A 54527-nucleotide genomic window follows, 5' to 3' on the forward strand; every position below is an offset into this window, starting at 1 on the left:
TTAAACGAAAAATATGTTTTTCCTCAATAACAAAATAGACCAATTTTAAATAGGCCTATTTAACAAAATAAATAAATAATAAAAAATAAACGGAATAAAAAAAAAAAAGAATATTGTAGACTAAGACTGGCCTACTAATGTAGTCCGTGCAGGAATAGCATGTCGTTCATTGATGAGTGGTTCAGATTAATCCGTCTCTTCCCATTTATGCGAACGGCCCTCGAATGCCCCACCACAGCGCCGGAACAGGTGATCTTCTGTCTGTATTTTCACAGCTTAAAGGTAAATTAATAGGAATTTATGAATGATCCACTCTTTATAAAACTAATCACGTTTGTTATGACATCCGATTGGAACATCACAATTTGCATGATAACTTTCGTTATTCTACAGCAAAAAAAAATAAAAAATAAATAAATAAATAAATAAATAAATAAATGCAGAGCGAGAATTCTGAGTATGGGTCACTTGGCTGAATGTCATGTCACTTTTATTTCACTGGCGGGAAAATGTATGTACTGTTGGCCTAAAAGCATCAGCGAGCCAATCACTTTTTACCTTGTTACTGAGCGTCTTTTCTGAAGTTGTCCATTTTTGAGTACAAGAGTAGATTTGGTCGTTCTTGTACACTTGAAAAAAAAAACAAGGGTGAGTGGCTTAAATTGTTATTTTGATGGTTTTGCAATATAGCCTACTGTTTTTGAACAAAACATTTATGAACGTCCCACAAACCTGTCAACTACGTTCGCTTTTTTTTAAGACAAATTTTAACACAAATTTTAACATAAGCACTTTGACGTGTTTTAAAGTGATACTGAATACTGAATTAACCATACAAAAAATATATATTTTTATATTATTTTATATTTTATTTTTAAACAATGTACATATATTTTAGCATTCAGAGTTGAAAAATCTTATAAATAAAAGTAGTGTAAAAATAATACTACATTTCAAAGTTGCAAATGAATTGAATTTAATAGTAATTTCTGAGTCAAAATAGTTTCTACATCAAATGTTTTTCAGTGTATGTAAATCAGAAGGTGCCCAAGCTTGTTCCTATAGGGCAAAAAAATTAATTTGATGGAGGTCTGTGGGCCAAAAATAAACACTGCATTATACCAGACTGTTCATAATATTTAAAAATGAAATAATAAAATGAAAAGATTACTTATAATCAGTGCACATTTTTTTTTCTTTTGACGATTCCCCTCGTCCCCTGAGGTAACAACAACTATATTGAATGGCTTTTATATACAGCAGTCAACAGGCAACCTTAATAATAAATCCTTTTATTAGTTTGTGGATTTGCTTGAGCTAGAAAGAACTACTCAACATAAATAAAATGTGCAAAAGGATTTTGAAAAAATACCCTTAGAAAGAGCTACTGCATTACTGCATTCAAACTTCCAAACTGACTCAAATGATTCGCGAACCAGCTCCGAACTCCCGAACTGAATCAAATAATTCGCGATCCCAAACTGACTCAAATGATTCGCGAACCCGCTTTGAACTCCCGAACTGACTCAAATGATTCGCGAACCTGCTACGAACTCCTGAACTGATTCAAATGATTCGCGAACCCTAAACGAACTCTCGAATTGATTCAAATGATCCGCGAAGCCGCTCCGAACTCCTGAATTGATTCAAATGATTTGCGATCCCCAAACTGACTCAATGATTCGCGAACCCGCTCCGAACTCTCAAATTGATTCAAATGATCCGCGAAGCAGCTCCGAACCCGAACTGATTTAAATGATTTGCGATCCCCAAACTGACTCAAATGATTCGTGAACCCGCTCTGAACTCCCGAACTGACTCAAATGATTCGCGAACCCACTCCGATTTCTCTAACTGATTCAAATGATCCGCAAAGCTGCTCCGAACTCCCGAACTGATGATTCGCGATCTGAAAAGCGGCAGTGAAGACAAAGGATTAAAACCTCTATTAAAACAGATGTCCAAATGAACGTACCTGCAGTGCTTATAATCCAGTTTTACCCTTCCAATTATAGTACAATAGAGTTCAGTGCCCAATTCAGCTCTTCAAGATTAAAGCAACAAAGACAGTGACCTCTAATGAGAGACATGAAGCTGATTCTTATTTTTCAAATGTTTTCCAAACTGGGATGCAGCTGATTTACTGACAGAGTCCAGATATTATGTAGGTGAGAGTCTGTTAATTTGCTTCTCATTTTACACTTGTTCAAGTTCATCAGACTGAAAGTCTTCTCACAGTGGTATAGGTACTGCCAAAAAGAGTCAATATCACTTTAACTGGTTTGCACAGAAACTGCATTAATTATTATGCTATATAAGGCTTGCCAAGTGATATTTCCGCAGTATCAGCACTGGGACTTGTCTTTGTGCCCTATACTGGCTGTCAGTCAATGTAGTTACATTTTCACGCCAGTAGGTAGTGTAAATACTTGCAGTCATGTCTGTATTTCATACTATAATTTAATACCGTAATTATTGCAACAAAGCCTATCATCAACTTTTCCCCCCATCTTCTTGTATATAGGCCTTTAACATGGTGGCCCAAATTAAAGGTCACCACAGGCCAACTTTGTCCTGCAGTCCCTAGTTTGAGCATCTCTGGTGTAAATAAAGTAAATGAGGAGGCTTTCAAATTGACAGAAGGTAACACCGTTAAATTAGCTGTAAGTACGTCAGAGTTTGTAAACTTCTAGACAAGAGTTTAGTGTTACATGCTTTTTATAAGTTTATTGATATAGGTTCTCTATTAAATCAAAGTGACAAGTTAGCTTGATATTTAAGTGTTTTTTTATTGAACAGATGGTTTGCAGCATCAGCTGACAGCTCAGAGAGAGACCTGCTCCCAGGACGGACTGCATCTCTGGCACCGGTGCCGTTTTCTCCTCGATGAAGGACTGGAGACGTGCGGTCCCTGGGTGCCTGACAGTGCTGGATAATTGACACATTTCTACAAGGCTTTGGTGACTCCCGTCTTCTGTCAGTATCCTGTTAGATACGGTGAGCTAAGCAGAAGTGACACATCGGGCCAGTTTAGACCGCTGAAGTTCGTTCTCCACAGGGATGATGGGGGAACATCATTTAAGTTCAAGCTTCACATACACTGAACTCTGTTTGTTATACTGACAGAATATGACACATGTTCTTTTTAATCGCAGTTGTTTCCCCACATGAATTGTGTTTGATTTGCAGCATTCGCTTGCATGTCAGCTTGACAAATAGCATTTTAACTGTTCACGAAGTGTGTTTCTCAAAGGGGTATTACAGTATATGGATAAATGTGCTTTTCAATGGGTTTTGCACCAGGACTCAGATTTTACATTATGTTAATCCAAAACAGTAGCCAAATGTTTTATGTATTAAGACTTTGGTTAATTAAAGAAAGTGCCTTTATAATTAAATATTGACATGTATTACACTGAACAACACAAGCCAAACAGTATTCACGATTATAAACATAAATGCATGGTTTTTGTTTTAAATGTCAACTATTTTGCAAATAAGTGGCCAGTATACAAAAAACACAATGTAGTTTGCACCATCCATGTTTAACCAAGTTTATCCTCAAATTACTGAAACATAGTTTAGATAGTTTTTTGTGTGTTTTTTTTTTAACTGGATTACAGAGTCACTCAAAAACCGAATCACAGAGTGCTTCATTTGAAGAAAGATTTATTTGCATGATTCAATGAAACTGACAGCACTAGTCATTATAAAACCGTGTTGTCACAGTTATGCAGGCTAGTTTTTTTTCCTCGTTGTCATGAATCTTCACTCGCGTCGTCCTCTCCCTGTTTTCAGCCAGGACACAAACTCTTTTGCCGCCTGGTCCTGCAGGTAAGAGCTGACGTCACTGGTGAAAGTGCCGTCTGCGTGTCGTCGGGTGGGGACTCTGCGGGAGAAAAGAATCATTATTTATGGAAAAAGTGATATTTTTCAAGTCTGACTGAAAAAGAACATTAATAATAAACTGTATATTATCTATAAACAGTAACGTTCAAGGTAAATAAATTAATACTTTTATTCAGCAAGGATGCATTAAATTGATCAAAAGTGACAGCAAAAACATTTATAAAGTTACAATATATAATAATATTAAATGTTATAATGTTAACTTTCTGTTAATCATAGAATCCTGAAAGAAATGTATCATGGTTTACGCAAAAATATGAACTGTTTTCAACATTGCAAAATCATCATATCAATGATTTCTGAAGGATCATGTGACACTGAAGACTGGAGTTATGATGCTGAAAATTCGGCTGCGCATCACAGAAATAAATTACAGTTTACTACATAGTCACAGATATTTCTCAATATTACTGTTTTTACCAGGGTTTGCCAGGTTTTCACAATAAAACCTGCCCAGTTGCTACTCAAATCTAGCCCAAGCGCATTTCGAATTTAAAAATTGCGTTTCGGGAGGTAAAATACATGTTTTTTGGTGGGGTTCCCCTGCTAAAATGTGAATTTGAGGTGATAAATATCACGTTATTGGAGTTGCTTCAGCCTGCAGACATGAAAAACATCCCGTGGCAAGAGTGTTAAAATAGCCCAATTCCAGGGGAATTGGCAACAGGGTTTTTACTGCATCAAATAAATTGACAAAGATAAGCTTTGGTGAGCAGAAGAGATTTTCAAAAACATAAAAACACTTATATCGCCATTTGGCTTTTTTTTCCTTTCTATATCAAATATAAGTATTTTTTTAGCCATTCTAATGCTGTGTTCATGTCATGTGGGAATTCCTATAATTTAAATGAATTTCCAACTATGTAAAATTATACAATAGTTAAATACAGTCTACACACATATATGTCATTTTATTTTGTTTTGTTACCAGTTCTTAAATATTTTGCAAGAACTTACAGAATATAAGCTTACCCACTTCTCTTGGAGTTCATCAACCACTGGACGAAGTCTTGTGCTCTCCTGGTCTCCAGGTATTTACTGTAATCGTTTGAGAATGTGCCTTCTGAATGTCTCTTCATGTTGCTTACTTCTCGTGGGTCATTAAATAGTGCCTCCTCAGACATAAGGCTGAAAATGTATAGCAAATGCATCATTCAAGATTTATTTTAAACCCAAAATCAAAAGAAAAAATGCATTATTATTATTATTATTATTATTTTGCAGCAAAATTAGAATAATTCTCTGAAATTTAACTGGAAGTAAAGTAAAATCCAAAAATGAAACCTTAAATATTGGTTTTCTTTAAACAGCTTACTATGGAAGCCTGTTTCCGCCACTGATAAAAAAAAAAAAAATGTTATTGTGACTTTGTATCTCACAATTCTGACATTTTTTTTTTCCAGAAATTACATGATATAAACTCACAATCGTGAGTAATAAATTCTGACCTTTTTTCTCACAATTCTGACTTTATTTCTTGCAAATCTATGTTATAAACTCCCAATTTTTCTCTGAATTGGGAGTTTATATCACCCCATTCTGATTTTAGATCTCATAATTCTGACTTTGTATCTCGCAAATGCAGGTTATATAAATTCAAAATTCTGAGGAAAAAGTCAGAATTGTGAGAAATAAAACTCTCAATTCTGACTTTTTTTTTCTCAGAATTGTTATAAACTTGCAATTGCATGTTATAAAGTCAGAATTCATGCAAGTCTTACTTTTTTTTTTATAACTGCATGTTTATATCTTGAAATTCTGACTTTAAAAATGACAACTGTGAGTTTATAACACAATTCTGAGAAAAAAGTCTGAATTGAGAGTTTATATCATGCAATAATGAGAATTAAAGTCAGAATTGTGAGATGAAAAAGTTGCAGTTACCTTTTTTATTTTTTATTTAACGGCGAAAAAGGGCTTCCATAACTTACAGTTACCTTTTGAAGTTAAATGTGCCTCAGGCTGTTTGTTTGCAAAGGTTACAATAAAAATACCATCTGTAGAGGCCATTAAAAATGAACTTACCTGGAGTTTTCTTCCATGTTTTCTTGAATGGGAATCTGCACGCTGCTCTGGATCAGGATGAGAAGTAAAAGTCCAATGAAGGCGTAGATCCTTGTCATCATCTTACCTGAGGATCAGACCATACAGCTACTCAGTAAACCATTAATGCACCTGCACCTGAAAAGAAATATAGTATATTGCCAAAATGTTCTCAGTCTCACCCGGATTGCGTTGGGTCGTCACAGAGAAATGAAGCCAAAGATTTTGATGTTGCCTCACTGGTTTCTCCTTCTTGGCTCCCAGTCTGATTTCACGGTCCCAGCCTGATGTTCTGAGTCTTATATAGTGATGCCCAGGTGGCACGATCCACACACACACACACACACACACACACACTTATTAGTATCAGTCCATTAATCTCAAAGCATCAATGTATTTGCACTCTGAGTCTGAACCTGTTTAAAAAGAGTGATGGGGAAACGGTAAAACAAGTCAAAAAGTCACTTAAGAGCAAAGTCAAACATGATTCTGTCCCGTTAAAAACAGAGGAGAGCAAATAATTGCATAGGTACTTTCAGGATGAGGTGCACTCTGTCAGATTTCCATGTGATGTTTGCACTCTGCAAAGCTTTCTTTTTGTGCATTTAGTTTTTTACCCTCATGAGGGAGAAATACATTTTTATATATATATATATTAAGTTTAATAAGGTTTACTTTATCAATTTTCAATTAGAACGTGCCAGTGAATTAACAAATAATTATAAGAAATGAATAGTAACACATTGAATTAAATGTGAAATATTAAAGTAGAAATACTGAAATGGTATTTTCTTGTAAAACATACTCCAATAATCTTTTATTTACAAATAATCTGTGTCTAAATATGTTTGGCTTTTATATCATGAACTTAAATATAGATGGCAGTGCTGTTCCCCTGTCATTTCAAGGCTATTAATTATATATTTATTTATTTTATGCATTGATTATATAAATGTTATGCTTTTCTACCGCATGTTCTTTTTTTCTTTTCTTTAGATTTGATCAAGTGTTAATGCTTCAGTCTCCCAGAGATCAATTAATTCTAACTTGATCTATTTTATTTTATTTTAGAAATATTGTTAATTCCCCGGAGGATTCTCAATAGAACTAGAAATGCGTCTGTAGTAGTAATGGCAACCTTCTAAGTTGATCATGTTTTTTAACTAGTAGTAGCAGCAGCTTGACTAATACTTTTAAACAAGTTATAGCAATTTGGGCTGTTTAAAAGCTTAATGGGTGGTGCAATAAAGTAGTTGTGTCTAACGGATGGCTGTCATTATTCAGGAATATTTAGAAACAGTAACACTAATTTCATAAAATTGGCTTCTTGCATAATTAATTTAAACTAAAGTCAATAGTTTTTTTCTAGTTGTCCATATTTGTTGAGTGCCCTGTAAAAAAGTGCAGCTTAAAATACTAATTTTAGTTGATATATTGATAACATCAGTAAAAAAAAAAAAAAAAGACATTTATCTGTGCTCTTGTTAAGTGGCTAAGCAACTTCCCTTTACCGTACATTTCAGTATTCATATACCATCATATACAGTAGACTATATGTATACAGTGCCAGTCAAGTGTGTGACAAAACTGTCAAAACTATTAAATGACAGAGATAAAGTGCAAAAAATCAGTCCAGTGTGTACGAACCTTTAACTGGTTGTGTAAATATTATATAATATGTAAAATATGAAATGGATAGTAAGCATCCAGAGATATATATTTTTTCTTTTTTCAAAAAAAAAAAAAAATGCATGAGGCATTCATATCCAAAAAGTTTCATTTTCTTACAGACATATTAAAACCACACATTGAAGTCAGTGCATGAACACAACTGCATAAAACAATGGATTCCACAATCAACTTGTAAATGTAACATTATAAAACATGCCAGAAGTCTGCGATATATACTGCATTTATATCAGGTCACATTCGTAATCATAACAGCAATTTGATAAGAAAAACATCAGCCAATACAAATTTCACATATTAAAAGAATAATATAAAATCGTATATGTAAATGTCATTGACTCTTACATAAGAGTTTGTTCCCATCAACATGTTCTATGTACAAACTAACATGTAAAGCATCTGTCATTAACAGTGTTTTAACAGGAACATTTCTGTCTTCATAATGCATCGATATGTCCATTTATTTTTTCTCAGCAAAGCATTTCTGCAGGAAATGGTTCAAGTGTGTGTAGAGGTGGTAACGCGCTTTACCAGACAATGCATGATCCTTATCGGTGTACCACTGAGGAAAGAACAAGACAGGTTTAGGCTTTTAGACTGTTTTAAAGAAACAAGACATTTCAGAGCTTAAAGGAACAGTACACCCAAAAATGAAAAATAAAATGCTGAAAATGTACTCTCTCAGGCCATCCCAGATGTAGATGAGTTTATTCATCAGAACAGATTTGGAGAAATGTAGCATTGAATCACTTTCTCAGCAATGGATCCTCTGCAGTGAATGGGTGCCGTCAGAATGAGAGTCCAAACATCTGTTTAAAACATGATTAAAAACACCACGCCAGTCCATCTTGAGAAGTGAAAACAGATCCATAATTAAGGTGTTTTTAACTTATGCTTCCACTAAAATATGAGCCCATAACAAAAAGTTTGTTAAGAACGGATCTGGACTGTTTTCACTTATAAATGGTGCTTGATCTTGCGCATATTTCTTTCCTGATTGAGACAAGACGACATTTTACTGGATGCATCTTTATGATGGATTTGTTTCTTAAAAACACTCAACTTTTCAAGTCACAAGACATTAACTGATGGACTGGATTCATGTGGACTATTGTGATGTTTTTATCAGCTGTTTAGACTCTCTTTCTGACGGCACCCATTCACTGCAGAGGATTCATTGGTGGACAAGTGATGCAATGCAACATTTCTCCAAATCTGATGAAGAAGCAAACTCATCTTCATCTTGGATGACCTGAGGGTGAGTAAATTGTCAGCAAATCAAAATTTCTGCATGAACTATTCCCTTGATTAAAATGCTTTTCATCACTTTCACCCATTTATTTAAACTCACCATTGCTTCAAAATCAACTTGATTTTCCACCAGGGCTTTGGAAATTTGGGCAGCCTGTTGGAAGTGGACGTTGTCTAGAGTAGTGAAGTCAAAACAGAGAGAAAACATCTTTAAATGCTGTGTAACAGATTATAAATGCAGACTTTACACTGCTTACCGTCGGCAGTACCATGAACCAGCATGTATTGCACTGACTTGAAATTTTTTGCCCTGTCGGTCACTGTGGAATTCTGCAAACAAGTATATCAACCAAATATATTAAGGATTATATTGATACCTGCTCATAACTTTGTGTTTTCTTACAGGTTAATTACTTTATAACTCTCCATGTTCTCCTCAGGGCGATGCATGTATCTCTCTGTGTATACAGCATCTGTGAAGAACATAGTGTGTGAGTTAAATTAGCTAAATTGTTTGTGGTTAATCAGAAAATCTCCAAATTCATACCATAATACTCCCACTTAGCAACAGGAGCCACGGCAATTCCACATCTGAACAATCCACTTCCTGATCCCAGAACCATGGAAGTCACATAGCCACCGTATGACTGGAGAAAGACAAACGTTTCATGATTATTGTGATGGTTTTCAGCTATCAGGCTCATCGTAGATCTTTTAGTGAAGGTTATTTTACTTTAATTAGAAAAGAGAAGTTCATCAAGAGAAACTTTGAATGATAGATGCTTACTTAAAGTTTAAATCTGATTTAAAGAGTTTTGACATTTTAATATTACGTTTTTTTTTTTTTTTTTTTGAAAGAAGTTTCTGTTTTATGCTCACCGAGGCTGCATGTATTTGATAAAAAAAATGCAATAAAATTTGTAATATTGTGAAATATTATTACAATTTTAAATACCTGTTCACTATTTGATTATATTGTAAAATGTAATTTATTCCTGTGGTGCAATGGTGAATTTTCAGCATCATTACTGCAGTCTTCAGTGTCACATGATCTTCAGAAATCATTCTAATATTAGAATGATTTCTGAAGATCATGTGACATATTCCTCCAAGACTGGAGGAATGATGCTGAAAATGAATACATTTTAACATTCACATAGGAAACGGTTATTTTAAATTGCATTAATGTTTCACCTTTATTGTTGTATTTATTGCATCAAATAAATTCTGCTTCGTGATCATAGAAGACTTTTTGCAAAAACATTTTAATTATTCCCTACGTTTGATGAGTAGTGTAGCTTGAAATCTTCTATTTAAAGTTTAAAATCCATCCAAGCCAACATAATAAAAGCTGATGAAGGCGCTGCACTTACCCAACCCCACATGCCAATTCTGTCTTTGTCAATGAAACCCATTTCAATGAATTTTCTGAAATTAAGCACAAAGTCACAATTACAAAAAAATAACTAAATGCAACTTTGTAGATGATAGTTTGTCCCTTTTCGTGAAAATCTGAAAACGGCTCTGCTTTCAGTCAACTCAACGAGTGTTTGACCTCTTTTAACCAGTTTTTGACACGTGCTTCATGACAAGCTTGTTCCCTCTTGTAGGAAGCTGACTGGACTCACGTCTGCCTCGTATCTCTCGTGCGTCTGAGAGTGTTACATCAGGCTAAATGACAGACAGCATCAGAAAGCGTGTGCACATCGTTCCTCCGCCTCACCTGACGGCCGAGATTTGATCTTCCACCTCGTACGTTCCCAGTCGGCCGTAGATAGCGTGCATTATCTCATCCCCCTGGTAACCGCTTCCTCTGCCATCAAAGCTGGCGATGATGACCTTCTCTGTGCTGCACAGGTACGTGGCCCACTCCAGCCGAAACACATAGTCTGTATTCTGACTGGCTGGACCGCCATATCTGTAATGGGAAAAAGTGTGGAAAACACAGATCTACTCAATATACTGAAGATATTTTTGTAACTGAGAAAATTGTTGTTTTTAATGGCTGCTAAATTGCTCCATCATTATTTTATCACTATTATGCATGCAGCTTGTAGTATCTAACTTTAATTGGGAGGCTGCATGGAATTTCAACTTTTGAAAAAAATGTATGTCTTTGTAAAAACTGTTTGTTTAATTGTATACATTTACACTACCATTGGTTAAGAACTTTGTACTTTTATTCAGCAAGAATTCATTCAATTGAGCAAAAGTGGCGGTAAAGACTTTTACATGAGCACAAAAACATTTTGATAATAAAATTGAAACATTTATTTTAAATTAATATTTCTAAAAAGTACTTATTTTTACTGTATTTTTGATCATGTAAATGCAGAATTAGTATTAAATGTTAAAACACAATTACTTTTTAAATTATACATAGGATTAAAATTACATTTTAAAATATATTGATATAGTAAATCATTTTTTAATAATTTTCACAATTGAAAATGTTATTTCAAACTGAAATAATATTTCTAAATATAACTTATTTTTTACTCTATTTTTTGATCATGTAAATGCAACATTAGTATTCAATGTAAAAAAAAAAAAAAAAAAAATAATTAATCTTACCGAGCCAAAACCTATGAACCGGAGTGTATAAAATAATGCAAATTTTAACTCACACTTGAATAAAAAGAGGGTACTTTTTGGAGGAGTCAAAATTTGGCGGGAACATCATCTGATACCAGAGGTCTGGAGAAACACAAACAACATGAAAGGTTTTAGATAACTGCAATGCCTGATCCTATTTGCCTGGAAAACTTCAAAATGTTGCACGTACCGAATCCTGCGATTTTCATAGTGGAGCGTTTGATGGTCGGCATCAGGAGCTCAGTGCTCAGTATATTTTCCAGTTTCTTATTGTCCTCAAAGACCTGGATCTCTAATCCCAATAAAGAATACAAGTTTTGAACAACTTCAAGGTTAGTACTGTAAATGAAGACAGAAATTTTTTCGTGTACCATTCCTTTATTTATGTTAAAGTGGTTGGATTAAACAGATCCTAGCACAAACCTTTAGCGGGCCCTCTGTTGTCCATCAGTGTAAACAGCGGAAGCCCTGGTCCTGTAAAATCAAGTGTTTATTAGACTGAGCACACACTTTCCTCTCTCAGTCACCTCAGATCAGCCGAGGTAAGCGTGTTCACTAACCGTAGCAGTCCATACGGAAGAAAGAGGCGTTCACGCTGAAGTAAGCAGAGTTATACTGACACCTGTCCTGGTACAGCAAACAGGTGAGGCACTCAGGGGCAAGATGTCCACTCTTGCTTATAGAAATCCTGAGAACAAGAGAAAGTTATATATATATATATATATATATATATATATATATATATATATATATATATACACAGTATATAAATTCCTCTGTGAAAGTTCATCATTAGAAAATTCTGAAAAATTCTAATTCTGAATTTCTTGTAGTAGCTTGTGTGGCTGTTTTTTGCTCTGTGTTGTTGTTGTTGTGTGGTATTGTGTTGTTGTATATGTCGTTTGTGCCATGTCTATGTAGAAAGCGTCAAGTAGTCTTTGATTTGATGCATTAAAAAAATTAATTCTACTTTTGTATTTTTGTTTTATATTTTTTCCCCCACAGAATGAGTAATTTAAAGAACCCTTACAGTAAGGACTATTTTTATAATGTGCATTTATTTATTTATTTATTATTTTTTGTCCTTTTGATGTTTGACGGTCGTTAACTGTTATTGTACAGGCTGCTTGGAAGAAAACTGCATGCATTAATAATTCTGCTTTTGTGTTCCACTGAAATAAAAACATCAACAGCATAGGGGCTCAGAAAGGCATGAGGTTATTAAACACTGATAATTATGAACAATCGTTCCTTTTTATCTATGAACTATGTCTTTTATAGTGGCTCTGGTGTGCATACTGCATATTATATTCAGGCATTTTGTTTATATATATATATTATGTAAAATTGTATCCTTATACAAGCTGATGCAAAAAGGCGTTTTTACTTGTAAAGGTTTCTCTGTCCAGGTCTTCCCATGTGTTCATTACTCACGTAGTATCTGTGGAAAGAACAGATTTTAGATGTGCAGGAAAGTTTGGAAATAAAGGCTCATGAGAAGCTCGTGACAAAACAAGACTCCTACACTCATACGCACATGGAATCTTTGGTTACTTTTGAGATGTATATCACTTCCCATTTGCCTGAGGTGATGGGTGTTGCTTTTCCCTACAAAGAAATCAAGACGGTTGACAGATCAACAGCTGGCTACGCTTGTACCACAGTGTTTCTTTGTGTCTCACTTTTAATTGTTATTGGCCAAAGGATATAATCCATTATAGCCTGTATTACAATGTAATGATATATCTGAGGTTTGCACGATAGAGCTCAATGTCTCAGCGACATTGGTTCTGGATGTACTGTTCCCATTCATGTTCTCCACAGGGAATTGATCATCTAAAGAGTTCAAAGTCATGCACCGAAGCAACCAGCTCTGAGATATATCATAACAATCTTCCATAATCATTGAAGGTCTGTTTTAAAAGGTTGTTTTATATATGGTGATAACGCATGAGTTTTTGGTACTTCCAAAACCATTGCTGTAAGACTTAGAGCATCATGCACTGAAGCTCAGCAGGTATTTGAATACTGAATATATATAAAGATACAAAATAATAACAGTAATACTATGATACTTACGGCATCCACATAGTGGAGATGTTTATAACCTTTGTCATTGCTCATAATTTTGTAAAAACTAATTTTGTTTGCAGCAAAGTAAGGAGCATCAGGAAAGTACTGTGAGGGGAAACATAGAGCGTTAGTTTTAAGGTTTCACAGCATCATCTTCAGCAGAAATTAAATAATGTGATTGCTGTATGCACTCACCCGTCCAACCCATCCAGTTTTGCTCTTTTGCTCAAATTTCTGTAAAAAACAAACAAACAAAAACAAATTATGTATTTATTAAAGAGTTAAAGAGTTGATGATACATGCAAAAGTGGATGAAGTTTGTGTGCAGCTTCCTCACTGGGCATTATGAATCAAAAATCAGTGATTTCTTGCATAAGGTGAAAATATGGTAGGAAACGTATTGTCTGTATTACTCATGTGTCATCCTGGACCACAAAACCAGCCATAAGGGTCAATATTTCGAAATTGAGATTTATACAGAATCTACAAGCTGAATAAATAATATTTCCATTGATATATGGTTTGTTAGGATTGGAAAATATTTGGCTGATATTTGAAACTCTGGAATCTGAGGGTGCAAAAAATCTAAATATTGAGAAAATTACCATTAAAGTTGTCTAAATGAAGTTCTTAGCAATGCATATCACTAATCAGAAATTGAGTTTTTAATACATTTCTTAATTGATCATGATCTTTACTTCATATCCTAATGAATTTTGGCAAATAAAAAACTATAATTTGGACCCAATACAATGTAATTTTGGCTATTGCTACAAATTTATCCCAGCGACATAAGCTTTTTTTTGTGGTCCAGGATACCATGGGCTATTTTATTGTACTTTATTTTGTCCTTGACAAAACAGTCTTGACGGTCACAATCGCCTTTGATTCTCCTTCTGCAGGGTTCAAACAAGGTCATGAAGTACTTGAATTTGGTTTTCTGTCATTTAAACTGGAAAACCTTTGGAAACGGAGACGTGGAGACGTGTTTAAGAAGAGATGCTTGAAAACTGCTTGAATTATTGAAAGACAAAGTCTATGAAACCGATCTTGACAATAAGGACTGCCTGATGACCCGGGGTCAGATGAGGGAATTGTCACTGTCAGATTGGGCCAGTACAGTGATGTCATGAAAGTTTATCATTTGCATGTGTTTTTAAGTCTTATTAGTTTTAGCATTCAAGGAATTTTAAACCATTTATGCACAAAAAGATACAAAAGAAAAGTGAATTCGTTTTTTTCAGTTCACATACACCCAAAACGTGCACACAGAGAGGTGAATATCGAAATTTAGTTTGCTCAAGTGAAAACTTATGTAAGGATGAATACACACAAAATGATCTCAAAATACCTGAGTATTCTCATAAACACAGCAGGTCGCAGAATGTAGAAGAAATCCTTGATAAGGACTTTTTCAAGACCTCTCCCAAACCAAGAGAATGCATTATTAGATGTAATCATTTTAGAAAGTTACTGTTAAGATCTGTTAAATCTGCCATAACCCACACCACTTCACGAGAGAGAGAGAGAGAGAGAGAGAGACTAGTACAAACTAAACAAAATAATTAAAACTGTAAGACAAAACCTTGTTGAATGCTGGAGAAAGTACTACTTTTCAACTGGTAGAAGATGAAATGTTGAAATCATGGCCTTTGTTAATGTTCTCATACTGTACTTTATTAGTATTTTTTGTTTTGTTTTATTAGTATATTAAAATATTTAAATGAGATCTCTGATTATAGTCATTGAAAACCAAAAAAAAAAAGTCCTTGAAATCCTGTAATTTCATTATATCGTATCTTGTTTTTATGTGGAAAATAAGGTTTATTTTTGTCATGCAGGTTTTTTATGTAATATTGCTTTTTTTGGATTTAAAAACCATTTTCTATCTTTAATTATTTTTGCCACTTTTCTTCAATTAAGAGGGATTTTTTTTCAGTTTCTTTCCCTGTTTTTTTTTTTTTACGATTTATTTTTCAGAAAGTTATAAATCTGAATGAAAATGCATTAGTAGTACTTATTTAAAAATAAATTACATTTATTTTATTAAGATAAAAATCTTTATTTGTTTTTATTTTATACTTTATTAAGCAGTTAATTTGCCCATAATTGACAATTTTATCATGATTTACTCACCAAACAGTTGCTGGTAGCCACAGATTGCCATAGTATGGAAAAAAATTACCATAGAACTAAATGGCTACCGTCAACTGTCTATTTGCCAACATCCTTCAAACTATCTTCTTTTCTGTTCAACAGAAGATAAAACTCACTGAGGTTTCTTTCCAGTTGGTGCCATCATAGTCATAGATCTGCAGAAGGACGCTGTCCTGTCGACGTGGAAGCCACTGAACAGCCAGTCGTTCATCTGTGACCCAGGTGACTGACCTCAGATAGTGATCGCTGGGAAACAAGCAATCGAAATAACATCACCCTGAGCTCCAGTGCTGTGAGAGCTTATGTTTCAGATGTGAAAACACAAGAGGGACACACCCTGATCCCACAGATTTCGGTACCACCACTTCTGATTGTTTGGATGGGTTTTCCACGTCGATCACAAACAGCCTTGCTCTGGGAATAACACTGCCTGCCTTTGTAAGCAGAACAACAGTTTAGCAGCAAAATCATATTGTAAAATGCAGGAAAAAAAGCAGATATCAAGCTGTCATCACACTGGATTTGAAACTAATCCAAGACCAACAGGAACAATAATGTTACACAAAATAATAATACTGAAATATGAAAATATGCTTGTGTGTGTCCAAAGCATTTCAACTAGTTATAAACTCAAACCTCAATTAAATAGTGGGGAAACGCTGTGATGTTTGCTCACTTTTGGGTAGGGGACAAATACTGTGGTGGGGTACTGGTCATTTCCATACATCGAGTATTCAATGTTGTGAACTCCAGTGTCGTTGATTTGTAGGTAAGCCAGATATTTCCCCTGCGGAGACCACCAGATGGCTTCGTTGGATGCAAAAACTTCCTCTGTCCAGCGAGAAAAGCAGAAGGTTAGCAGGTATGAATGAATGTGTGTGTGTGTGTGTGTGTGTGTGTGAATGCATTATATGACAGTACCTTCATAAACCCAGTCTGGAACCCCATTGTGAATTTCATTGACTTTTCCATTGCGAGTGACTTGCACGGCTTCAGCAGTGGCGTTCTTTTTGAGGTAAATATTATATTCCCAGACGTAAGCCTGCGGATTAACACAAAATAATAAAGCTCAACTGCTATGCTGTTTGATTTGCATTGTTAAACAGCATTTCTTTCAGAAAATATTGGGTTGCATGACATCGAGGGCCTCACTCTGTTATAGTATACCATTCATTTGATAAACAGAAACCAGAATCTTGCTTATAGCAAAAGCTTCTCGAACCAAAGCTAGACAAGGAAAGGCATGGCTGATTTATATATATAGTACATCTAAAACCATATTTTTAGTTTTCAACACTGTTTATTTTCTTACCATCAACCTCTAAAACCATTTTTAACACATTTTTTCTCTTTCTTATGATCCACCTGGGTCTGCTTATAAAAATAAGTTATAAATCCTGCACATTTGTATGAAGAACAACTCATGTACTCATATCATTTAATATGCATGGTCCCTTTAAAAATAAACAAAACATTAAAAAGGCTAAAATATAAATCGTAACTGGTGCATAAGATATAATGAACAATACATTAAATGAAAACAAATAAATTAATGATAAAATGAAAAAAAAAAGATGTATTGAAAAACAAAGAAGAATAAGAAAAGCTGTTGAAAAACATGTTTTTGCCATAATGGAAAAACCTAGGTGAGCTTGTTAAAATCTAAAATTTGGGGAAATTCAAGCGTTCCAATAATATAATAATTGGATGTTGATTATGATCTGTACAGTTTTTGTATGCCTTACTGTTTGTAACTCACCAATTTATTTCCTATGGGTGCCCACTCTAAGAACTGTGTTACATGAGGAATCTGCACCTCGGAGAGAAATTCCCTGAATCCAACGGAAAACAAGACACATTAAAGTGTGTATAACATTATCAATTGTTAAAAATGTAATTTATTCAAACTATACTAGCCTACTTACTAGTGTAAAGTCTTCAATGAAACAAAAAACCTTTCTTAGATTACATTTTCCTCTAAACTCAACCGCACTGAACACTCTCAGAAACAAACAAACAAACAAAAAGTACAAAAGCTTGATATGCTGGGGCCCTTTCAAAATAATTTTTCATCTACTTTTACATACACTTTATGTATTAAAATGTATCTTTATTAAAATACTAATATGCACCATTTAGGGATAAATAAGGTACCTTTTAAAAATGTACAGCCCCAGTGATAACTTTTGTACCTTTTTTCCTGAGAGTGAGCAATATATATGTGAGAGAGTTTGTAATATACTGATATATGTTCAGGACTTTCCCAAGTCTGGAAATCCCCATTTCAGAATGAAAGGAGTTTTCCGTGCACATGGGAACTCTCTATATTTTGATAGAGCTATGACAGGAACATCTTTACTCACTGAGACTCCATGTTGTAAATGTGGTAGGATGCAGTGTAGGAGTGTCGCCATTGCTGTTGGTGCATTTAATGTGTTAGAAACATCTGCGCGAGTCACTTATCCACAGGAGTTCAATAATGAAGTGTTTTTAGTTTTATTGCATTCAAATTACCTTTGAGTAATTGCTCTCAAAGACGACAAACTTTCTGTCTGCTGATAACATGTAATCTGTGGCATCCACTTTGGCCTGTAAATCAATTCACAGCAAATAAGTGGTATTTACATGCATGTTAAAAGATGTAAGAAATTGATGCAATGAAATATCAGTGACTATTTAATGAGAAATGCATGGAGAGTCATTCAAACCCTCGTATGATGCAACCTACAAATGTTGAGTTGCTCAGGTACAATGAGCTTTCCTTCGTTTCAGCATTGTGCAAGTAAATATGGCCATCACTGGTTTTGTGGAGGTATTCATTGTCTGGTGGAAAATAAGACCGCAGTGTATATGTGTCAGGGTGATTTAAAGGTCATCACGAAAAAAAACAGGGACCATGTGAAGCGCTTCAGGTGTCGTACCTGATATCCAGCTGAGACGGTATGTGTTATACCTGATAGTATTATTATAAAAATCATTAAAAGAATAAGTTCTCTTTAATGCAGACACATCTCCTGAAAACACAGTGAAGGAAAACAGATTCAGTCTTCAACTATTCAGACACACATTTTTAATACATTACAAATGTAAGAACTATGAAATATATATTTCTATTTTATTTGATCAATTTTAAAATATCCTACATATATAAAAAAAATTATATTGCAGTGAATGACAACAAGAACAACAGTTCCTTTGATTCTCACATGGGGGCGCTAGTGGGTTAACTCACTTTAAAAAAAATATTTTATCACAATATGTGCTATTAATACGGATATATAAAGTATATATTTGTGAAAAGTTAATCTAAAACGTGATAAATGATGACAGTTTTACATGTGATATATTTACCCTCCTAAACACACGTATAACAAGTTTCCTGATTAATTTTAAACTTCTGAGATTGCGATGTTTGAAAATGCTTTTTAAACTTTTTTTCATATATTATAGATTTACACATCACAGGAAAAATATTTAAGTGTGTTCTGTTTAAAAAGTGGTCAGAAATTGATGTTAAAGACAAAAACATTATCAATAATACTGCAAAAATGACCTTTACACAATGCCTAACATGACATGATGGCTTAATTGATTGAACAGTCGTGCCGAGAAAAAAGTCTCGTGTACTAGGTTATGATGTATAGACACTTTTAAGTGATTTCTTATAACTTTGTTCAAATATCAGATGATGAAGAAGATGCTACTCACTGTTTACATAAATTGCCGTGGGAATAATGATGAGCGTGATGACGACAAGCGCGCCGACCAGCGCCACGCACACCTTGTTACAGCCCTACAGGTGAGGAAAGCACAAACACGATCAGTTCAGAGGAAGCTATTGTCTTTAAACAAGTTTATATTGTTCAAGGCATCGCAGAAGCTGCGCTCAAACCGACACACCCAACTTTTTTTTAACCAAAGTAACTTTTTAGTAGCTACAAAACAGCCATCTTCAGAAAAAACAACAAAAGTATACTGACCATTATTGCGCAGGAACTTTCTAAAAAGTGCATCCAATCTCCAGGAGTGACGCGGAATATGTCTGTCCTTGGACAGATCCTGTCACCTTTGTGCGCGTGAGCAGACCGCTGAGCTTTATTCCGTCCGATTGCAATTTTCCAGGTTAAAAATGTACTTCCTCCGATGCATCATTGAGTCTGGAGTGAAGACATTGTGGCCAAACTTCCTCAGAATCAGCATTCCGCGCAACTTCCCATCGCAGTGCGTTTAATGTGTGCTTCTTCTGTCCGCGAGCGCCTGCCTGCAACTCTGTGTTGTTTCAGTTCAGCAGCTGTGACTCAGTCGAGTTCAGCACAACCGGTCTGTTTTGACTAGAAGAGATCAAATTAAGACAAACCCACTTTAATTTCAGTCACATTAAACTTGAGTTTATTTCATTGAATGCAATCGGGATACAATGCAAAGCTTCAATGCACTATTTTATGGAGCAATGCAAAAAAGACATATCTGATGATATCATGTCCCTTTTGTTATTTTATGGCAGCTGAGAGCATGGACTTCAGTGGATGCAAGAACATTTGAACATGTACAAGAGCCACATAATTTAATTGCATTTGATTAGTCTCCTATAATAGTGGAGAATGTTATATATAATTATTATAATTATAATTATTTTTCATTTTACAAAATACATTTTCTTTGGAAACTTTCTTGCATAACTAGTCTTCAGAAGAAGAAAACCACAGGCTTTCTGATGTCAGAGTATTGCATTGCAGTTTAGAGCATCCATCCTTTTGGTAAATGAATTTATATCAAGTCAAGTCTGCACATACTGTACATACAGAGAATTGAAATTGCATTACTCTCAGACCCTTGCATACAGATAACACTAACAGTAGAGTAAAAACACAGTAGAGACAAAGCACAGATATATCACAGAGACTGCAGAAGTTTTCTTTTTGTTTTACTGCATGTTTATTTCTTTAAAATTAAAACTTTGCACACGGTTGGAAAACCTTGATTTATTTAGACACAAAAATATTTGTAAATATAATTACAATATGCATAATAATTATAATTTGATGTATGTAATGTGCATTTTATAGTATTAAAGTATAACTATTAATAAATGCAAAATATTTGTAAACTATCTGTATATTTAAACAATGTGTATAATAATTACATGATGACATACAGTATATATGATATGATATTTTTAGCATTTTTCTATATTATGATTTTAGCATTTATCATTCCAACATGTAGAAAATGATCACAACAAGTAAAGTGTAGGTGTGTCCAAATGTTGACTGATGGCATATATGTTTAAGGAATGAATCGAAGCATTTGTAAGGAAACAAAGTACTTTGACACTGGAAAAACTTGTTGGCCATCCAGGACTTGTCATGCATAATAAAAGCCGGTTTCCCGACAGGTTTTCTCAGGTGACGTTTGCTCGATGGGAGCCTGTGTCCTCCTGAGAAAAGCTGAACAGGTGTTTGAGAGAGAATGTGTCACACTCTTTCTTGATCGTCCATCTCTTTTTTTAGATTAATGCATGATTCATAATCAAAGACTGTTCATGTGATAAAGAGAAAACCGATGACACATAAAGGGTCATTTTAATTGTTTACTTCAAATAGCATGCTGGACGATATCCTCTAGAGTAAATCTTCATGTACAGAAACACACACAAAATCAGTATTTGTGACAGACTGCGATTGGACAGCTTCACTGCTTCCTCTTGCATTTGTTACAGTGCAAAATATTTAATGATTGTAAAAATACAGCCTGACTTAATTCAGTGCAGTTTTAGTGAATGAGCAGGAGTCGTACCTGCTGCGAATAAACAACTACTATGGAAGCCCATTTCTGCTAAGGAATAAAAAAAAAAAAAACATAACGCAATTCTTAGAAGTCAAAACTGTGAGATACAAACTTGAAATTAAAAGGAAAAAGGTCACAAATGTATTTTTCATTCCATGGCAGAGAAAAATAAATAATAATAATTGTGAGACGTAAAATCAGAATTGTGAGGTAAAACGTGCATTAGAATCAGAATTTCAAAAGCACCACTTGAGATGAAATAAATAATGGAAATGAAAGCTTCCACTTTCCAGATACAGTAGAACAGACTTGGGAGATGACATCTGATCGACTGTATCAGAGATTAGATTGAATGTCCTCCGCTCTTTATTTTCAGTCACTGTTCATGTCTTCTTCCTTTTCTTTCTTCATGTCCTGTACGAGGAGATCAGCGTGCCGAGTGTAATCAAACGCAGGGAACTTTATGGGCAACTCGCCCCATTTGCTGAATGTCTTCTTCTTGGAGTCATACGTGACCACAAAGTTCTTGATATGAAGACAGGGACACTCAACGCTTGTATAGAGCATCATCGAGCCCCATTGCTGCTCAGGAACAAGACAAAGTAAAATTTTAAATGAATGCATATTAACAAAAAATACATACTTTATGGGCTGGGTGATTTCTAAAGTATTTTACTATACATTTGCAATTATTGTATTATCAGTATAAAATTGCACGGCATCATGAAACTTTACTGTGAAACTTTTGAAACACATCCTGATTATATTTTACAAAAGTTTACTTCTTGTATCAAGAAACTTGAATCTACTTGGCTGCTTTCAAAATCATCAAAGTTTTTAACCTTTCAAATCAAATACATAAATATCAAAAGATATATTGCATATCATTAAATTTAATCATGCATACATAATTTGAATTATTTATAAATATATTGCCTAGCCCTAATATTAAGTTTCTTTTGTTGCATTGTTTTTCTTTTTGTAAACATTTTTGTAGCTCTTAAAGGAATAGCTCACCCAACAATTTAATTTGCTGAAGATGTATTCATCCTCAGTCGATCCAAGATATAGATGTTTATTTTTTCATCAGAACAGATTTGGAGAAATATATTTCCATTCCATCACTTGCTCACCAATGGGTAATCTGCAGTGAATGGGTGCCGTCAGAATGAGAGTCCAAACAGATGATAAAAACTTCACAATAATCCACAAGTGATCCACAGCACTCCAGTCCATCTCTTAATGTTGTGTAGAGTGAAAAGTTGCATGTTTGGAAGAAGCATATCCATCATTAAGATGTTTTAGTCCAGACAATTGTTTCCCTGGTGAAAGCAATATTATGGATAAAAGGCTCATATTTTAGCTGAAAGCAATGCTTTGAAGTTACAAATGCATTAATGATGGATTTGTTTCTTACAAAGCTTTTTGCTTAAGATGTTAACTGATGGACTGGAGTGCTGTGGATTATTGTGATGTTTTTATCAGCTGTTTGGACTCTCATTCTGACGGCACCCATTCACTGCAGATGTTCCATTGGTGAGCAAGTGATTCAATCCTACATTTCTCCAAATCTGATGAAGAAACAAACTCTACATCTTTGAATTACCTCAGGGTGTGTAAATGTTCAGCTAATGTTCAGTTTTGGGTGAACTCTTCCTTCCTTTAAGCTAAGTGTTTTTTTTTTCCTCATCGTGGTTATATGAAGTTCACAGTTGTGTAATGTTTTTGAGGTTAAGTCAAACTGTTATGCTCAACAGTAATGCAAAGAGTGTTATTGGAAGGGAAGAGATGAAGTCAGCACACACCTGTCCGCAGTTTTTGCACGCATTGGTCTCATAGTCCAGGAGTCGCTCCTGTAGTGATGTATTCTCTCGGACTGTAAACAGCTCACTGTAGATATCAACAACATTTATTGATTTATTACTGTCTTTACCACCATCATCAGGCAGAATAAACATGACTTGTATCATCAGTGTACATATTTCTGGACTTTCTGAGAAAGCAAAATTTGGCCATTTTCAAATAGTTAAAAAATTTGGGGTCGGTAAGACTATTATTATTATTATTATTATTATTCTTTTTAAAGACATGAATACTTTTATTCAGCAAGGATGCATTAAATTGATAAAAAGTGACAATACAGACATTTATAATGTTACAAATAATTTATATTTCAGATAAATGCTGTTCTTTCTAAACTGTTTTCATCAAGAATGTATCAGGGTTTCCACAAAAATATTCGGTTTTCAACATTGATATTAATTATTAATGTTTCAGCGAGCAGCAAATCATTGTATTACTGTGATTTCTGAAGAATCATGTGACACTGGAGAAATGATGCCGAAAATTCAGCTTTGCTTCACAGGAATAATTAATATTTTCAGATATATTCATGTAGAAAATGGCTAAAATTTCACAATATTACTGTTTTCACTGTATTTTTGAGCAAATAAATGCAGCCTCGGAGAGCATAAGAGAGCACTACTTTCAAACCTCCCAAACTTTTGTATTTTTTGTGCATTTGGAGTAAATGTTGGTAAAATAATGTATGAGCATCATTAAACTAAATTATTAAATTAAATGTATGATTTACTATGATTAAATTGGATTATACCTGCATACTGTATATAAGAGCAATATGTATTTGCATTGGCCATTAAAAAAAAAAAAAGCTTATAAAAGTTTTGAAAAAGATGAACCCAGACTCTAGCTGTAGACTGCTTAATATGAATGTTGAAAACATTTAGTTTGGTTCCTGTAACACATACATTTATGTGCTGCAGATGTGAGATGTATGAAAGCGGCCTGAGAGCCAATTGGTGTCTATCTAAAATAAATATTGACTGAAACAAATAGCACAAACTGCAAGCCCTTAGAAACAGGCCAAAAGATGAGCATCTTCCAAAGTGAGCAATAATCTAAAATCACCTGAATCATGGCGGTCTCATTGGTCACAAGCCTTTGATACCTTTGAACAAAGTGAAGAGGAATCGCTCAGTGTCTGTGATTGTAATGGTGTCTTCTTCATCTGGGCTGGATTTGGTCTTGAGCTCTTCGTTGTGATATTTGTCGAGGAAACGGAAAGCATCTGACATGCGTATGGTGTTGCTCTGATGCAGAGCTTCGTTGTATTGACGGAGATGTTCAGCGCACACACGTACCATCTGATTCTCTTCCTTAGCAGCTAGAGAACAACACAAACAGGAAATATTTGTAAAAGAGTTCAACAATATCTACTCCTGTTATGCCCTAAGGTCAGCCCGTTAAGGTCCTTCATTTCATAGTCCACTCGTTGGGGTATAAAATAAATGTTTTTCTCGTAATTTGGAAGAAAACAATCTCATTATTTTTCACCACAGAGAAAAAAAATATTCAAATTTAAAACAGGCTTCACATGAATTCAGAAATGCAATTTTGACACCATTTTTAAGTAATCATATTTAAGTTACGTCATTTACAACGAATCTCCCGTAAGAGACCAGTACTGTTTTTCCTGGAAGTTCATGATGAACTCGCCAAGACGTGGTGCGCCCTACTCAGCTACTTTTTTATTTCTGCTGCCCTCCCCTTTGTTGACAGCTTTGAAGTAAGAGGATATGGCAAGCTCACCCTTGAGTAGAGGTGGTCGCTGCACACCTCAACCCGACATCTGTGTGGCAGATTTAAAAAAACCTTCACTGCAGCTCAGAAGTCATTGTAGGTCATGCACCACTTCCTGCCTAAGCACATTGAGGCCTCCTCACCTCAGAGACATTATTCAAACTTCAGTACAGGACAGCAATGCTCTCATTCTCTGGTCTGAAGTGCAAACACTGTTTCCAAAAGGAGCTGTGGAAATGGTTCCTCTAGCAAACAGCTACTTCCTCATTCCCAAGATAAATAAATGAATATATATATATATATTTAGTGGTGGGCATAGATTATTTTTTTAAATCTAGATTAGTCTCACTGTGATCTTGAAATTAATCTAGATTAAAATGGCTCATTCGAATTCTGCCGACGGCATTCAGAATATGTGTGTTACCCAAATAAAATTGACAAACAGTAAGTCTTTGAGAAGGGGTTTATCAAGCTAGGTGGTGCATTAGAAAAGGGGCTCATCTCCTTTTTCCAAAATGCATCACAAAGTGCTTGAAAAAGCTGTAAACTAATTCCACATTGCACAAGGTGCAAACAACATTACTCCTGTTTCACACCAATGTTTAAGTTTTTTTCAAGTTTGTAGGTGTCAAGGTACAGAAACCAAATAATAGCACTGGATAGTCTTCAATGTAAAAATGAAATATACAATCAAACCTACATTTATTCAGACACCTTCAACATTTCTCACATTATTACAGTTTTGCTATAAATCAAAAATTATACTGTATCTGGAGTCTGAATAATTTTTGGTTTGACTGTTAAAACTACAAACTAATTCAGTCAAGAGCAGTGAGTGATTTTCTTTCATTTTCTTGGATTAACATTACAGCAGCCAGTGGCTAAATTAGACGCGGTCCCTTTAAGAGACGATGAATGCATCCAATATAATAGGGTGAATACTGGTAAAGTGGGACAATGGGTAAAGTGAGACAGTTAAGCTTAATCATTTATATCTTTACATGGATATGTTTTTTTTACTAAAAATCAACACTGAGCTCATCAGTAGCAAATATGTGATAAAAATAAAATAAAAATCTGTGGCTATGACATCACTTCCGGGGTGTGGCACATCATATTTAACAACCTTGCAGTGAACTGTGATGGTAAGTAAAATGACATAGCATTCTGAGGTAAATAATGTTAAGGTTATAAAAATAAAACAACTCATGCATCATTTATAATGGTTACATATTTTGTTATAGGATGTAATGGTGAATCAGAATTTTTAAAAATCACATTCATATTAATCTTCTTGGGGTTTTTTTATGCGATTTTGACACTGTCCCAGTTTGCCAATAGCATATTGTTAAATTGGGACAGGGTATTACTGGCAAACTGGGACAGCCATTCAAGTCATTCTAATGGAGGAATAGAGTTACCTTTTTATATGTCCCTCATACATTTAGTTAGTTAGCTAGATATTTCAACAAAGACTGACTTAAACTATGCCAGCTCTCACGCATTCACCATGAGACACACGAAATTAACACTTTTCACAAGCTCTTACGCCACACATACATTTTCTCACGCACAGAAAAATCGCGAAGCAATTCTCAGCTCTCTCTGTTAATGAAGGTTATTATTATTATTTTTTTAAATTTGTATGAAATAAATTTAACCCAATATAAAATTTTGTGGGCAGGCGAGGGAGGGGGTTGGTTGAATTTGCTGACCTGCACCCCTTCTTAAAAAAAAGTGATGTTTATGTTATTGTGGTTGTTGTTTATATTGTCGTTTATATTGTTGTTGTGTATTTAATTTATAAGGCCTACACTTGAATAACAACTGAATGTGTTTTAAGTGTCCCATTTTACCAATAAAGGTGTCCCAGTTTGACAGTAGCGCCTTTAAAAATTTGGTTTGGGGTCATTGTGTGTTTGAGGAAGAGTCATCCATCCTGTGTTTAATGTTTCTTTCTTTTTTATTGTCTATAGTATAGTAGAGCTCCTAAGCTATTTAGAATAGTATCATATGAGCGGCTAAGACATTTGGATCATAATAAAAAAGTATGCAGAATATACATTATCAGAAAGTGTCCCACTTTACCAGTATTCACCCTACACATCCCATTTTTTTCTCAACTGTTTACTTTCACTTAAGAAATAGCTGACATATTTTGACATATTTTGTATGTATTTTGTCGGCACAAGAGCAAAAATAAGCACATTCAATGTTCAAGTGTTTTGAGACTCCTCATCTCTCCGCACTGAACACAGCTTTTCCGCGTCTTGTGTTTGGATGCTTTGATGTTTAAATCGACTAGCGGTAAGGCTTAAAAACACATGTAAAAGATAAGCTTTCGTGACGATGTGCAGAAGTGGCCCGTCAACTGTCCTGAGCATCTTTTTAGGCTGGCCTCAGCCAGTCGGTTATATAAAATATCAAGGTGAAAGTCATCATAGCTTGTTTAGTATAGACCCAGCTCCCAACCCAACTTTGAGAATAGATTAATGGCGATATTTTTTTTATCACCCGATAAGAGTCTCGCGTTAACGCAGCACGTTAACACCGATAACGGCCCACCACTAATACATATATATATATATATATATATATATATATATATATATATATATATACATATACATATACATATATATATATATATATATATATATATATATATATATATATATATATATACAGGTCCTTCTCAAAAAATAGCATATTGTGATAAAGTTCATTATTTTCCATAATGTAATGATAAAAATTAAACTTTCATATATTTTAGATTCATTGCACACCAACTGAAATATTTCAGGTCTTTTATTGTTTTAATACTGATGATTTTGGCATACAGCTCATGAAAACCCAAAATTCCTATCTAAAAAAATTAGCATATCATGAAAAGGTTCTCTAAACGAGCTATGAACCTAATCATCTGAATCAACTAATTAACTCTAAACACCTGCAAAAGATTCCTGAGGCTTTTAAAAACTCCCAGCCTGGTTTATTACTCAAAACCGCAATAATGGGTAAGACTGCCGACCTGACTGCTGTCCAGAAGGTCATCATTGACATCCTCAAGCGAGAGGGTAAGACACAGAAAGAAATTTCTGAACGAATAGGCTGTTCCCAGAGTGCTGTATCAAGGCACCTCAGTGGGAAGTCTGTGGGAAGGAAAAAGTGTGGCAAAAAACGCTGCACAACGAGAATCTTCCTCACAACCCTGAGGAAGATTATGGAGAAGGACGGATTCCAGACCTTGGGGGACCTGCGGAAGCAGTGGACTGAGTCTGGAGTAGAAACATCCAGAGCCACCGTGCACAGGCGTGTGCAGGAAATGGGCTACAGAGAAGCAGCACTGGACTGTTGCTCGGTGGTCCAAAGTACTTTTTTCGGATGAAAGCAAATTTTGCATGTCATTTGGAAATCAAGGTGCCAGAGTCTGGAGGAAGACTGGGGAGAAGGAAATGCCAAAATTCCTGAAGTCCAGTGTCAAGTACCCACAGTCAGTGATGGTCTGGAGTGCCATGTCAGCTGCTGGTGTTGGTCCACTGTGTTTTATCAAGGGCAGGGTCAATGCAGCTAGTTATCAGGAGATTTTGGAGCACTTCATGCTTCCATCTGCTGAAAAGCTTTATGGAGATGAAGATTTCGTTTTTCAGCACGACCTGGCACCTGCTCACAGTGCCAAAACCACTGGTAAATGGTTTACTGACCATGGTATTACTGTGCTCAATTGGCATGCCAACTCTCCTGACCTGATCCCCATAGAGAATCTGTGGGATATTGTGAAGAGAAAGTTGAGAGACGCAAGACCCAACACTCTGGATGAGCTTAAGGCTGCTATCGAAGCATCCTGGGCCTCCATAACACCTCAGCAGTGCCACAGGCTGATTGCCTCCATGCCACGCCGCATTGAAGCAGTCATTTCTGCAAAAGGATTCCCGACCAAGTATTGAGTACATAACTGAACATAATTATTTGAAGGTTGACTTTTTTTGTATTAAGAACACTTTTCTTTTATTGGTCGGATGAAATATGCTAATTTTTTGAGATAGGAATTTTGGGTTTTCATGAGCTGTATGCCAAAATCATCAGTATTAAAACAATAAAAGACCTGAAATATTTCAGTTGGTGTGCAATGAATCTAAAATATATGAAAGTTTAATTTTTATCATTACATTATTGAAAATAATGAACTTTATCACAATATGCTATTTTTTTTAGAAGGACCTGTGTATATATATATATATATATATAGTGGGGATCGAAAGTTTGGGCACCCCTTGCAGAATCTGTGAAAATAAGAGTAATTTTCAAAAAATAAGAGAGATCATACTAAATGCATGTTATTTTTTATTTAGTACTGTCCTGAGTAAGACATGTACATAAAAGATATTAACATTTAGTCCACAAGACAAAAGAATTGCTGAAATTATTAAAATAACCCCACTCAAAAGTTTGGGAACCCTTGGTTCTTGATACTGTGTTCTGTTACCTGATGATCCTCGACTGTCTTTCTGTTTTGTGATGGTTGTGCATGAGTCCCTTGTTTGTTCTGAACAGTTAAACTGAGCAGCGTTCTTCAGAAAAATCTTTAAGGTCCTGCAGATTCTTCAGTTGTCCAGCATCTTTGCATATTTGAATCCTTTCCAGCAGTGACTTTATGATTTTGAGATACATCTTTTCAGACTGAGGACATTCAATTCATTCATTGAGGGACTCAAACACAACTATTTAAAAAGATTCAAACATTCACTGATGCTCCAGAAGGAAACAAGATGCATTAAGATCTGGGGGTGAAAAGTTTGTTTTTCCCCTCTATCGTTTTGTGTAACTACTGGATCTGTTCAGTGATTCTGAATATCTGAAAACAGTAGAGAAACTGGAAATCACATTGAAATAATAGTTGCTTCCTTTAAAAACAGGAAAGAGACTGTTATGACTGTGGCTTTTTGTGACATTTCACATGGGTGCAAGACTGTATATGAAATTATTATCAGGATTTCAACAATAATGGTGGTCAAATCATGTTTTCTTCAAAGCAGGCAGGAAGCAGAGGACACCTAAAGAGAAACCACATTTTGGTAGGAGCTTTGCAAGGATCCAGTGGTCACTGGGTTTTTGGGAATAATATATTTATACAGTTGAACTGAATGCTTCCAGCACGCTGAGACTGCGTTCGTGGATGGCTCATGTTCTCATTGCGGGGACATGACCATCTCGGCGTTGAGATCGAGACTCGATTACCTTAAAAGGTATAGAGTCCCCTCTGCCACACCCCGTTCCAGCTCTTCTCGTAAGAGGGCTACTTCGGCTGGTGGCCAGGGTGATCTGAGGGTTACTGTTTGGGCTTCCCCGATGAGCGAACCTCCTCGGGCCACACCCTCCTCACATACGCCGCAGCCGGTTGAGTTTCCGGATGAGTTTGCTGGACCCTCTCAGGCTCATGACATCTCATTTGGGGCTTGCGAAGAGGACCGTATATCGATCGCTGCATCACAAGGTGGGCTTGAGTCCTCGGGAGATCAGGATTCGGCTGCGTTGCCTCCCTCTGGAGTGCCAGCATTGTCATAGTCCAATCCCAAGCTGACGGCCGTGCTTTCCTGGGCAGCAGAGAGCATCGGGCTTGAGTGGAATCCTCCGCCCTGTCCCGAGTGCTCAAGGCTGGATGATTGGTTCCTGGGGGCTGCTCATGCGGATCGCCAGCACCCCCCTCTGGTTCCTTTCTTCCCGGAAGTGCACCAGGAAGTAACCAGTTCATGGAAGGCACCTTTAACTGCCCGAAACCGTTCTGGTACTTCCTCCACCTTCACTGCCCTCGATGGCGTGGCGGCCAAAGGGTGTACTGGGATTCCCCCGGTGGAGCGTTCTGTTACGATGCAACTGTGTCCACAGAGCGCCTCCGCTTGTCGTGGTGGTCCCAAGCTGCCCTCCAAGGCCTGTAAGTTCTCATCCACTCTTGTGGCCAAATCTTACAGAGCTGCGGGCCAGGCCACTTCTGCCCTGCATGCCATGGCCTCACTTCAGGTCTATCAGGCCAAGCTGCTCCAGCAGCTGCATGAGGGCAGTGCTGACCCAGGGGTTTTGCAGGAGGTGCCCACTGCTACCGACCTCGCTCTCCAGGCGACGAAGGTCACTGTGCGCTCCTTGGGTCAGGTGATGTCCACTTTGGTGGTCCAGGAGCGCCACCTATGGCTGAACCTGGCAGACATGAGGGAGCCTGATCGGGATCAGCTCTTCAACTCCCCAGTCTCTCAGGATGGTCTCTTCGGCGACGCGGTAGAGAGCTTTGCCCAGCAGTTCTCTGCTGACCAGAAGCAGTCTTAGGCCATCAGACACATCCTGCCCCGGCGGCCTACTGCTGCCTCCACCCCGCCGCCGGCACAGCCGCCTCAGCCTGCTCGTCGCTGAGGGCCCCCCCCTGCGGTCTCCTCCACTCCCACTCGGCCACAGCAGCAGCCTTCAACCCGGCCGCAATGAGGAGATGGCCGCAGAAGGGTGGCGCAACCCGTCTCTGCCCCTAAGCCTGCCAAACGCCAGACCAAGCGGCGTTCTCGAGACGGGCGACCCGGATTTGGAGATGTCAGCTCGTCAGGAGATGGTAGCAGGACCACTCCTTCCCTCGGAGGAGGGCCGGGGGAGAATCCTTTGTTCTCGTTTTCTTTTTGTTCCACCACTGGCCCTGCAGCCGCGGAGGTCGCGACCCTGCTGGCAAAGGGCGCGATAGAGCCGGTCCCTCTTTTACAGCCCTTACTTCATATTACCCAAGAAGATAGGTGGGTTACGGCCAATCCTGGACTTGCGAGCCTTGAACCGAGCTCTGCACAGACTCCCGTTCAAGATGCTAACGCCCAAGCGCATTTTCAAATGCATTCGTCCGATGGGCGTACTTTCATGTCTCCATTCTTCCTCGACACAGACCGTTTCTGCGGTTTGCTTTCGAGGGGCAGGCATGTCAGTACAATGTTCTCCCATTTGGGTTGGCCCTGTCTCCCCGCGTCTTTACAAAGGTTGCGGAGGGAGCCCTGGCTCCTCTCAGGGAACAAGGTGTCCGCATCCTCAATTACCTCCATGACTGGCTGATCCTAGCTCACTCTCGAGAGCGGTTGTGCGATCACAGGGATCTGGTGCTCAGACACCTCGCCTGACTGGGTCTTCAGGTCAACTGGTAAAAGAGCAAGCTCTCCCCTGTGCAGAGGATCTCTTTTCTCGGTATGGAAATACACTCGGTCGCCATGTTCGCGCGGCTTACGAACGAGCACGTGCAGTCACTGCTGAATTGCCTGAGACAATTCGAGGGCAAGAGAGCGTTTCCACTAAAACTATTTCAGAGGCTCCTGGGGCATATGGCGTCCTCAGCGGCGGTCATACAGCTCGGGTTACTCCATATGAGACCGCTTCAGCACTGGTTTCATGACCGAGTCCCGAGATGGCAACAATGCAAGCTCCAAGTGACCATCACTAAGGCCTGCCGCCGAAACTTCACCCCGTGGTTGGACCCCTCGTTTCTATAGGCCGGCGTGCCCCTAGAACCGGTGTCCAGACATGTCAACAGATGCCTCTGCCACGGGCTGGAGTGCCATGTGCAACTGGCATGTCAATTGCCTCGAGTTGCTAGCAGTATGGCTTGTTCTGCACCGCTTCAGGGCCCTGCTGATGGACAAGCACGTTCTGGTCCGTACGGACAACACTGCGATCGTAGCGTACATCAACCGTCAGGGTGGTCTACGCTCCTGCTGCATTTCGCAACTCGCTCGCCATCTCCTCTTGTTGAGTCAGAAGCATCTGAGGTCGCTTCGTGCCATTCACATTCCGGGCAGGCTCAATCGTGGAGCCGACGAGCTCTCACGGCAGCAGTCTCGCCCCCCGGAAATGGAGACTCCACCCCCAGTCAGTTCAGCTGATTTGGAAACACTTTGGAGAACACTTCTTTAAGATTTTAAAGAAGATTCTTATAAAATGTTGATCTTTTATCTTAGGTTTTGTCATAAGAACAAAAATAAGACATTTCTTAAAAGGATAGTTCACCCGAAAATGAAAAAAAAGAAAAAGTAGATGGACCTCATTGACTTCCATAATATAAAGGGGGAAAATACTATAAAAGTCAATGGTGTCCATCAACTATTTGGTTTTCAACATTCTTCAAAAATATATATATATTTTTGTGTGTGTGTTCGACAGAAGAAAGAAATTCATACAGGTTTGCATAAACTTGAGCATTCAGTAAATTATGACAGAATTTTCATTTTTTGGGTGAACTATCCCTTTAAGAAGTATTTTGGGAGTATAAAATATACATAGCTTTTCTCTTAAGTAAGAAAAAAAATAGCAATGGAATTTTTTATTTTTTTAATCTAGACTCTGACAAACCGATACTCCCATCCCAAACTAGTAGAGCAGAAATGACACACTTCCCCTTTAACATGAGGCTTATTCAGTGACACACATTAAGTAAAATTACCTCCTTCCTCTCTTCTGCTCTTGCAATCCTTTTGTAAGGTGTTTTGGCTTCCTCTTCTTTGAAAGCCGTCGTTTTTATTGTGAAAGCATCCAGATTTGCACAGATCTGTAATGAATCAAAATAATGAGACATGCTATTGACATACTACACAGTTCCAGTTTAGAGAAGGCTAACAGATAAACTGTGAAATCATTAATAGCATCACACATCCGGTTACATAAATAAAATCACTCTTTTTGACCTGTTTAGTAAAAATATCCAGTTGTCTAGGAGTCATTTGATTGTGAATCAGACCACATGGATTGTGCTGTACAGTGTTTGTTGTTTGCATTTTTGTTGCTCCACTTCAAATGCACATACATTTAAAGATCTGTTAGTGTCTTGACTTTTTTAAAGAAACCCCCCTTTCTGACCTGGGGATCAAATGCAAATGAGTTTCTCTTGGGGCTTTGGTGCTATTGTCATAAAGATTCATGGTAAAGCAGGCCAGCAGAGTAATAATGTGACACAGGGTAATGACTGGAGAAGCTTGAAAGGCATGCAGAGGTTTATGGCTGCCTTCAGCACAGGGGCTACGTGGAACATTGGAAACATCTTTGCAGTGAAGAAAACAGTAAGAGATGTGGGAGAGGAGGGTGAGGGTGTGTATGTGTGTGGAAAGTTAAAAAAAAGATTAGAGAAGAATGCTTAGGGAGATTTTATTTTTGAGAGAAAGAGAGAGAGAGGAAATATATATATATTTCCTCTCTCTCTCCCTCTCGCTCTCTCTCTCTCTCTCGCTCTCTTTCTCTCAAAAATAAAATCTCCCTAAGCATTCTTCTCTAATATTTTTTTTAACTTTCCACACACACACACACACACACACACACACACACACACATATATATATATATATATATATATAAAATATTTTTTTTTTGTTTTTTTTTTTTTTTTTAAGAATTTGTGTGTTATAGCGTGTGTGTTTTGGAAATATTTCCTAACATATGGATTTGCTCAGCTTTGTTCTCATAGCATGCAACATGCACATTGCTGGTATGCGTGGGAATTGTAGAGACTTTAACAATTTGCTTCCACTTAATGATTCCAGTTCCTTTACAAATACATTCAAGAACTAAAGGCTGGAATACACTACATGACTTTAAAGATATGAACAGTTTTTACTGAAACTGGCTATCAATCATACACTAAAAATTTACTGAATTTTGCTATAAATGTGATTGCATCATATAATAATCATTTCTGCCATATGTACATAAACTGACAGTCACTACTGATAAACTACTACTAAATATTGTAGAAACTTAATTTTCTGTAAGTTGCTTTGCAATGATTTGTAATGTAAAAAGTGCTATACAAACCCGATTCCAAAAATGTTGAGACACTGTACAAATTATGAGTAAAAAAGGAATTAAATAATTTACAAATCCCATAAACCTATATTTTATTCACAATAGAATATAGATAACATATCAAATGTTTAGAGTGAGAAATTTTGAAATGTCATGGCAAATATTGGCTCATTTTGGATTTCATGAGAGCTAAACATTCCAAAAAAGTTGGTACAGGTAGCAATAAGAGGTTAAATGTACATATAAGGAACAGTTGGAGGACCAATTTGCGAATTATTAGGTCAATTGGCAACATGATTGGGTATAAAAAGAGCCTCTCAGAGTGGCAGTGTCTATCAGAAGTCAAGATGGGCAGAGGATCACCAATTCCCCCAATGCTGCGGCGAAAAATAGTGGTTGAATAGTACTTGATCTGAGTTTGTGTAACTAGCGCCAGCCTCTCCAGACTGTAAACTGGAGCTAAAAGTCATGCAATGTATTCCAGACTTTAGGTTCTTATAGTACTCAAGGAAATTACAAATTTAGTACGAACAATAACAATACTTGTACATTATTTAGTTATCTTTGTTAATTTAAACATTTACTAGTACTGTGTTAATGCACTGTGAACGAACATTCATATTTTATTAACTAACATTAACAAAGGTTAATGCTGTCAAAATATATATATATTTTTGTTAGTTCATTTTAACTAATGCTTATAATTACTAATTTACATTTTTTTAAATGTTTTTCAAATAAGTTTATTTTGCTCACCAAGGCAGCATTTATTCGATAAAAATGACAGTAATAACAGTAATATTATGAAATATTATTGCAATTAAACATAACTGTTTTCTATTGGAATATCTTATAAATGTAAATTATCCCCGCGGTGCAAAGCTTGATTTTCAGCATCATTACTCCAGTCTTCAGTGTCCCAAGATCCTTCAGAAATCACTCTAATATTATTATCAATGTTGAAAACTGCTTCATATTTATTATTTTTTTATATTATATTTTTTTGAAACTGTGATGCATTTTTTTCCAGGATGAATAAAAAAGTTCATAGCATTTATTTGTGACAAATCTTCTGTAATATTATAAATGTCTTTACTCTCACTTTTGACTAACTTAATGCATCCTTGCTGACTAAAACTGTTCATTTCGGTCTTTTGTGCAGTAGAGAGATGTGTTGCCTGCAGTTGCGTAGCCAGGGGAGGGGCCATGGGGGCACTGGCCCCTCCTGAAAACTGATTGGCCCCCCAGTGTGCCCCCACCCTTCTACTTGTCTGTCACTCACAAATTCAAATCATAATCTTTCAGTTTAGTAAATAACTCATGATTGCGTCGCGCTTCTCAACGAGGACCAAGAATTAGCGAGCTGCTGTTTTCCACCAAAAAAAGCACACGATAAGTTGATCTATTTTATATAGCTTATGTTTTTCGATTAGCGAGTTGTTGCAGTGCAAAAAGTGTTTGGTACTAACGTTAACGTCTTTCGGCATTAGAACAGGTTCGATGACGATGTTATCTCCTAGAGCAGACCAAGATGCTAATCATTATATTTACTATGCTCCTCTGATGCTGAATGTAAAAGGGTTTTACTGCGTTACGATTTACTTTTTTTTTTCGGCCGAACGCGCCGATATAGGCAACAACGCAATTTAAAGCAATTGTTTAAAAAAGTATAATTGCAATTCTAATAAAGTCATTATTGAATCATGCAGTCGATTAGCGACTTTTTTCACTTAAGTGAGGTGACGAAACAAATCGTATGATGTTTATCTAACGCTCCACACTTGAGACTTTTTTTTACAGTCTATGGGTGAGACACATGCAAAAACATTGTTTTTTTTACTGGTCATTTTTGAGATTTGGGGCTGTTTGTCTTCAATAACATGTCTTCTTTCAGACTTGTGGTGAGAAAAAAAAGTCCAAAATACACATATAGCTCCGCGATTGTTGTCTGCACCCTGGAAAGCCCTCTCTCTAAAATTAATTGTATGTAATTTCTATAACTTGATGTTTACTTGCTATACAATATATTGTAGTTTTCTTGAATTTTGTGTCAAAGTAAATAAAATGAGTCTCAAATTCGGCGTGTACTGTGTTTTCACAGAAGTTATTGACAAAACGTCATTTGATGACACCCAGAAACATTCTCAAATAAAAAAATCATACATAAATATTTAATGCATGATAAATAACTAATACTAAAATAACACTGGACTAATTAAGCTGTTCTAAACTGTTTCTATCCACATATTTTACATGTTAAACTAAAGCTACCTTTTTGAACAAGTAGCTATCTAACAAAGTATGATTGATTAAATCAATATGCTCAAGATTAATTAGCCTTGACATAAGTAGATTTTGTTTATACATCCATGCAAATTTACTGCAACTGCTGCTATGCAAATTTAATGGGATGTGGATAATAAACAAAACAATTTATTATATTAAATTTATATTAGTTATATTGATTCATTAATTATGTATTTATTTCTATGAATTATTAATGTTATTCTGCATTTATATAAATAAGGCTATTATATATATATATATATATTATATATAAGGCTATTATAAATAAATTCTATTATTATTATTATTTGTGAGTTGTACACTATTCATACATTGGATTCTTTTATTTATTAGTTTTTCTTTCACTTTTGTAAAGTGAAAAGTTAATACAAATTGTATTTGATTGTTTTGATTTAGAGCAGTGAATAACTGCTATTAAAATATAATAGGGTATCACTGTTTATTACTGATTTTAAAGGTTACTGAACTCTTGAAATCATTTGGATATCCAGTTCAAACAACACAAGATTGGACCCTCTGTATTAATCGTGGCCCCTCTTGTGCCCCCCAGTTGAAAAAATCCTAGAATCGCCCCTGGTTGCCTGCAATATCACAACTCAGATAAGATGTTTTGTCTTAGCTGTATGACTGTAAGACAGTCAGAACAGTGCAGAAGCATGAAGAAGATATTACCTGGAGAATGTGTACCAGGTGAAGCCGTCAGACCCAGAATCTGAGGGAGCGGGACTGGACTCTTCTCCTGCTTCTTCAGGAGCTGGTTCTGGTGTTTTTGATTTAGGTAGCGAATCATGATGTGGTTATATACTGTATATCGCCCTTCTTCATGTGTTGGCATTCGTCAATAACCATCAGAGCGAACTCTGCAAGTACATAGGAACTGAATCAGAATTGGAAATGAGAATCTATTCAGTTCAGCGTCTAATTACCATAGATATAGGAAAATATCATTAATGTTTTAATATTTAAATTAATTACTGACCTTTCTAGTGCATTATATCTTTACGTTGGATTTAATGTTATTGTTTGATTCCAAGTTTAATGTGAATAAATGTACAGGATAATACAGGCAAAACTGTTGCATGTTTTTTTCATGCACCGGTCAATTTTGAGATTTTGGTCTATTTTCCTTTCATAACAGTAGTGGAAAGAAAACGTAAAAAATAAACACTTTATTTGATTAAAAGCGCGTTTCTCAAAATGTATTTTTTTTCTTGAAACAAGAATTTTGGACCTGGTTTCGTCTGATGTCTGCTTTCTGATCTGGAAATGCATTCAAATTAGTGCACATTTAGGTAGATAATGCCTTATTTGCATATTTAAACATTTAAAACATCAACTGGGGAAAGTATAATGGTAACCTACTAGCTAGTTTTTACCCTATTAATTATGTAGTGTCTTACCTTAAAGGGATAGTTCACCCAAAAATTCATCATTAACTTATTCTAATTTTAGGACACTATGAATCCACAAAAAAAAAAGAAATAATTTACTGTACAATGCAGAATGTCATTGAATTTGGCAAAATTTGGTTGAACGTAGATAGTATTTAAACATGAGTCCTGTATATTCAGCGTGTTTCTGTGTGAGTACATGAACACATGAACATTACCTCTAGAAATACTCTGAGAATCACTTCATGAGCATTTTACCATTTATTTTGAGAAAAACTATCATCATATTATATATACAAACAGAAACCTAAAGGTCTTCACAGAACCCCTTAAAAATAAAAGTTTGGTTTAACTTGAAGAAACTGTGACAGAAATATATTACTTAATGTAAAGACAGTACTACTGCCATTAATACAATTATTATTAAAACAGTATTTTAAAGGATTATTTGCAATACAAATTATTTACCAAAATTTATTTACCAGAAAAAAATTTAAATACACAACACAGTATTTCTTAAAAAAAAATAATAAAAATTTATATTTTTTATATTAAAATTAAAAATGTTATATTAACATCCAAATTTAATGAAACCATTAAAATGGAATCAAGAAAATTAATGGAAAACACAAAAATTAGTAAAAATAAAACTGAATTTGAGAGAGAGAAAAAAAATAGTTTTAGAATTTTTGTTAAACTTTTAATAAATTGCTGTTAAATTGTGTACGTTTTTAGTTTTTAATTAATTAGACATGCTTTTGGATTATTATTTTTTCTATCCATTTTTTAATATTGAGTCTAGAAAAATGTAAACGAAAAAAATAATTGATAAAATAAACTGAAAAAAAAACAGAATATATATATATATATATTTTTTATTATTATTTATATATATTTAATAGTTGCCCTTTAATTCCAATAAAGGGGTGAGCCATCCCTTTAATTGTAGTTATTTTTATGACAAACATCAGCCAACTGTGTATATGAAACACATGTTAATAATACATTGTTCATAGTCCTTACATGCAAATACAATCATTTATTTTTTTTGTCTAGCATGTGTTTCTAATCAACAAACCTCCAGTTTACTCTTACGGCTCAGTTTAGAGCCATTTTTGACCCCATTTTCCCAGGGGTCTCGAGGGAACAAAAAGGTGGTCTGCATTTCACGCACTGACAGAGAGGTGGTGGGTGATGGGGCCACTTTTACAAATCAGAATTTAAAGGTGCTGCCTGTTTGGCCCCTCAGGGCTGGAGTGGGAGATGAAGTGGAACTCAGACTCTAAAAATGACAGCAAATCTCCACTGAATTTGATCAGCCAGACATGTGGATGAAAAAAAGGGTTTAAGAGTAAAATGAAGGGGCGAAAAAAACAACAAACAGCATATGCCACAGAGGAGGAATCCCACCTTGCGGCGGACGCTGCCAGAGAGACTCACAGGAGAGCCGAATCTGCCAGCAAAGACTGATGGGAAAAACACTGTCACACGAAACCTCAGAGGAGGAGCTCTGGTCTGCTTTCAACATCTAACAGAGGCCGAACCCATTCGACTGGACTCTGACTCTGTCGAAACGGTTGTCTGAAATGTATGCGAGGGAAGGAAAATGTGACATACGTGATAATTTGATCCCGTCCTCGTCACCGTTCTTGGCTTCGGCCAAAGAGTTTTCCAGAATCTGTGCTGTGCAGATGATGATGTCGTTTTGCTTGATGATTTGTGGGAAGGAGATTTTGAGCTTGTGCTGACCCGCTCCACTGAGTACTGGTGCTTCAGAAACCCCCCAAACTCGGCCTTGTAGTGCTGCTCGTCCAGGGGAACCTGGGAAGATATCATATAACATTATTACGTGAGTTCAGAGAGGGTGCAAGGCTTTTCTGGTTGGTCGCATGGCATTTTTTGGTGATCATATCACTTTAAGGAAAATCTGCACCTAGTGAAGTGCTGAGTTTGCACCACACTTCTGCTGATATGAATGTTTTAATTAAGCCTTATGAACTTAAACGGTTCAAGACATGATTCAGCAGGACAAAAAGTCCCTCTGCTGCTGCAGCAAACACTTTCCAGAGACCCAAAAACCTCAAGCTCAGTGTCTGCTGAACTAATCAGTCTGGGGAGTAAAGATTGTTATGAGCTGCTCGGTTATAGCTCAGAAGACTTGATATTTCCACTATCAACTTTGTCTTAAAAACTAAGACAATACGAGTCAATTGTTGACAAAGTTAGATCTCAGCTTAAAATGATTGTAGAAGCCAAGATCATTCGGCCTTTTAAGAATTTGATGAGTTGAGTTTTAATCTAATAATTAAATAAATATTTGTTTTAATAAATAAAATCAGAAAATAAATAAGATCGCGTTGCCTTTTAAGAATTAAATTATATATTTTTTGTAAAATGTAGAGTTTTTAATATAATATAATCGCTATAAAAAAAATTAACAAATAAAATAAAATGAGTAAAATCAATATAAAAACGTATTTTAATAAATATAAGTATTTGAGTCATTAATATATACCAAGATTATTTTGCCTTGTAAGAATTTGATGAGAAATGTTGTGTTTTAATCAAATAAATAAATTAATAATCAATATAAATATTTATTTTAATAAATAAAATATGAAAATAAATAAGAAATGTTTTTTTTTTGTAGAATGTAGAGTTTTTAATAAAATATAATCAATATAAAATAATTTAACAAATAAAATAAAATGAGTAAAATCAATATAAAAATGTATTTTAATAAATATAACTTTCTGAGTCATTTTAATATACCAAGATTATTTTGCCTTGTAAGAATTTGATGATAAATGTTCAAGTTAAATATTAATTTAAATAAATAAAAATATTTGAATGAAAACTTTATTGATTCCAGTGTCATTTGGTCTTAAATGTTTGAGTTTTAACAAAATAATAAAAAAATATCAATATAAATATTTGTTTGAACAAACAAAATTGATTGATTTGTACCAAGATCATTTTGTCCTACAAGAATTTGATGAGACATGTTTGGGGCTTAACAAAATAAATAAACAAAAATAATAATATTTAAATAATAATTTAACCAAAAACAAATCCGAGAATGTCTACCTCTATTCTTAATAAATACTGCAATTTGAATTTTAATCAATAATGTTTTATTTTATATACACTATTATAAATGGATGTATTATATTTGTGGTAAATAGACGGCTGAACAGCACCTTGTTGACCAAAACAATAACTTCCCCCGGCTGTCCCAGCTGTTTCCTCTTCTCCAAATGTTTCTTAGTGATGTACACAGCAACTCTGGTTTTCCCACTTCCTGTAGGGAGGCAGATGATGGTGTCTGGCCATCTCCATCTGATAGTCACGCAGAACAATATCCCTCTTACTGTCCCCTGAGGACGAGATAGAGTTGGTCCTGTAATTAGACAGTTGTGTTTGCCTGCAGCATCAGTGCAGAGGAGGTTGTGTGTGTCTCGGTGGTTCAGCTAGTGCAATTACAGCTGTGTTTTCTTTATCCCCTGCTAGAATAACATTGTTTATGATGGCACCCAGTCTAAAGCTCAATCAGACTGTCTGTAAGCCAGCTGTGAAGAACATGAGGACATGTATATGCAATATTTACCCTCAAAATCAAAATAGAAAACACTGAACAATTTTTTTTATGGAATGTCAATTTTTTGTTCAGTTTTATTTTTTTTCTCATTATCATAACTGTAATATGATGTATTTTTTCTATATTAATTATATCAGTTTTTTTTTATTAAATTATCTTTTTTTTGTGTGTGTGTGTGTGTGTGTGTACACAGTGGTCTTTATCGTATTGCTTATATTCCTTAAAAAAACAAAAAAAAAAAACATTATTAGAGTATTAAACATTTTATAAGATTCTATTTTTGGAAATTAATATAGATACAAATACTTTAGATTTTATTTGATAAAAATGCACTATATATATATATATATATATTGAAATGCCCTGATTAATTCATTGTAAATGTTTAATTGTTAAGAAAATATAATGAAAGTGCAAATATATAATATAAAATATTTTAGATATGTTTTTAAATAAAAGATTATTTTACGATAAATATGTATTTTAATATATTAGGTTAATTTGTGAGAGATTTTATAAAGTATTTTGTTTCATTCAAAAACAAATAATAATATAATGGGAATCAGCTTTGAGAAAAATCTGAATTACTAAAAACAACATCCCATATTTTTCTTTTGATTTTGTGATGAAATGTGACCTGGATATGTTTTTGTGAGATTCCCTGCGTATATAAACGATTGTATAGCCTCGAGCTCTCCAGTGCTATGTAGACCGATCTACAAGTGGAAATCCACATCATCTCACAAGGACATAGATTCATCACTGAGGACTGTCTGAGCGCATCTTCACATCTGGAAATGGTTTCATTTACAGAACGGTCGAAATTCAACATAGGGTTTCTAAAAGAGGCCGTTATGCTTCGGTCTGTGAGAACAATTATCCCACAAAGAGTCAGACTGAGTGTTTGGCAGAGGACAGATGAGCCTCGAAGACAGGGCTGTTTTCATTCCCGGGGCTTCATGTGGGAATCTTCTCTGCCATAATTACACATTTGTTCAGTGTGTCAGCATCATCAGTCCATCACTCAATTACAGAGCTTTAAACTTTGAAAGACTTTTTATAAAAATGCTTTTCAATTTATGAGTAAAGCCGAGTCTGTGTTTAATATAACTCGAGACACTTGCATGTTGTGAATTTTGTGCTTTGCAAATGTACAGATTATAATCCAAAAACAATAAAAAAAATATTTATATTATGTATATTTATATATTGTTTTGCAATTCAACTTTTATTTTAATAGCAATTAAACAAAAATGTATAAATAATATGCAATTGTTTATTATTTAAATTGTCAATTTTTTATAAACCATGGTAGTATATGCTGTACCACATTTAATTTGTACAAAAATATAAATAAAATAAAATAATATATTTTTGTATAAATAAAGCCTATTTTAATAACTAATAATAAGCACCATTTTTATTTTATTTAATGAAAATATATATTATAATATAATATTTATACATATTTATATAATTATTAAAGTATATACCATGTTGGTATGTTTTGTACTGCCTTCAATTTGTTAAGTATTTTAAAATTCATTAAACATCAAAGCATTGTGGTATTGGAGATACTTAGTATCTGATTTTATACAAAAGTTGACCACAGACCTTATTTTACTTATATAAATAATAAATAATAAATAAAATAAAATTCAATTGGATATTCATGGAATTAGTTTTCCATACTTATCTGCAAATTGCCATTGTGAATTACTGGAAAATAGCAAGCCATTTGATAAGTTCTGAACTTCCACTGAACTCTGTATGTCCTTTTTTCATCTAAATACACTCTAAATAGGCTGTTTTAATAAAACAGATCGAAAATGGTCATCATTCACAAAGGAGTGCATTAAATTGTGGATCATATTGAATTTATCAGTCAATATTAAGTCAAGCTCGCAGGCAGCGCTGACCCTTTCCAACCTGACCGACTGATTTATGAAAAGGCCTTTAGTTTAAGGAATTCATTACAAACCAGGAAGCAACAAATCAGGTTCCCCAGAGCAAAATTTCATTGCTCAAATGTTGTTCTTTTTTTAACTCCAGACACTTAATGGATTTCACTGTTATGTTATGCAAGTATTTACGTATCAACTTCTGTCTCTGATGTTTCTCCTAAAATTCCTTAGGAGAGATTAAAAGCATGCACGAATGAGACAGTTGTTGACATATAGTGAGTGTTTAGAGCTATAAAATAAATGTGGATTGCAGCTTTGGAAGACTTTGAACATGTTTGTTCATATTAAAGGAATAGTTCAGCCCAAAATGGAAATTTGTTGAAAATGTACTCACCCTCAGGCTATCCAAGATATAGATGTGTTTGTTTCTGCATGGGAATAAAAATCTAGAAATGTAGCATTGCATCAGTGTCTCACCAATGGATGCTCTGCAGTGAATGGGTGCCGTCAGAATGAGAGTCCAAACAGCTGATAAAATACATCACAATAATCCACACCAGTCCAGTCCATCATTGTATGAAGAGAAAAGCTGTGTGTTTCCATCAAGACATTTTTAATTTTAAACCGTTGATTCCAACTAAAGTCCTACATCCATAATATTGTCTGAATCAGGAGAGAAATATGCACAAATAAAGCCCCATGTATGAGCAACAGAATTTCAAAACAATTATATGTGTGATAGGATTTTGATGTGAGAGGCGACAGGGAAAGGAATTTATCACTGGAGGAAGCATTGAAAGATTATGGACTATTGCCGGAAGCAATGATTTAAAGTTAAAAACTCTTAAAGATGGATTTGTCTCTTACAAACATGAATCGTTTGACTTCACAAGACATTAACTGATGAACTGGAGCGGTGTGGATTATTGCGGTGTATTTATCAGCTGTTTGGACTCTCGTTCTGACGGCACCCATTCACTGCAGAGCATCCACTGATGAGCAAGTGATGTGATGCTACATTTCTCCAAATCTGTTCCTGTGAAGAAACAAACTAATCTTGGATGGCCTGAGCATAATAACATCTTCAGCAAATAAAAATGTATGGGTGAACTATTCCTATTCCAAGATTTCTATTGTAAACACTTTTTTTACTCTTAGGAGAAATGAATGAGATCTCCATTGTGGTTTTTCTTTCCTATATTCATCTTGTCCTCCCTGATCGTGTATTCATGAATTAATGCAGTGGACTGGTGGATCTCCACCCTCTTCAATTGGGAGCAGATGAAACATGTTCTCTATTGTGCCTGAGGGTCCTTGAGGAGATTCATGGCACTCTTGTCCATTTGCAATCTAATGCACTAAACAACTTGGTTTTTAACTAAAAGCATGTGGATTTTACTGCTCTCGTAAATCTGCCACAGTGGTTGTCTGAATGGTTGGTTGGTGCGACTCATTCTTTACACGCTAACAGGAAACTCATTTGTTTATGATTCTCTGACAATATGACATTCCTAGAGAAGTCATCAGTCTGGACGAGCTGTGTATGAGCATGTGCAATCGCTGGTGGTTATGTTAAGAGTGCTTTTGGCAGTAGAATGCACTAAACAAATAATTAAAATGTGGTCGACAGCATGTGCATCCGGGAGTTCCTCAGCAGAGGATGTCCTGGAAGAAACACCTGAAGTAGTTAGCCAGCGATTTAATCCATCCTTAAAACATTTAACTGCTTTATTTTAATTCATTCTAAATGTATTTAATTTGAAATATGTAATAATTAGTGACTAATGAATCTGTGCATCAGTTTTTGCATGATGCATCACACTTGAAATTTGTCTTTGTAGTGTATTTTTGAAGCAATGATAGAAATCAGTGATACTGTGTATTTAATGTTTATAATTTATTTGCATTGATTATGCTGGCTATATGATGATTTTGATACATGCTTTAGTTTATATTTATTTTTTATTTACATTAATTTTGAAATGTATTCATTTAATTATTTAATTTAATTTGAAATGTACTGTATAGTAGCCTAATTAGTGAGTAATGAATCCATGCATTAGATGCTGCATTTGCATTTTGCTTGCTATTTGTCTTTGCAAGCAATACTAAGGCTCAGTGGTATATATATATTTTTTTTTAATGCATGTTTTATTTTATTTAGATTTTATTTTCAAATGGATAGTAGTTTCATTTGAAATATATAGTAATTAGTGAGTTATTAATCTGTGCAACCTTTTTTAACATGTTTTATTTTTTTTACTCTTGCCATTTGTCTCTACAATGCTTATTTGAGGCAAAACTACAGTAAGACTCAGAGATATACTGTAAATTTATAACATATTTGCACTGATTATGCTTGCAATGCCATGAATTTAAAGCATATTTTATTTGGTTTTATCTTATTTTTAATGCAAAGTAATTTAATTTGAAACATACAGTATAGTAGTGAGTAATGAGTGAATGCATGTCTCAGTTGCATTTTACTGCATTGCTTCCTATTTGACTTTGCAATATATTTGAGGCAATACTATGGCTCATTTATATACTGAATATTTATAATGTATTTGCAGTTAATGAGCTAGCAATGTCATGATTTAAATGCATATTTTATTTAATATTACATTGCCTTTTTAACTCTTTTTATTCACTTCTCGTGTCTCTACAGAGCATTATGCATTATGTTAACAATTTTTGTGGTTTACAGAAATTCACAAATGCATCTTTCCTCATTTCAAACATGTCCTCTCTCTCCTGTTGACCATGACGACCTGTTCTTGATCTCTTCAGTATGCACTCAGACTCAGTCTCATGCTAGCGGCAGGGCTCGGTCTGGAAAAGTGTCTTTGCTGAAAATATTCCCAGGATGTGACACTGATTCAGCACTTTATTGAGGAGGCTTTGTGCAGCCGAGGGCAACATCTCACATGGAGCTCTAACAGAACCAATGAGAATCCAACCGCTGAGCACATCTAAGCCATTTTTTCCATATGTTTCATAATGATAACTCTAATAATTTCCTGATGGCTAATTGCTTGCAGGAACATTTCTCAAGCAAAGGCTGGATTACGGGTCATTAGACGTGTTGCACAAAGGAGTGAACAGTGAAGCTGAAATGTCAAAGGGTTAAGAGATTTAGTGTCTTATTTCCTTTCATACAATGGACAATGAATCACTGAATATGCAATTAAAAGACTTGACCACTATTAACGCAGAGTTAATGTTCATAACACTGGCCCTTCACATTTTGACCATTGGATTTCCATGACTTTTCCAGATGTATGTCATTGTTTGATAACGGTATTGGGCCAAATTCCTAATTTAGAGATTGGTTGGTCATGTTGGTCTAATTATATATTTATTGATCGATTTGATTTGACTGATTGGTTTATTAATTTTACTTTCATTAATTTTGCTTTTCATGTATTTATTGTACTTCATTTTATCTTAATTTATTCTAAATGTAATTTCAAATGTACAGCAATTACAGTTTCTATAACAGGCACATTTTTTATTTATACTCGGAAATTGAGTTGCAATTTAAAAGGCAATTCTTAATTGAAATCTCAGCGAATTTACACACAATTTAACAAATATATATATTTTAAATAGATTCAATAAAGTAGTTCAGAGTTGGGCATTTTGTAATTTGAAATTAGCTCATGCTTTCATGCATCTTTCACAATATAACCAAGACCATTGACTCCTAAATGATTTGCAGATGGATGGACGTCATGTGACTGTACCTGACGGATCATCATCCTCTGTAAGATCTTCTTCCTCTTCATCCTCACCTTCTTTGTACATGCCGAGCTTTGTAAGAGAATATGTGTTCTCTCATATTTTGCTTTTGATTTTCTATTTGCCCAAGTATAGCTTCAGATATTCACCTTCATTGTCAGCAGACGTACACAGACCGCCGCTGTCCACACTGCTGTCCAGATCCTCTGACAGAAGCGAGCTGTTCGTCAGTCTCGACTGACATGGCTTCTGAAACACACACACAGGTAATCAATACAGTTAAATTAACAGGATCTCTCTTTATGCACAATAACTTTGCACTGAATATCTGTCACTGAATTATGGTCAAAACCAAACTGCAAAACTGCACGCTTCTAAAGAATGACCTGTGCATCATCTGTCACTGGAAATCGAGAAATGTTTTCTTAAAAGGCAGCGACAAATAGCTTGACCAGTGTAGTCTGATTTATGAATGCAATCAGATCAATGCCATGCAGATCACTCAGATCAATGCAATACTCAGATTATTATTATTATTTATTTTTTTTAGTTTAATACGCTCTAAAACTCGTGGCCAGTTCACAGCGAGATCTATCTTAAGAGGTATCTTAAGTGTCCACATCAATGCACAATAACATTCTGTTTATTGTGCAGTTTTGTCGTCTGTCCCTTTAAATGCTTGAGCTCATTAAAGTATAGTGGATTCTGATTGGCTGTCAATGTTTTTATTGTTCATCAGATTGATTCCAATGATATTCTCTTATTGTTATCGTTATAGTTGTGCTGTGGATTCTCCTATGTTCCTATTTCCTATTTATTTACATTTAGAATTATTTAAAAATATATTTATATCAGTATTGTTATAGTTATCATTAGTGTTAATGGGCCTTTACTAAATTGCAAAATGTACTTTTTTATTGTGTATTTTATATGAGAACATACACTACTGTCCAAAAGTTTGGGGTCGGTAAGATATTTCATGTTTTTAATAGTCTTGTATGTTCACAAAGGCTTTATTTATTAGATTAAAATGACACATTTAACATATTAAAACAGTAATATTGTGAAATAATATTACAGTTTAAAATAACTGTTTGTTATGAATTCCTGTCATCACATCTGAATTTTCAGCATCATTTTCAGTCTTCAATGTCACATAATCCTTCAGAATTCATTCTCATACACTGATTTCTAATTATTATCAATGTTGAAATGTTGCTTAATATTTTTGTGACAACCATGGTGCAATTTTTTTCAGGGTTCTTTGATGAATTCTTGCTGAAATAAAGTAGTTTCTTACTGACCCTCAACTTTTAAACAGTATTTTTGTATTATTATTGTTTTGTAAATGCCACAGGATATACAAAGAATAAGCTAGGTCCAATTACTGCTCGTCAAAAGAACCAAAAAATATTAAGGAAGTGAAATTAAGTGGATTTCCCATTCTTAGTTCCCCAGTAGATATATATATATATATATATATATATATATATATATATATATATATATATATATATATATATATATATATATATATATATATATATATATATATGTGTGTAATGTTTCTTAGGAACATTTGAAGCACATTCTGTTGAAACAGTCTCAAGATGATGTCCTCCAGAGCCTGATGAATTTGGAAAACCAGCCAGCTTTGTTTTTTCACCAGCCTTATGAGGAGCAGGCGAGCGCCACCTATGTTCCCTTGATTCTCAGTGAGTTTCCTAATCTGCCGGAGTAATAACGAAACAAATAGTTTGTGCATTTAATATGACAGACACGTGGCAAGAACAGACAGAAAGACACTGACTGACACTAGAGAGACAGACTGACAAAGAGGCACACAGTTAAACTCAATATGGGTCATTCGTATGGCAAGCCAAATTAACTTTTATTCATTCGCAGGATATGTATTCTTGATATCAACAATTCAATTTCCACTAGTAAAAATGTTAATTCTTGATATCAATAATTCAATTTCCACTAGTAACAATGTAAATTTTTGATATCAGGAATTAGATTTCTACTAGTAACAATTGCTATTTTTGATATCAACAATTAAATTTCCACTAGTAACAATTTTAATTCTTGATATCAGGAATTGTATTTTCACTAGTTAAATGTCACCATAGGCTTCCATTCAAATTTAATTGTTGATATCAATAATTACTTTCTTACTAGTTGAAATTCTGATCTCACATATCAGAAATACAATTCTTACTAGTAAAGAACTTTATTTTTGATATCAGTAATCACACGTTACTAGTACCGACGTCAATTCTTGATATCAACAATTGAATTGTTGATATCAACAATTACATTTCCACTAGTAACGACACGTATTCTTGATATCACAAATGACGTCATCAGAAATGCAAAAATGTGTTTATCATATCAAAAATGAAATTACAACTAGTAATACACATAATTCTTGATATCTTTAACTTAATTGTTACATGTTAAAATTACATTTTCACTAGTAAAAATTGTTATTTTAGTTATCATGAATTCCTTTTTGGATATGTGCATAGCAATGAACTCCTTTTTGGATATGTGCATAATTTAATGACGAGTGCAACCTTTTATGAATGTTTATGGCGGATAAACTTCAAGATTCAGAGCACAAAAGAGAATGGGCACATTCGATTGCCCTCTCATGAAAATAAAACGCTCCTGTAGGCTATTTTAATAATTATTTTGTTTTTATTTCGACAGGGACTATTTAACTCCGCCTACAAACGTAGGGTAGTGTTTGTCAAGGATGCCAAAAGACATTAATACATAGTCGTTTTCTGTGGCGCAGATGGTTAAGCGCCGAACATAAGCGTTTTGACCCGACGGACCCGGGTTCGATTCCGCCTTTTGCCGAGCTCTTCTCTTTCTTTATCCTTTTCACGTCCCGTATCTCATCGGAAAGGCATGTATTTTCAATAAAACTCAACAAAATTATCGAAAAGTGAAAAATAACATGGATATTGTGTAAGGTTAGGGCTAGTTGTAGGAGCTCCGGAAAGTTACCGTTTGCATGGCATTTAATTTCAAATTAAATAGCACTAGTGTGCATTGCATACATTAGAAATACATCGATTAAAATTTGCAACCAGACTTATGACGTTATATTACTTAACATTTATTTAAGACACTTTTTCGATTATATATCGAAAGCAATTTAGAGAGAAATGGCTATGTGGAATCTGTGTACTAGGAATATGTTACTACATTCCAGTTCACCCAGTAGCCTATTGCAGGCGGTGTTATGCTAAATAGAGTGTGGTGCTGATGTGCATGTTTCTAATCTTTTTCCGCTTTTATTTATACAGTTGTGTTTGTATTTATTATCGTTTTCAGCTGTTTGTCATGTATGAATTATTCAGAATGATTCTTTTAATAAAACATGTTTTTTTTTTTTTTCACCGTCATTGTGAATTGTACCTTGTTTAATCGGTTCTGTGCATTACTATAACTTCAAGGTATTACTGGAACACCTGTATAGATTGTGGATGTAATAAAAATAAGTACTTTGCTTTTTCTATCTTGAGTCTTACATTACAAATTGTAAGAATTGTTGGACTGGCTGGCTTTGAGTACACCTCACACGTTTCGTATTTTTATTATACCTTTTCATATGACAGTACTGAAGAAATGACACTTTTCTACAATGTAAAGTAGTGAATATATAGCTTGTATAACAGCGTACATATATATACCATTCCTCTTGTCCACCCATGCTTCAAGAACCGGATAACATGTTATATAAAAAATTATTCCTTTTAGGACACGACTCATTCATGTAGCCAACGATATAAAAAAAAAAAAAAAAGTCCAGTAAACTGTTTGTATGATGCATTGTTATCTGTCATAGTTTTCCTTTAGATGTATTTTTTATTTGATGTATTAGAAGAATGTGTAATAAAAACAAAAATAAACACCTGAAAAAGCGACATGAAGTTATTTTAAAAACTAAATTAATGCCTTGTTCACTTTTCCTTTAATTATCCATGACTTGGTGGCCAATAAAAGGAAACAGCATAAATGTAATTTTTATTTATTTATTTATTTATTTTTTACAATTAACAACATTTTTTACAAATGAATCCAGCCATAATATAATTTTTCAAGTTTCACTGACAAAAATAAATAAAGGAGGAGCCGTTTCTGCACGTGGACGTTCTTCTGCCATCTTTGGCAAATGCTGAAAAAGGAGGAGTGTCGAAAATCTCATTAATATTCATGATCTCATTACCATAGCTATTCTTACATGTAAAAATGGCATTTCTACATATCTGTTAAAGTATTTTTACTAGTTAAAATGTTATTTAAGATATCAGTAATTCTATTTTCACTAGTTGCAAGGACAATTTCAGATATCAACTGCCTTTGTTGATATCAATAATTACTTTGTTACTAGTAACAATGTGAATTCTTGATATCAACAATTTAGTTGTTACTAGTTGAAATGTTAATTCTTGATATCAGTGAATGTATTTCAACATGTTACAATTGTTATTTTTGATATCTGAAAAATAATTTCTGATATCAATATAATTTCTTATATCTAAAATGGCTTTCTTACTAGTAACAATCACATTCATGATATCAGAAATGAACATTGTCACTAGTGACATTTAAATTGTTGATATCAAGAATTATATTTTTGATATCAAGAATTAAATTGTTGATATCAAGAATAGACGTCTTCACTAGTAACCATGTGATTACTGATATCAAAAATAAAGGTCTTTACTAGTAAGAATTGTATTTCTGATATGTGAAGTCGGAATTTTAACTAGTAAGAAAGCAATTCTTGATATCAACAATTAAATTTGAATGGAAGCCTATGGTGACATTTAACTAGTGAAAATACAATTCCTGATATCAAGAATTAACATTGTTACTAGTGAAAATTTAATTGTTGATATCAAAAATAGCAATTGTTACTAGTAGAAATCTAATTCCTGATATCAAGAATTAACATTTTGACTAGTGAAAATTGAATTGTCGATATCAAAAATACATATCCTGCGAATGAATAAAAGTTAATTTGGCTTGCCTATTGGCATTCCCAGGTTAAAAATAATTGATATCAAGGATTAACATTGTTACTAGTTGAAATATAATTCCTGATATCAAGAATTAGCATTGTTACTAGTGGAAATGTAATTGTTGATATCAAGAATTAACATTGTTACTAGTGGAAATTGAATTGTTGATATCAAAAATTCTAATTGTTACTAGTGGAAATTGAATTGTTGATATCAGGAATTAAAATTGTTACTAGTGAAAATTGAATTGTTGATATCAAGAATACATATCCTGCGAATGAATAAAAGTTAATTTGGCTTGCCATACATTCGTGGTATGCAGATTGTTTATTAACTTTTATTAAATTATGTTTTTGTTATAATAAAAAAAAAGCTATTTCTGGAAAAAATACAAATAAATTATTCAAGCTCACACACATCACCTAAATTAATTATAAAAATTATTAATTTAAAATAAATAATTAGAAATATAAATGCAGTATATTGCATCCAATATAATAATAATAATAAGTAGTAGTGTATTACATGTATAACAATTATTAATAGTATATTTAATGATATATTTACATTTATGAATTTAGCAGATGCTTCAGGCTAGCATTTTTTTACCTAACGTATGTTCCCCTGGGAATCAAACCCACAACCTTTCACGCTACTAATGCAATGCTCTACCACTGAGCCACAGGAACACTTGATATGCAATTATTTATCATTTTTTAACATGATTATTAGTAGTATTATATGCATGAATGAATAAATAAATAAATAAATAAATAAAAGTATGTGATACGAATATAAATAATAAAATCATCATTATTATTATATTGCATTTAATATAATATCAGTACTAATAACATTTTCTTAAACTAAGTTTAATATATGTAGGCTATGTAATAGCTAGAATAATAACTCAAACCCACATCTGTGTCTGTTTGGTTTGTAGCGCTCTCTACTGATGATAGAGATTGGTACATGACTATCTGTTTGTCGTTCTATCGCAGTTTTTTTTTTTTTTTTTTTGTCAGAATACATTTTATAGTTTAATATTTCAATTATTTAACATCATGTTCTCTGATTTCGAGTGGTCATTTTTTTATAACCCTTTTTTATTTTAATATTTTAAATGTAACATTTTTACGGTAAAAAAAAAGAGGCCTATTTATTTCTTTTTCTTGTTTTTATTATCATTATTTTGAGTGATTAGATTTCCCCTGGTTTGGGACCCTTCACCTGATAAGAGAGAGCGTGTCACTGACGTTCTCCTGGTCCTCGTGCGTCAGGAGCCCCAGCGCGCGGCAGTGCGCGCACACGTCTCCGGTCTTCATGCTGAGTGCTGACCAGCGTGAGCTGCAGGAGGCGTCCTCGGTCTCCTCCGTGGGCTCCGGTGGCCTGTTCAACACGTACTTCGCGGCGTGTCTGCAGCCGACGGTTTCCAGCCCGGTGATCAGCTCTCTCGACCATCCTCGCTCGTCAATCAGAAACGCCGCGGCGCTCGTGTCCCTCTCCTCGCGGAACCTGGCTTTAATCCGGTCTTTTCGGTCCGGTTCGAGAAAATGCCGCAGATCCAGAAGTGGCTCGACCCGAATGAGTCGCTTTAGTCTTTCCCTGAAGCGTCCTGATTCCAGCTCATGTTGTG

The 54527-nt window shown here is 34.9% G+C and overlaps 2 protein-coding genes and 1 pseudogene across 3 annotated transcripts; all 3 read right to left on the minus strand.

The window, feature by feature from the left end:
* Positions 1 to 3639: 3639 nt before the first annotated feature.
* On the minus strand, positions 3640 to 6500 carry LOC113052931 (glucagon-like). 2 transcript variants are annotated; one of them, XM_026217417.1, is made up of 4 exons: positions 6135 to 6500; positions 5935 to 6040; positions 4882 to 5037; positions 3640 to 3889 (listed from the first exon to the last, which is right to left on the minus strand). In XM_026217417.1, the coding sequence occupies exons 2-4, from the start codon at positions 6033 to 6035 to the stop codon at positions 3769 to 3771; spliced, it is 378 nt and encodes a 125-aa protein (XP_026073202.1). In that variant the 5' UTR covers positions 6036 to 6040; positions 6135 to 6500; the 3' UTR covers positions 3640 to 3768. The 2 variants fall into 2 exon arrangements, with proteins under 2 accessions (XP_026073202.1, XP_026073203.1); XM_026217418.1 differs by having other exon boundaries at positions 3682 to 3889; positions 4886 to 5037.
* Positions 6501 to 7734: 1234 nt separating this feature from the next.
* Positions 7735 to 20021, minus strand: LOC113052929 (dipeptidyl peptidase 4-like). Its single transcript, XM_026217412.1, has 26 exons — positions 19698 to 20021; positions 19426 to 19510; positions 18639 to 18731; positions 18446 to 18540; positions 18232 to 18306; positions 18081 to 18133; positions 17477 to 17549; positions 16639 to 16759; positions 16394 to 16548; positions 16054 to 16151; positions 15834 to 15963; positions 13756 to 13794; positions 13567 to 13665; positions 13025 to 13095; positions 12875 to 12928; positions 12048 to 12175; positions 11911 to 11961; positions 11678 to 11779; positions 11520 to 11589; positions 10616 to 10810; positions 10266 to 10320; positions 9440 to 9539; positions 9307 to 9365; positions 9150 to 9222; positions 8993 to 9066; positions 7735 to 8203 (listed from the first exon to the last, which is right to left on the minus strand). The coding sequence occupies exons 1-26, from the start codon at positions 19728 to 19730 to the stop codon at positions 8102 to 8104; spliced, it is 2283 nt and encodes a 760-aa protein (XP_026073197.1). The 5' UTR covers positions 19731 to 20021; the 3' UTR covers positions 7735 to 8101.
* Positions 20022 to 21876: 1855 nt separating this feature from the next.
* On the minus strand, positions 21877 to 49714 carry LOC113053714 (interferon-induced helicase C domain-containing protein 1-like; annotated as a pseudogene).
* Positions 49715 to 54527: the final 4813 nt, after the last annotated feature.

Source organism: Carassius auratus, chromosome 34 (assembly GCF_003368295.1).
Source record: "Carassius auratus strain Wakin chromosome 34, ASM336829v1, whole genome shotgun sequence".
Classification (NCBI taxonomy): domain Eukaryota; kingdom Metazoa; phylum Chordata; class Actinopteri; order Cypriniformes; family Cyprinidae; genus Carassius; species Carassius auratus.

What these genes read in the sequence shown, in the direction of transcription:
- LOC113052931 (XM_026217417.1), bottom strand. Translation starts at nt 6,035, where the DNA reads ATGATGACAAGGATCTACGCCTTCATTGGACTTTTACTTCTCATCCTG. An exon ending in AACATGGAAGAAAACTCCAG is followed by an intron (nt 5,038 to 5,934) that starts GTAAGTTCATTT and finishes ATACATTTTCAG; the next exon opens with CCTTATGTCTGAGGAGGCAC. An exon ending in ATGAACTCCAAGAGAAGTGG is followed by an intron (nt 3,890 to 4,881) that starts GTAAGCTTATAT and finishes TTTCTCCCGCAG; the next exon opens with AGTCCCCACCCGACGACACG.
- LOC113052929 (XM_026217412.1), bottom strand. Translation starts at nt 19,730, where the DNA reads ATGCACTTTTTAGAAAGTTCCTGCGCAATAATG. An exon ending in TATTTGTCCCCTACCCAAAA is followed by an intron (nt 16,152 to 16,393) that starts GTGAGCAAACAT and finishes CTGCTTACAAAG; the next exon opens with GCAGGCAGTGTTATTCCCAG. An exon ending in CTTCCGTATGGACTGCTACG is followed by an intron (nt 11,962 to 12,047) that starts GTTAGTGAACAC and finishes TTGATTTTACAG; the next exon opens with GACCAGGGCTTCCGCTGTTT.